General features: G+C 33.5%; 1 protein-coding gene and 1 pseudogene across 1 annotated transcript; both read left to right on the top strand.

The window, feature by feature from the left end:
• The first annotated feature begins 3411 nt into the window (after positions 1-3411).
• LOC143922827 (intraflagellar transport protein 122 homolog) lies at positions 3412-16616 on the top strand. The gene is made up of 20 exons (XM_077446183.1): positions 3412-3473; positions 3670-3856; positions 3930-4181; positions 5463-5613; positions 6958-7112; positions 7185-7382; positions 8736-9002; positions 9445-9621; positions 10569-10807; positions 10873-11026; positions 11766-11930; positions 12111-12268; positions 12333-12607; positions 13111-13267; positions 13344-13538; positions 13628-13736; positions 14979-15135; positions 15203-15384; positions 15510-15668; positions 15749-16616. The coding sequence occupies exons 1-20, from the start codon at positions 3412-3414 to the stop codon at positions 15884-15886; spliced, it is 3537 nt and encodes a 1178-aa protein (XP_077302309.1). The 3' UTR covers positions 15887-16616.
• Positions 16617-70977: 54361 nt separating this feature from the next.
• Positions 70978-72089, top strand: part of LOC143922828 (hexamerin-1.1-like) — a 4143-nt pseudogene continuing 3031 nt past the window's right edge.

Genomic DNA, 72089 nt, shown 5'->3' on the forward strand with positions numbered 1-72089 from the left:
TATTTACCCTTTTAACCCTCCCGTACCGATATGGAGTACATCTCAACGCCAAAATTCTTTTTTTTTCAACCATTTTGTAGGCATATAGTACAACTTAAATGATCTCATCAGGTCACTGCGACACATATCCAGGAAAGTCATTAACGCGTGGTAAACACGCATAAATAGGTCAGCGCGAATACCACGAACAAAGGACACACTCCAACCCAAAACGTTTATAAACCAACGCAGCAACCTCCACTGGCAGAGTGAGCCTCTGGAGTTCATACAGATCACTTCTCCGAAGAAACCTCTTCGTACATACAATAACCATTGTACCAATTGAACGAAAATAAACGATCCTCTTTCAAACTACACAACACGTGTTTCGTTAGACCGGGATACGGTCAACATACCTTCCCTGTCTTACAATTTGTTAAATAGTAATAGCATCTATCTTAAATTTATTGTATTCCACAAAGATATCCTTATGGGGATGAACGAATGAGACGACTGACATGTTAATGCACGTGTTTATTATATGACAGCTAAAGACAGAGTGAGTAGTGGCTCTCCGAACCCAGCCGGGTTGGTCCCCACTCGCAGGAAGGCAACCAAACTCGACCATGTCGTATAAGCGAGCCGCCACATCCTAATGAATCAACAAAAAAATAAAAATACTCGTGGATAATGTCAAAATGATTTAGTATGTGCGTAGTAGTTAAGTGAGTACGCGGCCCTTTTTTTACTTATTACTTACCTCCTTTACGTTTCACATGGCTTTCGTGTCAGTGGTCATTTTTTGTAACTGGCAATGACCAATCGATACCGACAGTGGAAGGGGCCGAAGTCTTGTGCTAACGGAAGTTTGGTATCCAGCACTGCGGCGAGCGGATTTCTCTAGCACGGATAGGTAGAGTATTAATGTTTTACATGCATAAGTAAACCACAATTAGGGTTGCCACCGAAGTCTCCGGGCTTCGGGTTTCAAGGTTATGTCTCCATGTGACAGGTATGTAGCTCATGTCTTTTGTATGAAATGTTTGGCGATATCTTGTGTACAAAAATGTATTACTGAGCGAATAAGGTATATGTACATAAATATAAATACATATTTTTTTTGTCACTATCACCGGGTGAGACTTGGGTCTGAGGTGGCAACCCTAACCATAATAATACATTAAAAACATTTTTAACAAAATTTATAAATGTGTTTTCCAGATGAAGGAGTTTGCGATATAATCGACAATAATTTTGTTCTGACTTGACTGTCTTGGATGCTTTGCTTCGGTACTCGTGAAATCATCTCTGGAGTGTTTATTTACAAAAATACTACATCAACCGATCTTCCATTAAGGAGTTTTGCATTGATCAACGAGTCGTACGATTTGCAGACTTAGGAAAAACTTCCGGAGAAGTGGAGTGTGCAAAAATACTTTGAAACCCGAAAAAATGTTTTTGTATCAAATTTCAGTCAATCTGAGTGCAGATATGTGACTAGATCAGTGGTTCTCATGTGCGGCCACCAACGCTATATTGAGTAATATTTCACTATTTTATTTGTAAAATTATTTATAAATTTTTGACATGGATTACATACATAGTTCGAATTATAAACAACTACAAAAAAATAAATTTATGTACAATAATAGAATATTGTACATAAATCAATGCAAGCACATAGCAAGTTCCAGATAAAGATTGAAGACACTATAAATTAACGTTTTGAATTTGAATTCAGAAGTTGTTTTAATCGAACTACATAATATGCAAAAAATAACAAATAAAATTGTGAAATATTACTTTATGAAGCGTTGATGGCTGCACATGAGAACCACTGGTACATATGCATGTCAAACTAGAATGATCTCCTATTATTAATTTTATTACTATCATCAAAACGAAAGCGAATAATAAAAACCTTGTAAATAGATAATAATCGTTAGATTAATAACTATTATATACATACATACATACATATATGTAGAATAAATTTATAGTGAGTATATTTTATGATAAATAAAAATCTATTAAAAATTCAAAGAAAATAACTTTTTGATACAACCAACAGTCATAATTATTATTGCATTATTTAAAAAAGTATGAGACCCTAGATAACTACCAATGAGGATTCCGAGTTTTGTAAAGGTGTGTTTAGACTCTCTAATATGTACATATATCTTGCAACAATATAAAATAAACAAAAGAAGTCTATTAATTATGTATTTCTCAAAAACTAGTTCGATCTTCATCGTTCTTAAAATGTCATGCTCACAATCTAAATACCATGCCACAATCTAAATACCATGCCACAATCTAAAATACTCAGCAGCTAGGGATTTCCAACGAGAAATTCTACTATAATTATAAATTCAGCAATTCCGGTGTAAACCAGTCTTTATAAACATTGACACGGATTACACGACCCATATTCAATGCATTTTTTTCAATGCTACCTGGAAAGGCTTATCGGGTAGTATTCTTGTTTATTTTTTACATACTCAAAAAACAACGACTATCGGTGTATTTCAGGCTCATGGGATTGTTGGCAAAACGCCGATTGGCGTTGGTCAGTATTCAAAAGGTTAAAGCAGGCTGAAAAATCGAGCAAGTGTTCATAACGAACCCCAGATATCTGAAAGAAAAAAACAGTCCAGTAGAGATCGATTTTTGGGAGGGAAAGTAGGATTTAATTGAGTCGAAACTACCAATCTTTCAACTGCTGGTAAAAGACTAAGCCACCGGTAACAACTCGGTGCTCATAGTAGTAAAATATAATAATATTTCCGTACATTCAATTTCAGCCCATTAATTTTTAATGCGGTTGAACTAAACCAAATTAACCAGCAGCTTGGACTAGTGGTTAGGATATATGCAACAAATTGGCAACCTTTACCCATTTCTCGCGATTTTCACTGATTCGTATAAAAATCCTGCAAATTTGTCCATAAGTGTCTCGTAAATTTCGAGTTTCTAAGTATCTCGAAATTTGACGATTTATATAAAAAAAAAATGCTCCGAAAATGTAAGTTTATCAAAAATTTGTCAAAATTTATCCATAGGTGTCTCTATGATGCTTTGTTGAAATTATTCTAAAAATTGTATACCGATGTTTTTAATTAATTGGCCAGGAAGGCGCATTGGGATTTAACTTAAAAATGTATGATACATATGTGGTAGCCAACCTTTTGGAGGACATAGCACTCAAAGAAGATGAGTTTTAGCACTATTTGTTCAACTCAACTCGATTTGTTCGAAGAAATATATACAATATATACAAAATTGTTAGTTTCTAAAAGCTTTATTATTGTAAACTCCTCAAAAGAGGTGCCGAGCAGAGAGTCGAGTTTGTAACCAATAGCAACGGCAGTGACAACTCAGACAACACACAAGCTCGCTTCGTACAATATCATCAGGCTCAAAATAATAAAAATGCGTACAGTTCCCAAGTGGATTAACAAGATTCACGAGGCGGAAAAGACTGAATACTCTTGGTAATACTCACAATGCTCATATCTTGATTAATAAGCTTTGTACTAATTATTTAAAATGGCAGGCTAGCCTTGGAGTGTATGACGAAATGTCAAAAATGTCAACATACTCCATATCGATCGAAAGTACAGCCTAGTTTTAATACTTGTATTGATTGCATATACATAAATAGTATGCACCTTTATTTATTGTTTTCAGCGTGCAGAGTCTGTGCTATAGTCCCGATGGTACCCAGATGATAGTGGCGGCTAGTGAGCGGGTCATGGTATACGATCCTCAAGACGGCTCCTTGATCAGGCTGCTGAGAGGCCACAAGGACACTGTGTACTGCGTAGCTTATGCTAAGGACGGTCGAAAGTTTGCATCGGGGGGCGCCGACAAGATAGTCATAATCTGGACGTCGAAACTTGAAGGAGTGCTTAAATATTCGTACGTATTTGTGTACATGATTTGAGTAGTGCGAATCAAATGACATAATATGTTATCTTTTCAGACACAACGAACCGCTGCAGTGTTTGGCCTACAATCCAATAACTCACCAGTTGACCTCGTGTGCCGTCTCCGACATTGCGTTTTGGTCTAATGAAGTTAAGGCTGTACAGAAACACCGTGTCAACGGGTCCGGGAGAATCACATGTTGCTCGTGGTCGTTGGACGGGCAATTGTTGGCCGTAGGCTTGTCTAACGGCTTTGTTTCAATAAGGGATAAGGTATATATGTACACAAGATATGTATGTCTACAAGATACGGTTAATCAGGGCACCATTTTAAAGATTGAAATAAATTGATAAAATTGACTGAATGTAAAAATGATAATTCTTTACAATTGTACTACAATTAACTGTATGTATTTCAATTTGAGCTGTTTGGAATTTTAACGTGTGATTTTGAATTGAATTCATATGTAATTTGTAATTAAAACTAAAACTTTTTGTCTGTTGTATTGTAAAAAATGTGATGCTATTTTGAAAAGTTGCCAATAATGCCTAAAAAGAATATGAAAATAGGAAGAAAACTGCATTAATGATCAAATTTGACCAAACTGTGAACTTATCTCAATTTCGCTTTGAGGTTACGGTAATATTGCTTTAATTTTATAAGTTATGTACATAAGTGGCCAGTAGTTATATAATATTTGAAATCCAGTAAAAACACAGCGAATGCTTTACTTATTTTATTACATACATATGTGCCATGACAGGAATTACCCCAAAGTGACACATATGGTTTGCTACGATTGTACTTTAAATACAATATATAAGCATTTTATACAATGCGAATTCATATAAACATCCACAGTGACATCTATGGAGAAATTTTTGCAGCATTTTATAATCAAATTGTCGAATTTTAAGACGCTGAATAACTTGAGATTAGCAAGAGAGATAGGAAAGGAGATGCTAATTTTACATGAACCGTTTCAATGAAAATCAGAAAAATTGGCAAACTCTGATAAGAAACGATGGACCTCAAGTCACACACCAAGGTCTGGCCAGCAGCGGGGCTGTAGTGGGAATCGAAACTGTAACATTATGTATGTATGTATGTATGTAGGTAGCATTTGTAAGATTCGAATATAATTCGAATTTGCGAGAAACTGAGGAAGAAGATAACAACTTATTGGATTCGTCACAACAATTAAGATTGAAAAATTGGAAAATTCTAATAGGAGATGGTCGTTCTGTGTTTTTTTAATAACCGTCGACTTGACCTCTCTACTGGTATGCAATAGCTCTGCTAGTGAGTGCACTATGCTAATAAACTGCTATTTTCGGCTAGAATATTTCTGACAATTAAATAGATTACTATGTTAAATCGGTGGCTAATAATATGTATAACTTGTTGACCAATTTAAGTTATTCAGCTACTCACCAATTATGTAAATACAGACAGTTTGCTTTGATCAGACTTTGCAGTTTGATAGTGATAGGATCGTTGAATGGTTTCCGAGATAATTTAAATATGAACAAGTGTTTGTTTGTGTGTTTCAGAATTGTGAAGAGAGGTTGAAAATTAGTCGAGAGGGTTGTCCCGTGTGGTCGGTGCTTTGGACGGAGAGTGCTCTTCTGGTCGGAGATTGGTCGGAGACGCTTTCGTTTTACAACGCGTCCGGTCAGCAAGTTATGAAGGATCGTCCTATTGGTAATTTGCGTTATGTGTTATAATTGCACTCGTTTCATTACTGTTTGAATAATTTTTGTATGATTACTTGTAATTGAAGCGACACTATTTACATACATACATCTTTAAAAACTCTTCCATACTTCTTTATGCTGATGACACAAAAATTTATAAACCTATTTACACTATAGACGATTGTTATAAACTGCAAAAAGATTTGGATAGATTTGCTATATATTGTTTAAATAGTGACCTTTTTCTAAATCCTGAAAAATGTTCTATTTTGAAAATTTTACCAGAAATAAATCTAATGTCACTTATCATTACCATTTAAACCATTCAATTCTAAATACATCCTATTAAGGATCTTGGTGTTATTTTTAATCATAAACTCGATTACTTTGAACATATTTCCTTCATTACTAATAAAGCATATAAATCTCTTGGATTCCTACTCCGCTCAACTAAACCCATTGATGATCCTCATGTACTTAATTTACTTTATTTTTCCCTTGTAAGGTCTCACCTTGAATTTGGCTCAATTATCTTGTTCACCTTTTTATATATCCCATTTTAATTGTATTGAAAAAGTTCAACTAAAATTTATCAAATCCTTACGCTACCGTTTTCCTATCTACGCCCATACTTTTAACAGTCTTTCTATCAGACGACGACTCTCTGATGCTACGTTCCTTTTTATACTCCTAAATGGTTTCCTTGATTGTCCCGATGTCCGGAGTAAGGTTGATTTCAGGATCCCAGTTAGGTATTCTAGACACTCTTTTCACTTGATACTTTCAGAACCAATTCCCTAAAATGTTCCTATCTACAGCGTGTTTATCGTATGTTTAACGGGGAGCTGAATGATGTTGATCTATTCGGTATTTCCTTGCATCAAATCAGGACTGCCATCAGGAGCGTCTTGATTGGTTGATTCATTCTCTATTTCTATTATATACATATGTAATCTTTATCCAATATTACATCACTTCATGTTTAGTTATGTACTGTTCTATTTAGTCATGTTTTAGTTTTTTTTCATTTGTTTGTCTCTATGTACCATTTTATGTAATTTGTAAAAAAATATAATTGGGCCCAGATGTTATTTTATTTTGTTACATTTATTCTTTATTTTTATGCATTTCTACATTTGTTGTCTGTTGATTTTTTTCAATAAATAAATAAATACAGACATGTATGTATAATGCGAATTAAGCAGCTTTTGCTCGGCGAATTATTTATTGATCGTATTTTTATACTTAATATAAAGCTGAATTTGTATAGTTTTTTTCCAACTTTCACCTGCCCGAGCAACGCTGGCTATAATTAACTATTTATTTTAATGTGAATTGATTTGATTTTCAGGTTTGATGCCGGTGTGTTTGAATAGACTGGGCGAGTTGATTTTAGTGTGTGGCGTAAAAGGTTGGATCATCACCACCCTTGAAGGCGTTCCTGTACTGAAAAATTCCCAACAATGGGTCTGGTCCATAGAGCACTGCGACAACACCAACACTATAGTGAGTCCACAGACTAACTTGACAGATTTATTTCAAAAAGTTGGTTGCCCTTAACAATTTGTCATCCGACAGGCTCTGGGATGCTTGGACGGCACACTATGGTGCTATCAAATCGTCTTCAATAAAGTACACGGCTTGTACCACGAGAAGTATGCATACCGGGAGAATTTAACCGACGTCATAATTCACCACCTGACGTCGGGCACCAAAGTCAAAATCAAGTGCCACGACAAGGTGCAGAAGATAGCTATTTATAAACATCGTTTAGCCGTGAGTTTCTATTTTAGCAAGCCTCAACTTCAATATGAGACTTAAATATGTATAGTGTCCTTAGAGCAGTGCTACTCAAACTATGGTCCGCGGCCCATTACCGTCCGTCGGCAAACAAGTAAATAACAAATTAAAACAATAGCTTATGGATAACGTTGCATCATCTCATCCATTTTTGCCATGGAGTGATATATTAGTTAATTTAGAAGATAAAATAATTGACGAATTAAAAAAGTGTTTTGAAACCACAACTTCACTTGCGTCCTTTTGAATCAAATTGAAAGCACAAATCTTCCCAGATCTTTAATACCATGCACTGAAAACTCTTTTACCTTTGCGAGACTGGTTTCTCAACCATGAGTTTAATTAAGACAAAACATCTTAATAGTGTGAATATTCATGATCCATTATGTGTGGAATTGTCTTCGATAAAACCACGACTGGATAAGTTGTCTAATAACAAACAAGCTCATGTCTCATTAGTTTTTTTTTCTTCATTTTTATCTAAGTACATACATATGTATATGATATATACATATTGTACTTTGAAGTGAATAAAATAAATTTTACTACTTATATTTCATACTATTTTTATTTGTTATACGAACAAATTTTCATTCATATACATATATAACCTTTTTATTTAAAAATATGATGCTGGTCCGTGAGAATTACTGAAAAATATATACTGGTCCGCCAACTGAAATAGTTTGAGCAAATAGCACTGCCTTAGAGCACAATGGTGATGTGATATAACATGTACATACATATGTATATGTTACAGTCGGAAGTGTATTTTCAGTTGTAATATATTCCAACTGGCGTTTTAGGTCATTCATATACGAATACAATTCAACTAGTAAATTATATCTCTATGTGCAAGCGCAAATACACTTTCAACAATGTGCGCCAGTTGTAATTAGGGATCCCAAATATTCGAATATCGAATAGTAGTTTTAAGAAGTTCAAGATATTATTAAGATAAAATTTTAAGGGAATCATCTGGAACATAAAATAGAACTAAATGTGCTGTAGATTGAAATTAAAAAAAAAAATAAGTTCGTATAAAAAGTATTCGAATATTTGGATTTGGGATCCCTAGTTGTAATATAACAGTTGAGTTTTGACAGCTGTGATGTTATTATTGTATGTAGTCGAAATATATTACAACTGGAAGATACACCTCAATTGTAACATATACATACACAATACAACGGTATTTTTTTAAAATGACGTCACGTTTTTTTGTGACAACTAAAATTTCAATCTTTCGATTGATTTTAATATTTAAAACATGTGCTCTAAAGATATGATTTGAGTCATTGTGATTTAAGAAAATTATTATACATACAGGTACAACTGCCCGAGCGTATAGTCATATATGAGCAGAGCGATACTGACGGTATGCTGTATCGCGTCAAGGAGAAGATACCCCAGAAAGCCGAATGTTCGTTGCTGGTGGCGACAAGCAGTGCTCTTCTGCTGTGCCAAGACGCCAAGCTGGTGATGATCGGAGGCAAGAATCTGGCATCGTGGAATGTGCCCGCTTCGATAAGATACGTGAAAGTTACTACGGTTCAAAATAAAGAAGCACTATTGTTGGGACTCGCCAATGGAGAGGTCCGCAATTTACATATCTATTTGTTATATATGTATTTTCAGAGCAATGTGTATAAACTTGTACTAACGTGGGTCAGCGTTATTTTTACCGAAGAAATGCATCGCTTGGCAGTTTTCAATTAACCGGAATGACTCGTAACGGCAATTGAGATCATTTTCTATATCCATATTTAGCACATTGTATCAAATTCTTCATTCGTAACACATAGCAAAAAATGCTTGCAGTACTCGAATCGCAACTTGATCGTTTTTAACATACAAAAATTGAATTCGATGATTTTTTGTCTTTGCTACATAATATCTGTACATTTGTACGTTTATTGAGAATGTTATTTAATACTTAACAAGTTGACTTAATTGTATCAAATTGTTGATTGAATGGAAGTCCATTATAATATTTTATTGATTTTAAAGTTTTCAACTATTTATCTTGTATTTATAGATATGGAAAGTCGACCTGGATGAAGCTTCCATGGAAGTGTTGGTGACTATTGAATCAGCGATCAGGTGCTTCGACTTGAGCTCTTCTAAATCGATGATAGCAATCGTGGACGAAAGTTGTTGTTGTCATGTTTATATGATAGCTACGCAGCAACTTCTTTTCACCGTAAGTCTCATTGTATATTTATTTATTTATTTTACATAGATACATATATACGAGGAAGGCATAACAGGTAGACCCCAATGCGCCTTCCTAGACAATTAATTACAAACATTGCACCATTTTTATTACATAAATCGCTGTATTTCGAGAGGCTGAAGAACACGAAATTAACAATTAATTAATCATAATATTGTACATAAATCAAATTCAGATATTTGTTACATAGTTGGTAGGATGATTTTTTGCCAATTTGATGGAGGAACCATTTCAACAATGAAATCAGATAAATTGGCAAACTCTGATAAGAAACGATCGACTTGGAGTCACAAATATCGAAGTCTGACAGTCAGCAGTATTAAAGATTAGCACGGGATCGAACCCGGTAACCTCTCGGTGCTAAACATAAACGCAACCACCGACCATACTGCTGGCCATATGTATATGTAATTGGAGGATTGTAAATAGGTTTTTGAGCTCTTTTTTCCTATTACGCTGTACATATTAATAATATAATACTATGATTACTAACAAAATTAATTTTAAATTGTAGAATAGAAAATGATCAGTAGATATTAAAATAGATATAAGATGTATTGTGAACACAATTTAGTAATAATAAAAAGCATTTAAAAATAAAATGCTCATAATACATCTAATACATAATTTTAATTAAAGACTTTCTAAAGTCGATGACTTAAAGCAGATTGTGTTTAGGTAATCTGTGTGTTATACCTGAAGGGTATAGACATTTTGTTGTACTGGTTAGTTTGTTGTTAATGTCTGTAACAAACGGAATATTATTTAGTTAGTATATATGGGCGTATTATAAATTGTTTCTAGGGATTTATTTTGTATTATTTGGAGTTTGGTAAGGTTAATATTCGAGGCGTTGTGCACATTTGTATGAATTTTTTTCCAATAATAGTGAGTGATGTTTTGTATAATGAAAGTTTGTTAAACAGGCGGAAAATGCTTCCTCGGTGTCTTGGCATGCGACGTATGAGGATTTGCTGTGTTACTCCGGCGGCGGCATGCTTTCGATCAAGCTGGTACCCTTTCCGGAGTCTTCGCAGCCGGTGATCGGATCAGTTGTCGGATTTCAGAAAGGCCACGTGTTCTGTCTGCAGGCCAATGCCATGCAATCGATAAACGTGCCTCTATCTCATGCGATGCATCAGTACATACAAAATCACATGTTCAAGTATGGACGGTGTCTTTCGTTGTCAGTCGAAATCGTTCGCGTTTTAAATTTGTTCATTTTTTCAGTGAGGCGTACAACATTGCCTGTCTGGGCGTTCCGAATTCCGATTGGGAGAGTTTGGGTTTTGCGGCTTTGGAAGAATTGTCGTTGAGCGTGGCCAAAAAGGCGTTTCAACGGATCGAGAATGTTTTATTTCTCGAATTGGTCGATGTGTTAGAGGTTTGATTGTTGTAATACTTACATATACTTATTGTTATTTTATTTTATTTAGGCCTAACAGGTCAATTACAAAAATAAGTAAGAGACATTGAATATATGTAGAGTTGCCAACAGGTCTTTTTTTAAGAATTGTCTTTTGTAACACAATTCTTTTGTTCTCTATATTTTTTTATATTACACCCGTAATGTCCTCTTTTTCAATTTTGACAATAATTTCACACAGTCCGTACTATGTTATAAGAAACTAAGAAACTTTTGCACCAAATTAGCAGTGTATGGATAAATATAGCAACAGAGGTGATGAAATTGAGAGTGAGAATGAAGATGATTAAATTCAACAATTCATTTTTAAGCGTACTTTTCAAGTTCCTAACTACATATGTATGTATTTTCCGGTTATTATGAAAGTGGAAGTAATATAATATTTCCTTTGAGATATTTGGACTTTTGTGTAAATTTGTTTTAAAAATTATTGTGAAATTATGATTCTTTCATATACATTATGATTCTTAGCCTTATAGATATAATCTTTCCTGTACTGGTGGAATATTACGATTACCTTGTAAAATAATGGCATTTTTGGTACTATTTCACTTTAATAATAACCTGCACAATTATAACTAAACATTTTTTTGTTAAATGTTCTTTTTTTTTGTCCATGACACTTGGCAACCCTAATTGAATACAATTGAAAGCATAATAAAAAGCTCGGTTTTAATTTGTACTATTATTATTCTAGGAAATGTTAAATCAAGGCGATAATGCATCCAAAGCTCTCTCGGTAGCTGAAGTTTATGCATACCGAGGAAAGTTTATCGACGCTGCACGGCTATACCGATCCAACGGCCAATCACACCGAGCCCTCACAATGTACACGGATCTTAGACTGTTCCACAAGGCTCAAGTTTGTCTTCTTCATATCTGTACAGTTGTATATTAAAATTATTAACCAAAAAAATTAAGAAATAATCCACAGATGACGAGTTTGTCAATTATTTTATATATACATACATATATTAATTTTTTTCACTTTTTTCTACATCCTTTTAGACCCTTTTTTTAGAGAATTATTTTATATTTGTAGGAATACATGGATTCGGAAGATGTGTCGGATCTTATAAAAAAGAGAGCTGAATGGGCTCAGCATATAAACGAGCCTCGTGTGGCTGCTGAGATGTTTTTGGCAGCCGGAGACATAAAGAGTGCGGCGAATATTATGGCACAGAACGGTTGGGTCGACATGTGAGTTATTATTTAAACGAATAGTGTGCGGTGAACCTTTAGAGAATACATATTTATGTTTTAGGTTGGTCGAAACGGGTCGTAATCTCGATAAGGGTGCGAGCGATAATTTATATGTGGTGGCTCAGGCTTTGATCTCGATCGGTCACTTGGAGTCGGCGACCGAGCTGTATCAAAAATTGGGAGATCAGCATGCAATGGTCAAGATGGCAGTTAAGATGGAAAATTGGGAGCAAGCGTTTCAATTGGTCAAACAGAATCCGGAATACAAGGAAGAGGTTTATATACCATATGCACAACAAATGGCTAGGGACAATCATTTTATCGAAGCTCATAAAGGTTCGTACATGGTTACATGAATTTATGTACTACTAGACATTTAAATTTGTACCTTGATATTTATTTTTTATTAATTCATACCAGGAAGGCCTAGCAGGTAACCCCAAATGCGCCTTCCTGGCCAGACACATTGTAGGTACACTTGATACAAGTACTATACAAAGTATGTAAATACATATCAATTAACATCCATTTATGGTCAAATTTGTAAATTTGCAGCATTTTATACAATTCAGTGAAATTCGAGATTGCTTAAAACTCGAGATTTTACGAGAAAATTGGTAAGGTTGCCAATTTATTGGAACCGTTTCAATAAAAATCAGATAAATTGGCAAACTCGGATTTGAACCCATGACCACTCTGTTCAAAGCATTATATGCTAACCACTAGTCTATTCTGCTGGTTATATTGAACATAATCGAGAATTTCTAAATGTTCTTCATTTGAGTTGTATTTATTCTATAATAGTTTCTTATTTTGTGTTATCGATGTGATATTTTCAGCATACCACATGGGCGGTCAGATGGAATCAGCCGCTAGAGTTTTGGGAGTTCTTATACAAAATGCCATCGCCGAAGAACGTTTCAACGACGCTGCTTACTTGCATTGGTTGCTTGCATCACAATCCTTAGAAATCTCCCAAACTGTGGACGATATTGAGTGGGTTAATTCGAAAAGCTTTGAAATTATTGTTATCGACAGTTGAAATTAACATTTTTCTTCTATTCAATTACAGTCAACAACAGAATTGGATAGAATCGTATAATGAAAATGAAAAATATGCAACAATTTACTTTACTTTTCATATTGTGCATCAGTCTATACACGAAGTGTTTTCAGTTTGCCAACCGGAAACGTTGTTCAACGCGGCTAAAATTGTTCTTTCGCTCGTCGAAAACAATGTTCATCCGCCGAAAGGCATTTCTTTATTGTATCCTTTTCAATCTTATGTAGAGTTTATTTTTAGCAGTATTTCATTTTTGAAAATCATGTAAGATATTGCGCCTTGACGGTTTTCAGTTCGGTATATTTGTGTTTAGCAAAACAAGGCAGATTACTAGGCGCAAACAAACTGGCTCGTCAGATGCTGGACAAAATTCAGAACTTGAAAGTACCATTTAAGATACAGGTGAATAAATTAAAACGGTTTAACCCTTTGAATGCTGAAGTCATTTCTGTTGAAAGCCCGCCACGCTACAAACTTCGCCCACATTTCCAATTAGAATTATTTAGAAATCAGGTATAAAATTGAAGTTAATCCAAACAAACTCTAGATAACTACCGCCGGGGATTTCAAGTTTTGTAAAGGTGTGTTTAGACTCTCTAATATATCTTGCAACAAAATATAATAAACAAAAGAAGTTTATTAGTGAATGTATTTTTCCAAAACTAGTTCGATCTTCTTAATTGTTGTTATAATTTAATGCTTTTAAAATGAATAAAAATCGATTGCGTGACGTGTATTGGGATAATACCGGTATATTAAATACGTGATGCTTCTTCCAATAATCACCTATTCGGTCCAATCTGATTGTTCCCATGTGCAACTAGAGACCAAGGCAAAATCTGAAATACTCATCAATTAGGGATTTCCATTGGGTAATTCTGCTATGGTTATAAATTCAGAAATTCCGGTGTAAATGAGTGTTTATAAACGTAGACAAAGCAATTGCACGGATTACACGACTGATTTTTAATGCTACCGGGAAAGGCTTAACAGGTATTATTCTTGTTTATTTTATGCATGAAAAATATACAAAGCACATTGGCATTCTTCAGGCCCAAGGACTTGTCGGCAAAACGCTGTACAGCGTTGGTCAGCATTGAAAGGGTTAATAGTGTTTCGCAAACCCAACATAAAAAATATTATATATCAGACAAGTGTTATTTTCAAAAAATCATTTGTTGTCTGCTTCATGAGCTGCTTTTCTTCTACATATGTTGCTCTAGTATTTCTTTTGAACTAAAATGTTTTAAAAGAAAATCTTAGATAATATTGAGCAACAAAAAAATTAACGAAGCGGAGATTATTCAATCTTTACTAGTGTGACCCACAATGATTTTGAGTTAAAGACGGTAAAACTCAAAAATCTGTAAAAATTGCGCATATTTTAAACGCTCATATCTTTTAAACGGGAAGAAAGGAACACAAATCATCATCATATTCGAATTCAATGGGTTAAACTAAGTAAAGATTGATTGGTCTCCGCTCTGGTGAAGATCCGAAAGATCACAAAATTAGCTTTTGAAAATACTCTTCCTCTAAATATTCATTATTTTTGTTGCTAATTTCTCTACATATGTAGATTGATTTCTTGATACCATCCTTTTCAGAAATCAGTAACCATCTGTGATATTTATTTGATTGCAGGAAAATGTAGAAGTTTTGACATTGCTCTCACGAGCTGGATTGAACGATAGTAACGAGGTTACGCCGTTGTGCTACAGATGTTCACATCATTTCACACCACTTTCAACAGTTTGCAACTACTGCGGACATAATTTGTACCATTCGTTTCTTACATTCGGTTAGTTGATGTTATGTGAAATTTTTCATTTTTTTATTTGGTATAGAAGTGGTTATTAATGTTTTAGAAATATTACCGTTGGTCGCATTCACTATAGAGGACGACATAACCGTGGAGGAGGCTTTACAGTTGATAGAATCTGATGTGTCTTCTCTCGAAGCTCGGCCAAACGACCAAGAAAATTCTCAGATATTGCGAATAGAGAATTTGTCTAATCTCAAAGACGTGTTCTCAAACAAATCGTTTGAAGTAAGTAAATATTTAATAGTATCTCAACGATTAGCATTTCAAATGAAAAGTAAATATAGTACATAATTATAACATATATGTATAAGTGAGGTCAATTAATTCATATTTTCAATGTTTTTTTATAGGATGATAAGAATGGTAAAGTTGTGTGCAACCGAGAAGATTTGAAAATATTACAGCCATTATCTGTGATAGTCATCAATCGTCGAAAACCATTGGAAACGTTATTTTTTCGCAACGTTATGCCCGACTTACACATACAGTATTGCCCTCATTGTTACAAGGTTTATATCAATATTGAATGGGGACTTAAATATGTACGAGTATACCATAAAACAACAACGTCGGTTTGTTTTTGTTTCAGCTATTTTACGTGGATGATTTGGAATCGCAGCTGATTTCTAAAGCACTCTGCTCATTTTGTCGTAGTCAACTGATTGACGGGAATGGCACTGAACCGTTAAAATCCATTATTTCATCTTCGTCATTCTCTCTTGAATGAAAATTTTTGGAATGGAAGAAAGATATACTGTTAATCAAGAAAGCAATCGAAGAGGTCTGCACATAAATATAAAGAAGACGAAATTTATGCTATGTAGTTGACAAAATGCAAACAGACACCGGTGATCTAAACGTTCTATCTAGAGGTGTTAGAAAGAGTTAAAATATTTAAATACCTGAGAACTTGGTTAAATTAAGAGCTTGACCCAGATGAAAACTTAAGAATCCGCATCGAGATGGCTAGAACAGTGTTCATCAACAATAAACAAGCATCACAATCTTCGTACGCGTTTGAGATTCGCAAAGAGTGCTGCTATCTGGATGCAAAACGAGGACTCTGAAGACCAGAATGATCAGCCGTATCGAAGCTTTTGAGATGTGGGTCAACAGGCGTATGCTGAAGATCCCATGGACCAAAAAAGTCACAAATGAAACTGTCCTCAGCATGATACGGAGAGGCAGGAAACTTGTTTCTGTCATCAAGTGGAGACAGATGGAGTACCTCGGACGCATGATACAGGGTTCAAAATACGAATTTTTCCGTTTGATTATCATGGGAAAAATAGAAGGTAGAAAATGGATTGGAAGGAAGAAGTTGTCATGGACTGATATGAGCGCTGAAGAGCTGTTCCGAACCGTTGAATCGAAGAAGAAGTCACCACTAACAGTAATTTTTTTCTTCAATAGATTTTCAACATCTCATTCATATTTTTATATTTTTCCATATTTTTAAAAGAAAAAAAAATAGACTAAGTGGTATTTGTATTATATTTACATTTATTAAAATATATAATAAAAAATTGAGTGGCACATTTTTGGAACATTTGTAATTATTCCATGTAATTATTGTGTGTTGAATTACATTATAAATTTATTTTCATAAAGTTGTTTTATTTAAAATTTTTGTGATATCCATCTACACCAGCGGTTTCCAAACTGGGAGGCGCGGACTATTGCCAGGGGAGGCGCCAAAACTTTTTAATAAAAAAATAATTTTCATACCATAATATCTACAAATAAATAAAACTTCATATCATTGCTTAACAGTAAAAATTCAATGCATGAATGTTTATTTTCATTTTTATATACACATTTAATTAGCAACCTTTCTCGAAGAAAACCTCTCGATAATTAAATTGTTAAACTTGCCTATTTGGTTGAAATTTTTGGAAAATTGAGGTGTTTAAATAAATCAATGCAGGGATCACAAATACACCCACTTGTTCAAAAAGACCAAGTAAAAGCTTTCATTAAAAAGTTGAAGTTATGGAAATCAAATTTACAAAAGAATGATTTGGATATGTTTTCACTTTCCAAAGATTTCTGGGCCACAGCCAATATTGAAGCAAGTAAAAATCTTTTTACTGACCACTTGGATGGTTTAGTGCTGCATTTTTCCAATTATTTCAAAGACCTTGATTTCTCAAAGTTTTTGTGTATACAGAATCCATATAACTAAAATGAAGAAGGCGAATTCGAACTGACAACTATCGAAAAAGAAAAATTGATAGAATTATCATGCGATAGCTCACTAAAACAAAAGTTTCAAAATGAAACCATAATTAAATTTTGGATGAATCTTAGTGGAGAGTATGAATCTTTGTATTGCAAAGCAATGCAAGTGTTTCTACCGAAAAGGAGTTACGAGTGGCACTCTCCATATTGCCCCCAAGATTTGATAAACTTTGTGCCAAAAAACAACAACATCATTCGCATTTAATTTTGATGTGATAGATGTAGTTTAATTAGTAATTTAATATAATAATAAATATACGTGTTCGTATAAATTTATGTTATAGCAAAACCTTTTTATTATTCTGTCTATTGTAGTGTTCAGTATTTTTTTTTAAATAAAGGTTTATTATTTAAAACGTGTCTTTATTATTATATATATTAAAAAATAAAAGGTAGGGAGGCGCGGAAAAAAAATTTTTTTTTTAGGGAGGCGTAGTAGCATAAAGTTTGGAAGCCGCTGATCTACACGGAAATTCTAAAATCATATATGTATTATTTTATGATGCCTGACATCTCTTGAATTTTACAAAAATATTTATAAATCAAGATTTAAATTTGACAATTTGAATATGTATTTTTTTTAAAAGCTGTTTGATAAGTCTATTGAAACAATTGCAAATATAATAATTTGCTTAAATTAATAGCGAAATTAAAAAAAATATATCCAAAATCGTAGCTTTTTTATTAATTATAGATGGCACTATATTTATTTTACACATTGAAGCAAAACAAATGTTAGCGTCGTCTAAAGTAGGTATGTATTACATTTCCAAACCATTTAGGACGAAGACCACATTCATTATTACACACAGATCAATATCTCGTGTACTTCCGCACATGCCAATATCGATGGATGAGAAAATTATTTTGTACACTTCGAAGGTAAAACCATGGTCTTTTTTACTCGTGTGTGAATAAAACTGTTTACAACATACATAAGTTCCTAAATCAGTAGTGATTGGTGGGAATAGTCGGCATTTGAAGTACATAAAATACATTATCATTACGCTTGAATTGGTTGTTAGTATTTTCTGCCGTGTAGACATTGTTTAATTTTGCAGCTGCGACTGGCAGCTGCAAAATCGCTATTAATATATTTCGCTATTAATTTCAACACACGAACCGTCATCAGTCATTTAAAGGTACATAAACTATCAAATGAAACGTTTCTGTATATAAAATAAATGAAAATTGATTGAGCATACTTATACTATTATATTTAGATAATGATCGATTAAATTATTTTTATTTTTTTTGGTATTTTTAGTGAAGCATGTCACAAAAGAAAACATGGAAAATTTGGGATAATTTCACACTGCTGCCAGTAGCGGGATCTTAATCAAAAACAAACTGCATAAAGCAAACTGCAACGTGTGCAAATCAGAAAAAACTGTTCTTAATTCAAGTATATCTTAAAACACATAATACATATATATCCAAATGAAAAACGAGACAGTGACACGTAAATTAATTCTATGGTTGAAAATCCCGTTAAAAAATCGACGAATTTAATTTAACGATTTGACTCTTTGATTTTATCCATCGAAAAAGCCTAGAAGAAATTGTTGAAAAATTGGCCGCTGTAGATGGAATATCCATATGAGCTATAACTATGTAAATCCGAATTCATCAGGGAGTCGATAACATATCGAGGATATAAATTGCCCAAAAATGAAAGTGATGTCATGAAATTAGTGCAGAAACATTATGAAGTCGTAAAATCGGAAATTATTTCCGAATTGTTGGAAAAAATCTCAAATAATCAACGGTTTAATTTGACTATAGATCAGGCCTGGGCAAACTAATTTGGTGCGGCCCGCGAGCAAAATTAAAAAAAAGCTTAATTTTTCTGATCTAAAAAAATTTTGTTGATTTGTTAAATGGTTTATCGTTTCTGACATAAGATAGAATTCAAATTTGGGTCAAACTAGACGGCAAACTAGAATACAAACTTTAATAAGCAATTATCATACATACATATTAGAATCGATCACATGGTACTCGATAGCTCTCGACGAAAGTAATGACCGAAAAGATACAGCACAGTTATTAATTTTCATACGCGGATGAAACTCTAAATTTGAAATTATTGAAGAGCTTTTATCATTGGAATCACTTAAAAATCAAACAACAGGAGCTGATATTTTTGAAAAAGTTGTTAATTGCTTAAAAAAAATAACAACTGACAGAACACCAAGTTTGACGGTTAAAAATATTGGATAAAGAAAATCCAGGATAAATTTTCGAAAATTGTCCTGATTAAAATTTAATTATAATTCATTATATCATACATCAACAAGTATTGTGCCAAAATGTGTTAAAAGTTGAACATGTGACATCTTGTATTATTAAACTTGCCAATTTAATACGATCGAGTGGCTTGAAACACAGACAATTCATTGCTATCCTTCAAGTTATTGAATCTGAGTTCACAGATATTATTGATCATAATCATATTCGATGGCTTAGCCTAGGAAAAATACTTCGGCGATTATGGGATACAAAATAAGAAATCGTTCTATTTTTAGAAATGAAAAATAGTATCGACTTCCCCGAATTAACTGATAATGTGACTGGCTGTGTGATTTTGCATTTACTTTGGACATCGTGACACATTTAAATACTTTCATCACAGTGTTCCAAGAGGAAAATTTATATGTTCACGATATGGTGAAAAGTTTGAAAGCATTTAAATTAAAACTACGACTGTTTCTTCACCATTTTTTGATTAAACGGGTAGACCACCTTTCAACCGTGAAATTGCTGAAGGTACCAGAAAATAAATTTGAAGAATATGCTGAAATTATCGACGATTTAAGTGGCGAGACGGAGCTATAAATTAAGATTATATATTATATTTACAGTGCGATGATGATTTAAGGGAATTACACCGTCATGAAGAAATTTGCAAATTTTACAACGCCCTTAATACGGAAAAATTCGACAAACTTAGAGATTTTGATCAAAAAATGTTGGTGGTTTTTTGATCAACCTAAATATGTAAAAAAACATATCAATTAAAAATTCTTTACAATCAAGCATCACAGATGAAAATTTACAAGCATTTTTAAGAATTTCAACTACAAAACTTTCTCCTGAAATTAAAAAAACTGTTAAAAATCTGAAACAGTTTCATTCGTCAAATTAAATTGTTGTTTTGTATGAAATTTAAAAAAAAATTATGTTTTATTTTCTTTCACGATAATAAATAATGTATATCTAAAAATAGTATTTTACTTGCGGCCTGCCGCTCATTTTTAATTTCTAAAGTGGCCCTTCATCCGAAAAGCTAGCCCAGACCTGCTCTAGATGAATGGACCAGTATCAGAACAAAAAAAAAATATATATGACCTAACTCTGAAAAGGGAGACAGATGTTGTCTCAAGGTTACACTAGCGTATAAATTAGGGGGCTGGGTTTCATTTTACCTGGTACTCTCAAAGTTATACTTATATTATATCTCAAAGTATTATGCATATTATGACGATTACAACTTTTACAATTTTTTGAATCGTTATACCTCAGAAACGGTGGCTCTTAGAAAAAAAAGTACTGATACATTTTTTATAGATAATTTTATAATCTACAATTTTTGTTAGAAGTAATTTTATAATACTTTGAAACCCGAAAAAATGTTTTTGTATCAAATTTCAGTCAATCTGAGTGCAGATATGTGACTAGATCAGTGGTTCTCATGTGCAGCCACCAACGCTATATAGAGTAATATTTCACTTTTTTATTTGTAAAATTATTTATAAATTTTTGACATGTATTACATACATAGTTCGAATTATAAACAACTACAAAAAAATAAATTTATGTACAATAATAGAATATTGTACATACATATGTATATCAATGCAAGCATATAGCAAGTTCCAGATATAGATTGAAGGCACTATAATTTTACGTTTTGAATTTGAATTCAGAAGTTGTTTTAATCGAACTACATAAAATGCAAAAAATAACAAATAAAATTGTGAAATATTACTTTATGAAACATGAGAACGACTGGTACATATGCGTGTCAAACTAGAATGATCTCCTATTATTAATTTTATTACTATCATCAAAACGAAAGCGAATAATAAAAAGCTTGTAAATAGATAATAATTGTTAGATTAATAACTATTATATACATACATACATACATACATATGTATATGTAGAATAAATTTATTGTAAGTATATTTTATGATAAATAAAAATCTATTAAAAATTCAAAGAAAATAACTTTTTGATACAACCGTCAGTCATAATTATTATTGCATTATTTAAAAAAGTACGAGACCCTAGATAACTACCAATGAGGATTTCCAGTTTTGTAAAGGTGTGTTTAGACTCTCTAATATGTACATATATCTTGCAACAATATAAAATAAACAAATTCTAAGTCTATTAATTTTATGTATTTCTCAAAAACTAGTTCGATCTTCATCGTTCTTAAAATGTCATGCCCACAATCTAAATACCATGCCACAATCTAAATACCATGCCACAATCTAAAATACTCAGCAGCTAGGGATTTCCAACGAGAAATTCTACTATAATCATAAATTAAGCAATTCCGGTGTAAACCAGTCTTTATAAACATTGACACGGATTACACGACCCATATTCAATGCATTTTTTTTCAATGCTACCTGGAAAATTTTTTTACCTGCATTGCAATTTTGCATTATGTCTAGATTTCATGCAAGTCAAACCAAAACAGATCATCATATGCTACATATCCTGTCTTCACAATCCTTACCATGCAAATACTACACAATCATTTTTATATGGTGGTATAATTTAGCATTATGTACTACCAAGTGGTACGCGAGTCAAAAAAGGTTGGGAAACGCTGTTGCGCTCAGTGCGCTCAGTGAGGATTCACTGTAAGTTCGCCTAATGCAATTCACCTAATTCGAGTATACCTAAGCGAGTTGGTCGAATATCAACATACCGAACGACGACCATACCTAATGTCATACATACCTAACTGCAGTTTACCTAAATACAAATTGATCGAATGAAGGTTGTTTTACGTTGACGGATAGATGGCACTTTTGCATTGATAATTTCAAGATTATTTAAAACAAAATAAAATATTAAGTTGTATTCTAAAATTTATATTTTATTAATAGATGAAGTCGATCACTGGCACGTATTTATTGTTTTTAAAAAATGTGCGTGTTTGGCTGTGTATTTTAGTGATAATTCAAACACCATTAAATATCTTTGAAACTGAAACACTGAAACTTTTTACTGCGTAATAAAATTTTAATCGTTGCGCTATAATTTTTTTTTTCATTTTCAAATCTGCCGGAAGTAGCATTATTTTTCTTTGAATTATTATATATCCTAGACCGTGTATCGAACTGAAATTTTATATCTATAACTTGTATTAACTTGTACGCTCGAACTTACACTATTTTTTGGACTTATTAATTAAATGTCTACTCTTATCGAAAAAATATAGTCCTTCAATTAATATTACATAAATAATAAATAATCAATAAGTTTTAAAAACCGGAAACGAGCCTTTTATTAAATACAAATCTCAAAAATGCTGCGACCGCTGCTGCCGATGCTGCTGATTTTTCGAAACTATTGGATACTCACATTAAACTATTTATAGTGATTTTAATTAACAAAAAAAATTGAACAAAATCCGACGACCGGAAGTAGAACTTTTGTCTTGTGTAAGATTCCTTATACATATTTGCGCTCAAATTCTATCGTAAAATGATAAAAATATTAATTATAAATTCGATTATAATTAATATTTTTATAAAAAATATTAACGATAAATTCGAGATTGTCGTATCTCGAGAAATCGTTTATTAGAATCTCGAAAATATCAAGAATATTTTAAATTTATCACTACATGTTTTTGTTCAATAAACTGACTGATTTGTATACTTGTTAACTCGTAAATCATTTTGTGAAGTATTGTAATATGTATAGATGGTCAGTATTTGTATTACTTGTCCGGTAAGTTATTATCCGGTCATCATATAAGTACATATACACATGTCACAACGAAATCGCACCATTTTAAAGTTACATATATGTGCATGTACGTACTAGTCACTAGTGGGAAAGTATTCGGTTATGATATCACTAAAACGCTAGTGAAAATATATTTTCACTGACAATATGACCCCACTGTAACACACATAAAACAAAGATTTTTGATTTATTATTTATTTATTCGTGTATTTGCTCCTTATATATTAATCAATGTATATTCAGTATTTTAATATGCATACATAGATGTTCAGTATTTTTATTATTTGTCTGGTGACAAAAACACGGGCAAAGCCGGGTGGCGAAACTGGGAATTTTTTTAAATTCTTTGTTACATATTGTTTTTTTTTACTATTTTAAATTACTTTTTTATATTTTTATTTTCTTTTCCTGCCTTCTCTTATAAATTTTTTTTTATATAATTTTACTTTCTTTTCTATTCAATGTTCTATTGTATCTCTCCATATCTTTCTTTCATCATGTCTTTAATAAAGTTATAAGCCCCTGATATGATATACATATGTAGTGTTTGTGTCCTTTTGATGTTGTCGATTTTATATGCTAAAAAATCAATTCACTATATTAAAAAAAAAAAATTATACTTTCTCGAGAATTCTCGAAATTCGAAACAAAAAAGAAAATCTCGAATTCTCGAGATTCAAATATTTCCAGAAAATAAGATTCTCAAATCTCGAGATTTCGTGGCCTTACGACCCACGATTTGTCCGATATATTTTTGTGCTGGCCACCCTAACGGCCACTGACAGTCGCGCGCCAACGGCTTCGGCATAAACACGTAGTTTTTCTCGCCACCGAAATCACCAGCTCGGCCACTGGTGATGGGTTGTGACGATACTTGAAGACCAGCGACCAGCTCCAGTATCGCCAGTATAGCGGTGTGCATCAGAGGGTCTGTCTCAGTTGTCGTCCAGAAGGCAGCTACTCAACAACTCAGCTACGCGTGGCTAACCTCAAAAGGCACGCGTGCTTTCTGCTTTCTTTGTTTACTCCCCCCCCCTTTCCTCGGCTGCTCTGCTTGATCTCTGTATAACTTATACAAAATACAGTCGCAATACATAAACAGATTTACGCCCTGTTTTCATTGGTTTACAATTTCCTCCCTTTTTTCCACACCACGCATCCCACGCACACTACGAAGGAGAAAGGGACAGCAGAGCAGCCGACATCTTAAATTAAAAAATAGCAACTAACATATAGGTACTTTTATAATATTTCTGATAGATTTTTAACTCATTAAAATATATTTATGAGATCTTTTTTTTTTAATTTGTCATAGGAACCAGAATTAATTTTCCCAGGGCCCAGGATATTGCGATACTGGCCAATCAAAATATGTACACGAATGTTGAATTAATTATACCTCCCACTTTAGATACGGTGGGACTGATTTTTCATTCTATTCATATTTTAATTCATACTCTATCATCATTAGCTACGAGTAATTATAATCACTGATGATGTTATATTATTATGAATGTGATATCACTCAGGAGATAAATTATTCACATCAATAAAATCATAATGAAACTGTGTAAATAATACGTTCTTGAACTAGTAAAATTATTTATAATGCTGTATTGTTTTAGATTCAGATACCATTAATAATACTGCAGATTGTTTATCCTACCAGAACAGTGAAAATGTTGTAAAAGTACTTAAAAGAAGACCAGGAAATCGAATACGGTGGACTAGAGAAATGCATATCTAAATATAAGGGACAACCCGTGTCTGCAAAAAACCCTAACATCTGGATTGCTCAAAATGTCGATTTTGGTATTCAGATAACTTCTCCATTGAAAAATCAAAATATTTTTTGCAATGCATACTCGAGTCTTGTTGATTCTGCACGGCAAAAGTCGTACATTTGTTCTATAGTCAAAATGAAGCCTTTTTTACGAGGCTCTTTTTTATCATTTAAATGTACTTTTGTTATACTCATAATGAACATTTCAAGAAAATATATAATATGTAACTTTTATTTGTGCTGAAATGTAACATGTCAAAATTCAATACTTTCATTTATACAGTTATATTGTATGCCAAATCACTCCATAAAACTTGAAATAATTCATACCAGTAATAATTCATTTAGAATATTGTACTTTTATAATATGAACCATTAATATGAAGTACACGTATGATTTAAGTGAAGTTATATTTCGCAATTGCAATCACATTATCTTAGAAAAGCACGAAACATTTCATTACTCAATATAATCAATTTCACCCTACTTATTTTATTTATTAAGTTTTGATAACATGGGATCAATTAAGGTAATGATTTTTTTTTAGACATTGGAAAACTATTTCTGAAGAGGAAAGGGTTGGAATAACTGTGGAAACTACTGAGGACCCGTTGGCCCTACTCATCGAGCCGAGAATATCCTAAATTTGTTGTTAGTAGATTTATGCGACAACTAATGGAACAGTATCACATTTGTGTTAGCAAAATTTGATATGGGAGCTGTTTCGTTCACAGTTATCGTCGCAGGGAGTCAATCTGCGTTAGAGAATATGTCAAGATTAAAAATGCTGAATTCCATAATTTATTGATAAATATTACTTATACTATGCTATTTTTAAATTTTTCGTTCTAGTATATTTAGAACTGAAATTTGGATTTAATGTACGTTTAGAATCCTAGCTCCACGCTTGAAACCCAATTATAAATGTGATATTAAATTCTGAACTAAAAAAGGATTTCGAAAAAATATGTGGCTTCAAATTTTTAAACTCTTTCCAATGTTAAATTTTATTTATCGCTGTATGAATGAGCTGATAAGCATTAAATTTTGTGCGAAACAATTAGACATGTCACAAGCTACAGTTATTGATTGAAATCATTATTTACTTAGGGTCTGTGTGGTGTCACTAATAGAACAACCAAATACCATGATCGGTGGAGAAGAGCTGGTCATTGAAATAAGCAAACGTCTTTTCGTTTATATACGTACCAAATTTTTTGTAAAAAACTTCCATAGCTTCACACAAGAGTATTTTTATTACATGACTTGATACAATAGTAAATTTTCTTTAACGTCAGTTGTTTTACATATTGATTATTCATATATTGAAAATAATATATGTGTTCTGTGTTGTCTGTAATAAGTTGACCATCTGTAATACCACTCATGAGTTTTTATTACATGAAAATGTTTATTATAAATTGGTTTATTTCTGTAACTGGATTAATAAATTATTTATTATTTATTGTATTGCTTGTTTCTTGTCTTGTTATTATTGTTTATATTTCATTGTGTTTTGCAATCTGCAATACATATGTAGTATAAATTATATTTATATTTGTATGTAAACTGATTTATATTTGTTATGTATTCATCATAATTTATATTTATTACGGATATTTAAAATTATTAATTATTTATTATGGAAATTGTATCAATCGTAGAAATTGTACTAGTCTGTCTATTATACATGCGTTTTCTTCTCACCTTCTTTTAATATTGATGATTGGAAAGCCAATTTTAATATATGTACAGTAAAAAAAATCTGTATATCTTTTTTGATTCCTTTTTATTACTTTGTTTTATCACAAAATTTTATTGTAAATATGTACAATGTTTGCTATATAATATAGTATAGTATATATAGCAAAAGGTAATACAAAGCTACAAAAGCAATTAATTTTTTCAATGTCCTTAATTTAGTTCAGTCGCCATTAGGTGGGAAATCCTTTTTAAATCTTCTGTCGGGCGCAATATGGTGTATATAGAGTTTAAGGGCTATTTGCAAAGAAATGTTATAACATTTATCTGTCTATGTTACTACGCCATCTATTGATATCGCGTCGAAAAATTACTAAATAATAAAATTTACTACTATTGGTTTGAAACTCGGCTACTGCTGGTTTGAAACTCGAAATTAGGTGAATGTGTCATTCGGTATAAAGATATTAGGTGAATTTGCCATTAGGTCAATAGATTTTCGGTAAAAGCGTCATTAGTGGAATTGCATTAGGTGAATTGATTTAGGTGTATTGCATTCGACCAATTTACCTGCACCCGCTCAGTGAGCGCTCAGGCTCGCTCAGTTGTAGGCGACACTTCGCCGAGGTGACATCTTACTACCGACCGCATTCTGACACCTGAGATCTCCTGCAGCCAGCTTCCTGGGAGACAATGGAACTCACCAGTGATGGTCAACACACTTAGGTATTTATCCTTACCATTGCAAAAAAATATATTGTCGCCATTTTGGTTATGCATTTTGTTTCCATAGTTTTTGCGATTACTTTTAAGATTGTAAAGCGGTGTCTACGCTCACGCCAAAATGTGAGTGTGTGTATTTTTGTCGGGAACTCTGCGCGAAAAAGATGTCACCACACTAATTGCTTTGCGGCGCGAGTGTAGAGTCCGCTTATCATATGACGAATTCACAATAACGGGCGCTGTATAATATTGTATGTCTGTACATCGGTTTCAATTTGATTCGGCCATTTTTTATTGCGCAGTTTGCACTTTCTTTGTTTGCATTTTTTACAGGTATTCCTCGACTTTTATTTTTGGATTCAGTGTGACAGCATGCTATACACCTATTCACATACACTACGCAAGCGCATTTGTTCGCGACAACTCTCAGTAACAGACCTATACTAACCGTGACCTTCAGGTGACACCGGCCATTAAATCGATTACTTGCCTGTAGGGGAGAAAAGTCTATGTTGACATGCGCATCTGAGCTCATGGCAACAAGGGGCGGTGAGAGGGGGGGGGGGGAAAGCCGGGGTTGCTTCAATCGATACAGTGTCTGGGTAAATTTTCAGGACCACCTCATGGCGCAGGTCAGATCCAGACGAGCCTTCAGCGAGAGAACATCTTTGTGGAAGATAATGGAGCTCAACAGTGATGGGGCCGCACACATACAGGTATTTACGACTGCAACTGCGAAATCAAAAATATTTTTTCCTGTCGCCATTTTGGTTGTGCGTTTTGTTAACGTCATTTCTGCGTTTCTTTTTGATTGTATCATATTACGCATTCACAATAGCGGGCGTTCTACAATATTCGGTGGCATTTTGTTTCGGCTTTTGGGTGCGTTATGTGGTAAATTCTTATTTTTTACTTTATCTATGTTTTTAGTTGTATTGTTTTAAATTGGGAATTTTGGGTTTCTTTTGCAATTTTGTTCATTGCAAGCAACCGCAATTGTATGTAGTTGTAGCTGTACTTTTTTTCCTTTGTGTTATTGGCTGCCTTATTTTGAGGGTACGAATAAGCATATGTATATACATACATATGTATGTATGTACGTTTACACCAGTGGTGTGCCGCAGAATTCTGAAGCCATTTAAACGGGACATTTTGAACATTTTTTTATGAAATTTTATTTTTCATATCGTGAAAAATCATCTAAAAATATTAGTTTAAATTAAATTTTTAACAAAAATTACACCACAATGAACATGGTTCAGGGTCGATATCAGAAAAAAGGTAACAGTACTTTGCTTTAAAAATCGCTCATATTTTCCACGTTTTTTCAATTATTTTTTTTAATGAAGGCAAGTAAATGGTGACCCCAAGCGACCGCTCGCCCTTCATTCATTGCATGTATGAACAATTTAAGGGTACGAATTTAAGTGTGTAGACACCAGTGGGGCGCGGCGGAAATTTCTGTTCTTGTCACACGGCCTTGTCATGCGAACATAATAAAAGTCCCCTTGCATTATATATGTATAATATATATGTACTTCTGGGCGTCATAAAATGATTCAATCAGTATATTTTGATTTCTTTCGATGTAGAGAACAAAATGATGGCCGCTTATAATAAATATAAAAAGATGGAGGGCATTATTCTTAAATTGAAAAAAAGATAACATTTCCATTTAGATACTATTTGGTAAGCGTATAATATTGGTAAAAGCCATTATTAAGCATTAAGTATTACCGCCATTTTGAATCAGTTGGCTGAGCGCGCCATTTGGTGCATCATTTGATTGTCTTTTTTGAGATTCAACCAACTGTGAATTTGTCCTGGGAGAAAAAGGGGGAGGGGGGGGGGGGTGGCAATTTTTTAAAATTTAAAATCTTGAATCTTTCGGAGTCCATAAACAAATAAAAATTGTTATGTAAACTATATTCAATTCACCAAATTTTCTTCAATGCAATTTTTGCTTGGGGAAAATATTGTATTTGTACTATGCACATAACCGTTTGCGTTTTCGAGAAACATATACATACATATTTATGTATACATATCTGCAGTTGCACTGACCGGGAAGATTTAATTTCATAAACGTGACACAATCAATATAACGAAAGTTTAAAAATCTTTGAATGCACAATTTGATTTTACCACTGAGCATGGTAAACATTGGTCCCATGCCAACACGTAACATTCTGTTGACAACTTTGCAATTAATAATTTATTTTTGTTTAACCATCGATGATATGTTATCTGTATGCAGTGGTGTCACCCCAATTTTGGAACAACGGGTTTCAAATTTTTTTTTATGTAATAGTGACTTGAATGAAATTTCTTTTATATATTACCTCAATGTATGATATTTCAAATGATTATTTGTATAAATGCACTAGCTGCTAAATTTGAATTCAATAGTGTTTGTTGATATTTTTACGTTGCTAGTTAAAATTTTTGACACTCTTCAAGTAAGGGCGAAATCATACAGCGGTGAATGTGGGACTTGGGTTTTTTTTTTAGATAGTTCAAAACATATAGAAAAAATATCGCGTTTGTGGTATGGTCCTTTGAAAACGATACATTCGACCGTTCGTCGTTGAAATTGTATGGTAGTATTTATCCTTGCTTGATAGTGATCTATAAAAAAACGACCCTTCGGACCGTTTTCGGTAAAATTCGGTCCGAGGGTCGTTCGTCAGAACGGTGTAAATCTACATATATTTCTTTATCAAACTTCTCTTTGACTGTTACTAGGAAGGATAGTTCCGAGTGCAGACTGCAGACACATTATACAGTTAGTTTTGCTTGTGTATATATAAAAAGTATTTATCAGTATTTTCGGAAGAATATTTGAGTTCTTGAAAACATTGGCTCAGCATCTCTTGATTTTTATACCATCTTAAATACAATACTTAGAGTGACGTGTAGAAGGAAGTGTAGAAAGATAGAAAGTGTAAGAGGTGTAGAAAGAAAGACAAAAGGTGCAGAAGAAATGACGAAAAGTGAGGAGCGTGTCGAGCGCGCGGCGCCGCACACGAACGCAACAAGAAATGTGTATAGAAGCTTGGTCCGTACTGCACTCCCAACGGTTACACGACAATTGGTGCAAGTCCAAAATGTTCAACGACAAAATGTACCCGAAAATTAGTGCACTGACAAAATGTACCCGCGACAAAATGTAAACGGAAAAAATGTTCAAGCGACAAAATGTTCAAAAATGTTCAAAATGTTCAACCGTATCCAATATTTTCTTATTTAAATTGAAAAAAAAAACTTTCCGAGCGTATGAACTGCAGATTACATTGCATTAGTTTATATGGCAGGGCTTCTCAACCGTCTCCAAAATTTTCTTTATTTCAAATGAATAATTTAGTTTTTATCGTACACATCGCGGGCGTTATTAAATTAGTATAAATGTCAGGGGTTCTCAACCGTATCCAATATTTTCTTATTTAAATTGAAAAAAAAACTTTCTAAGCGTATGAACTCCAGATTACATTGCATTAGTTTATATGGCAGGGCTTATCAACCGTCTCCAAAATTTACTTTATTTCAAATGAATAATTTACTTTTTATCGTACACATCGCGGGCGTTATTAAATTAGTATAAATGACAGGGGTTCTCAACCGTATCCAATATTTACGTATTAATATTGAAAAAAAAAACTTTCTAAGCATATGAACTGCAGATTATATTGCATTAGTTTATATGGCAGGGCTTCTCAACCGTCTCCAAAATTTACTTTATTTTAAATGAATAATTTAGTTTTTATCGTACACATCGCGGGCGTTATTAAATTAGTATAAATGGCAGGGGTTCTCAACCGTATCCAATATTTACGTATTTAAATTGAAAAAAAAAAACTTTTTAATCGTATTGCAGATGTCATTGAATTATATGTATATATATGTATATATATATATATATATATATATATATATATATATATATATATATATATATATACATACACCACCAGCAGCATAAAACGGAACGCTTGTGAATTTTGCGACATACGTGTTTGTTCTAATCATCACTTCGTTATTTGTAAATTTATCTTAGTTATTTCTTCTGTATATTGGTAAAAAAACGTAATTCTCTAAACGTAACTATGTACAAAATACAGTTATCTTGTATGTATGCAAAATAAAACAGACTTTGGTACAAAAAACCCGTAATATACCTGCTAAGGGTACGCCTTTGTTCATTGTGCGTCAAATGCTTTCAAACATTGAAAAGATCATGCTCAGCTGAGACCTTTTGCTGTATGATTGTTCTAAGGGTAATTATGGGTTTAATAGTTTTTTTTTTATAAAATTGATGGATTTAATATTTAATTTTGAATTTTTAAATTAACAATATCGATTCTTCAGAAATTGGTCGCTGCAGGGATATTTACGCCGAAAAAAAACTTTGATATTTGAAAGCGAAGAAGGTGTCCATGCGAAAAATTGCCAGAACAGAGTGTTTCGGTAAACACAGTTTCGAGAATAACTCCGGAGTTTAGTTCTTGTACTAACTTCTCGGTTTTGGCTTGGAGACCTTGAAGGGCTTTCAAGAACTTCCACAGGTTTGGAAATTGGGCTCCAATTGTATAGCCAACTTTCATATGGAAGCCTTCCACTTCGTTGTCCGTTTTTCCATAATTATGTAATATTCGGTCTCGAACATTCCATATGTCTATGGAAGCTACACGAGGTTCACGTCTGACATATGGCCAAATGCGCAAGTAACGGGTTGCTTTTTCCATCTGTCCCAAAGTACCTACAGAAAAATCCAGGAATTGGGATTATCTGAATTTTACGATAATCAGGAAAATGCAATTAAATTTAAAATGGTATTGGCATTAGCATTTGTTCCTCCAGAAAATGTAGTCGAAAGCTGGGAGGAACTCCTCCAAATTCTCAACCCATGGCTATTGGCACAAGAACGAGAAATCCAACAGAAGGTCGATGATTTCCTCATGTATTTTGAGGTTAATTACATTGGGAAAATCATTTAACCAACCCTAACTACATAAAAAATGTTAAGATTCCTAGAAAAAGATTTGGTCGAAGCATATGCGCTTCAATACTTCGAAGACAATAGGTTCTTTTGAGCTGAAAAATAAAATTCGATTTACAATCATTTTATTTTAACCATGCATTTTTTTTCTCAACGTGTGAATTTGATTAGCAAAAAGTTGAATTTGATTTACAAAGGAGTGAATACGTAATAAATAATAAATGTAATTATTTAAAAATTCATCATTATCAGTATATAATAAAAAGAAGACAGTAGACATTTCCATGTTTTAATATTCATATAAATTATTGATATATTAATTATCTATTAACATATGTACAGTCCATCCTAAAATGCCGATGTAACACAAAACCGGACTACGGAATGACCTTAAAAACAAAATTAATTATGGTTGAAAATTATAATACATTGCTTGAAAGATAGTCTTCTTGATAAATATTGTGGTTCTAGCTTATTTGCCATAATTTTAAAGCCTATAAAATAATTTTTCGTAAACTGGTCAAGTACGGTTTGCATATTGCAAGATAAGGTTTTTTCTATATTCATTGAAGCTCAGGGTGCTGTTAGTGCTAAATTAAAAAGAACCAGGTCGGTGTTTAATTTTTACGACCCCCCCCCTCGGTTTTTTTTTTACTAAAAAAAATTCGGGTGTGACCAACCCATGACTTTATCTATGTATTTGAGGAATATAAGAAGGTAACAAAACAAAATTCGATATTGAACTGATGACTATGATAGCGATACAAATTGAGCGCAAATGTATGGAAACTTGCACAAAACAAAAAAAGTTCTACTTCCGGTTGTCAGATTTTGTTCAAATTTTTTTTATTACTAAAAATCACTATCAGTATTATACTCATTAAATATCAAGAAAATAAAAATAATTTTAAGGGTCAAAATAAAATAATGAAATATTGTTTTAAAAAAAAATACTACTTCCGGTTTACAAATTCTGACCAAAACCCTACCAGCTCTAAGTTAGTACATAAAGGATAGAAATATAAATTTTCAGCTTAATACGTTCAGGGGTGTGGACAGAGTAGTAGCAACATTTTCAACCTTTCTAAGAGGAAAAAACCCACTTCCGGTTTATAAAATTTAATAATTTTTTTTTCTTTTCATCAAATTGCTACAAGAATTATACTTGAATTTTTTGTGACGAAAACACATGTTAAAGGGGTCGAAAAAAATAGTGGAAGAAAAATCGTACAAGAGTAAACTGCCACTTCCGGTTGACAGATACTTATTAAATTTTATATATAACTTGGTATTAAGCTTAAACTTTTAGATATGAAATTTCAGTTCAATAAACCAAAAGGTTTCTGAGAAAAACATAAAAAACCTCGATTCTCTAGAGTAAAAGTACTACTTCCGGTTCAGATAGAAATATTTAAAAAATATAAGGTTATAAAAATTATTATTTCTATCATATTTAAAAAAAAATCAGTCTGATTCAGTTAGTGGTTTGGGAGATAATTGAATTCAAAAACTTAAAAAAAGAGGACACCTATAAGGGGAGGTACCATTTCCGGTCAACTTAAAAATTTGAAAAAAAATTACGACGTGTCGATAAGAATTTCATTAACCGATACTAAGTTTCATTTCGATAGGACTAACGGTGCTAAAAATATCCCCAAAATACACACACACACACACACATTTTTTCTAGATCATGAATACCTGATCAGCGATCGATTCTGAGTTCGAATCAGTCAAAATCTCGAGTTCGAATTTTCGTATGATCACAAAACTTCATCTATTATTACTAAGTACATAGATAAAGTAATAAGTTGTATCCTAATATTGGTAGTTCAAATATTTATAAAAAAAATCAAATAATAATAAATATTCTCACTTGAACTAATCTCTTCAACATCTTTGATTTTGCCTAATCCTCTTCAACATCTTTGATTTTGCAAAACCCGTGTTTGTGTGTCAACAGTAACATTTCCTTTTAGCAATTCTAAATCCATGTATGTCAAAAAACTATCAAATTTTAACATGTGAATTTAGAGATCAGTATTCATTTAAGCTGAGTTCCCTCATTTTATGTATCCTCAAGTGTGTATGGTCAATAGTTTAAAGAATGTTTTCTTTCGAAGTTTTGGGTGGTTTTAGATAAAAAAGCCAATAAATTTCACTAAACGTCTTTTAAGTTTTGAATGTGCTCAGATTACTATTCGAGTGTTAGAACGAGATTCTGCTCACAATATTTGGAATACAAAATTTTATGTGAAATTTTAGTCAAAATATTTTTTAATTGTACTCGAAAAACAATGTTTATATCAATCAAAGTGCCAGGGTGGCGATTTGATTTAAAAGTTATATTATTAAACTTTCTAGCCATAACAATAAAACAATAACAACAAAATATTTCTTAACAATAACAATAAAACTTGACTCTTATATATAGTTCAATGCACGACATTTTATAATACATACACTTTTTTATAACACGCTTTTCACTGTGTCAATAGAATGCGAATTGCGAAATGCGAATAGAATGCGAATGCGCTCATCTATCCACTGAGGTTTATGTAATTAATGAGAACACACGTTCAACATAGGCATTTTGCGGTGGGATGGTGAACAAGTATTGTTAACTTGATAACCTTATTAGAACTTTATAATACCAGAGTAATTATAAATTAATTATATACATATATGTATATTTTTCTATAATAAATGTGATCGAGCTTATCAACTGTGAATAGCTAAAAATTATTATTCCATTGCTACAAACCGACGTTGAAGAGGACATTGAAGAGATTTCGAACCCACCATTTGCCTATTGTCCTAGGGTTTTACGCAAAGAAAAAAATGCATTCAATAGCCTCTAACATGAGGGTAGTAAAATTTTATAACCCATTTGTCTTTTTACATATTTTCGTCCATTTGTGTAGACAATTCATCTGTCAATCATAGAACTAATTTCAAAATATATTATTGTTTTGCCATCTCTATTCAACGCGCGTGATTTTTTTTACATTTACATTTTAATTGTCTTTTACATGTCAAAATTAAATTTTGTATGCAACCCTTACGCATAATAGTTAGTTGTAAATGATGCAATATTAATGTGAAACATAAAGGAGGTATGTAAAAATAATTTTAGCTGTAAATTTCTAATGTCTGCCTTTTTTACATACCTCCTTTTTTCTACAATACAATGTCCGATTCATACATTTGTTTTTTGCTAAACACTAAGTAAAATCTCTCCATCGTTAATCCGAATAGTCGTAATTCGAGACTTGACTGTAAAATAATACATTAAATTTATCTAAATTAATATTTGATATTCTTGCCTTATAATTGTATAATGAAATATTAAGTTTAAAAAAAACTTTCATTATACATATAGCTTGCGAATGTACACTAGAAGACTTATTTGCAGAAGAAATAAAATAATTGCATTTTTAAACAAAATTTTGGAAAAAAATTATGTGAATTTGATTTAGAGACGCCGTAAAGGTCACATTCAATGTTAAAACTCGAAGTACACGTGACCGCTGGCTGGGAACTGTTTTATCAAAATAAAACGTGGCGTTCAACGTTTATTTATTTATATATTATCTTAGCTATAAAGCTAATTTTAAAAATACATCTTAATTACTTAACTCTAAATAACTCTAAAATTTATAATTATCTTATATGTACTGTCCCTCACAGAGGTCTTCGCACCTCTGTGAGGGTGTTAAACTAATTCAATGACATACGCTTAAAAAGTAATTTTTTCAATTTAAATAAGTAAACATTGGATACGGTTTAGAACCCCTGACATTTAAACTAATTCATTGACATCTGCAATACGCATAAAAACTTTTTTTTTTCAATTTAAATAAGAAAAAATTGGATACGGTTGAGAGCCAATGTCATTCATACTAATTTAATAACGCCCGCGATGTGTACGATAAAAAGTAAATTATTTATTTGAAATAAAGTAAATTTTGGAGACGGTTGAGAAGCCCTGCCATATAAACTAATTCAATGTAATCTGCAGTTCATACGCTTAGAAAGTTTTTTTTTTTCAATTTAAATACGTAAATATTGGATACGGTTGAGAACCCCTGTCATTTATACGAATTTAATAACGCCCGCGATGTGTACGATAAAAAGTAAATTATTCAATTGAAATAAAGAAAATTTTGGAGACGGTTGAGAAGCCCTGCCATATAAACTAATGCAATGTAATCTGGAGTTCATACGCTTAGAAAGTTTTTTTTTTCAATTTAAATAAGAAAATATTGGATACGGTTGAGAACCCCTGACATTTATACTAATTCAATGACATCTTAAAATGATATTCAATGAGTCACAATGACATTCGCTTAAAATGTAATTGTTCAATTTAAATAAGAATATGTTGGTACGGTTGAGAACACCTTTAATTTATAATAATTTAATAACATCCGCGATCTATACGATAAAAAGTACCATATACATCGATAAATATAATACAATAAAAAGTTACTTTTGCCATTAAAATAGGATAATTTAGGATTTTTGAACATTTTGTCGCTTGAACATTTTTTCCGTTTACATTTTGTCGCGGGTACATTTTGTCGCGGGTACATTTTGTCGCGGGTACATTTTGTCAGTGCACTAATTTTCGGGTACATTTTGTCGTTGAACATTTTGGACTTGCACCAATTGTCGCGTCCCCCCTCGCGCCCCCCCTTCGCCCACTTGAGCAATTAGTCGAGAAATTAGAAGCTCTAGTCTCAATTCGTCAATATATTATATGTATATATGTATAATATGTATGACAGTTTGGCTTGCCTATATATTTCATAAAATTCTCGGATTTTTTATAATTAAAGTACAGATAATCACAAATTACAAATATTAGTTGCGAGCGTGTCGCGATTTGAATAGGAGTTTCAGGAAAAAGTGGCAACTTTGAATTCTTATTCGCTGTGAAGAAACCAAAATTAATTTCTAGCCATAGCCTAAATACGAAGGAGCGCGCACCGGTGGGCTTATGATAAACAATCCAATTTCACTGCAATAGTTGACTATTGGGCGATCTTTTTAAATTTATTAATCGCCGAATTTGTTTGCGTCTGATTTTGAGCTAACTCTGGTTCATATGACTTTGTTTAACTATCAATACAAGTAATATTTTCCGGCTCTTGTAATATTTTCCGAAAGCAACTCTCACTGTTTTTTTTTCTTGCATTTTTTAGAACTTTGGAGTGGATGAGCGCTGCAACCGAGTCCTGCAAATGAGCCTCGACCTTGCACTCAGTTGAATAAAGTAAGTTCTACATTCAGCATAAAATTAAAATGAACTTTAAGGGGTTATTCTAAGAGTCTAGAGGCATGAATTGTAGGTATTTTATTTATAAATGTTTGAAGAGTACATAAAAAAAAATTCAAAATTCAAAAAGTTACAGGCTGATGAAGTGGCGCGTCAAAAGGGCGCGTCAAAAAAATGGCGCGCCCTGGTTTACACGATTCCAACGTTCATAGTTATCTGATATAAAAAAAAAATGAATTCTTAATCCAAACAAATGCTGCAATCGAAATAATTTTTTTCGCAAAATAATGGCTGTTTGAAATGAAAAGACCATTTTTAACCAGTTTTTTTGACTTTTCTGAATTTTTTAAAAATAGTAAAAATTTTAATTTTGTTATGGTTCTAGTTCGTGCGATAGAGTAATGTATAGAGAAGCCTCACACCAAATTTCAAGTAAAACTTGAGATACCATGTCAACCGTCTCGAAAAAAGTACTTTCGAGAAAAACGCGTTTAAAGTTTCGGGTAAGGTTACGCGCCGGTTAGATGCCACGTCACTGAAGCAGCGATATCTCCGAAAATAATTTGGATTTTAAAAATCCGCTTAAACATATTCTTAAAGGTTTAAGCTCTGAAAATATGAAAGAAAAAAAAATCGATTTTTTCAAATTTCTAAACTAGAATACCCCCTTAAAAAAACTAAGACTGACTATAAATATATGTATTACATGTATACTTGTTTTTTTTATATACAGTATCCGAGTCAATCAATAACAGTAAATATTTTTTTAAATATGGAAAGCAGCTTGTCGTGTTTAGAAGAATTAAGAGTCTTCGCATCTTCAAAAAGCAGATCAAATGTTGCATAATACAAAACGAGCGCATTTAAAAGGTAGTCAAGATTTCTCGTCATTTCTTTAATCGTGATTTTTCGAATGCCTCATTGTTATCGGATGATTTCTACATGTGTGCGAGTCGATTCAATTTTGTCAACCAGAAATTTAGCTAAAATGTCTCATAACACTACATATGTGTTTACCGGTTCGGTGATTACTGGTCACAAAGACACTAAAATCTCTAAAACGCAACATCTGGCAGCCGAAAAGTCCATCATACTAACGATAACTATAATACTAACGAGAACTTGAGTGCCAAATATTGTGTATTCGCGATTTTAATGGCAAAAATTGTCTTTGTGACCACCGCAATGTGACTAATAATCCAATTACCATGTGTTGACCGTACATGTACGGACAGTTTCTGTTGCAGAAACTTCAACGAATGATCTCTTTCCATTACTCATTATTACAATGAATGAATATATGTACATATGTATGTGTGTATGCTGTAACATTGTAAAAAAACGTAGTTTTAACTAATATTCGATGACAGTCAAGAAGTATCATGTGTTAAAACATGTGTGTATATACTTATGCAGTTTCAAATTATGAAAGTCACCAAGTTGTCTTAGATGTGTAAATACATATTTTCGCTGTCTGTATGTATGTATGTAAATCTACAAAATATTAAGGATAGAAAAAAATGCCTTTGTGCATCCATATATTCTATACCCATACATATATTCTCAATAACGAGTTCATCATCAGAAAAACATGCTATGTAAAGTTTAATGACAATAGTTTAGTGTATACATAAAGAGTAAGGTCACAGAAATCCTGAATGTATGTAAGAATTGCATAATATATTTTACTTTAATCTATGTAAATATAAACATATGTATCTACATACTTATTATGTATAATATAGAAAAAAGTTTCAATCACAAATTCGATCTTGTTGCTCTCAAACTCTTCTTTGTCTTTGGAGCTGCAGCTTCGGATACAGAATACAATCTCGATTTAGAATCACTTCGTTCTACGAAAAGATTGCGTTAATTTTTAAACATTGGTGGTTAAGTGTGAGTAAACTTTCAAATTCTGAAAGACACTGTCTGTCATTGTATGAAATTAATCAAAATATGTATAGTCAAATGTCCGGTTTACACTCAATTCTCAATCGGTTAATGTATATAGTATTTTTTCTTAATCGTATAAAACAATACTGCGAGTAATATCGGCATCCGGCGTTATCATGACTTATCGTTATCACCATCGAATGTACATACTAAGGTGATGTCACGATATCATAATTGCTCTCGATATTGGAGGTGTCTAGACTTAAAGCTGACGTAGTCATATTCTGCTCTCGAAACATTCTAGTCGTTCTCACTGTATTATAATGTGATGTGCGATTTACTATTTATTTAGTGCGTCTTTCGTTTTGATGTTAGTAATAAAATTAATAATATGGGGTGTACATGTATGTATGTGATTTGATAAAATACATAACATGAAAGCACTAAGATCGGCACCTCTGGCCGATCACATTTGTATGCTTTTATCTTAACATGCAATTTTTTATTCAAGCTTACTTGGGACAGTATTTGTACACCATTTTTGTAATTAAATTTCGACTTTTCGATGATAGATAAGTCCAAATCGATACATAGAAAGACAAGTCCAATCAAGTAAACGAAGCGTTGTAGTTGAATTATACTTATGCAACTACAAAAATAAATCGAGTAGATGATTTAAGACAAATTTCACATTTTTGTACTTTTATCCCGGCATGCAATTTTTTATATTTCTCGAGTATAGGTTTTTGAGTAAATGATTTCACACTTGTAATGCTTTTCACAGTTTTGTTGTGGATAATTTTCTGTGCGAAGATTCCCTTAGGAGTGTGTGTTTATCTAAAAACATATCCAAGACGAGGAGTGCCTCCATTTCAAAGAGGCTATGCAAAGAAGCTATGCATAATGTTATCACATGAATATTATTTACGTTTCCAATAGATTCAATACATATTTGAATCTAGTCGATGGAAGCTTCGCTCTATATAGCCTCCATAACGAAGAAGCTGTCTGGGCTTCAAGCTCACTTAAGACAGTATTTGTACACCATTTATGTAATTAAATTTCGACTTTTTGATGATAGAAAAGTCAAAATCGATACATAGATAGACAAGTCCAATCAAGTAATCGAAGCGTTGTAGTTGAATTATACGTATGCAACTACAAACATAATCTGACGAAAACAAACGTCATCGTCGAACGTTCAAATCGGACAATTATCGACATAACAATGAATCTCTTCTGCTAAAAGTAGATTCTGTAGCCCTATTGTTGTGATATTTACTACAAGGGCAATCAGCCAATCCTTAAAGGTCACTTTCTTTTTCTCTTTTGATACGATTGGATATTCAATGTCCTTAAAAATGGAGCAAAGTGTAACGGGTTTACGTGCACTCGTGTCTCTGTCTCCTCGCTTGTTGAAATATGCGTACAAGCTTGATCAAATCGTGATCTGTGAAATTCCATAGATTCCAAATATTTCAAAGTGATCCATTATTGAAACAAGCCAGAGAAACGTTAGCTGTTTACATTTCTTCGAGTTTTTCGTTACAAGATGAATCAAAATTGAATAAATCGTCCACAAAACGGACAATTTTCAATCTTTAAACTTGAAACGTACTCTCGTTCTCAGTTTAATGGATACGTGTCGTCCTCATTCGTGTAAACAATACTGCGAGTTGTTTCGACATCATCTGTTTTCATGACTTATAAACATCTGATGCAGGTGATATCACGACATACCGATTGCTCTGGATACTGGAGTTGTTCAGAGTTATGAAGTCGACGTTGTCTTGTTCTCCTCTAGAAACTTTATAGTCGTTCTCATTTAATTATAATGGGACATGCAATTTACTATTAATTTAGTGCGTCTTTCGTTTTGATGCTAGTAATAAAATTAATAATATGGGGTGTACATGTATGTATGTGATTTGATAAAATACATTACATGAAAGCACTAAGATCGGCACCTCTGGCCGATCACATTTGTATGCTTTTATCTTAACATGCAATTTTTTATTCAAGCTTACTTGGGACAGTATTTGTACACCATTTTTGTAATTAAATTTCGACTTTTCGATGATAGATAAGTCCAAATCGATACATAGAAAGACAAGTCCAATCAAGTAAACGAAGCGTTGTAGTTGAATTATACTTATGCAACTACAAAAATAATTCGAGTAGATGATTTTAGACAAATTTCACATTTTTCTGCTTTTATCCCGGCATGCAATTTTTTATATTTCTCGAGTAAAGGTTTTTGAGTAAATTACTTCACACTTGTAATGCTTTTCACAGTTTTGTTGTGGATAATTTTCTGTGCGAAGATTCCCTTAGGAGTGTGTGTTTATCTAAAAACATATCCAAGACGAGGAGTGCCTCCATTTCAAAGAGGCTATGCAAAGAAGCTATGCATAATGTTATCACATGAATATTATTTACGTTTCTAATAGATTCAATACATATTTGAATCTAGTCGATGGAAGCTTCGCTCTATATAGCCTCCATAACGAAGAAGCTGCCTGGGCTTCAAGCTCACTTAAGACAGTATTTGTACACCATTTATGTAATTAAATTTCGACTTTTTGATGATAGAAAAGTCCAAATCGATACATAGATAGACAAGTCCAATCAAGTAATCGAAGCGTTGTAGTTGAATTATACGTATGCAACTACAAAAATAATCTGACGAAAACAAACGTCATCGTCGAACGTTCAAATCGGACAATTATCGACATAACAATGAATCTCTTCTGCTAAAAGTAGATTCTGTAGCCCTATTGTTGTGATATTTACTACAAGGGCAATCAGCCAATCCTTAAAGGTCACTTTCTTTTTCTCTTTTGATACGATTGGATATGCAATGTCCTTAAAAATGGAGCAAAGTGTAACGGGTTTACGTGCACTCGTGTCTCTGTCTCCTCGCTTGTTGAAATATGCGTACAAGCTTGATCAAATCGTGATCTGTGAAATTCCATAGATTCCAAATATTTCAAAGTGATCCATTATTGAAACAAGCCAGAGAAACGTTAGCTGTTTACATTTCTTCGAGTTTTTCGTTACAAGATGAATCAAAATTGAATAAATCGTCCACAAAACGGACAATTTTCAATCTTTAAACTTGAAACGTACTCTCGTTCTCAGTTTAATGGATACGTGTCGTCCTCATTCGTGTAAACAATACTGCGAGTTGTTTCGACATCATCTGTTTTTATGACTTATAAACATCTGATGCAGGTGATATCACGACATACCGATTGCTCTGGATACTGGAGTTGTTCAGAGTTATGAAGTCGACGTTGTCTTGTTCTCCTCTAGAAACTTTATAGTCGTTCTCATTTAATTATAATGGGACATGCAATTTACTATTAATTTAGTGCGTCTTTCGTTTTGATGCTAGTAATAAAATTAATAATATGGGGTGTACATGTATATATGTGATTTGATAAAATACATTACATGAAAGCACTAAGATCGGCACCTCTGGCCGATCACATTTGTATGCTTTTATCTTAACATGCAATTTTTTATTCAAGCTTACTTGGGACAGTATTTGTACACCATTTTTGTAATTAAATTTCGACTTTTCGATGATAGATAAGTCCAAATCGATACATAGAAAGACAAGTCCAATCAAGTAAACGAAGCGTTGTAGTTGAATTATACTTATGCAACTACAAAAATAATTCGAGTAGATGATTTTAGACAAATTTCACATTTTTCTGCTTTTATCCCGGCATGCAATTTTTTATATTTCTCGAGTATAGGTTTTTGAGTAAATGACTTCACACTTGTAATGCTTTTCACAGTTTTGTTGTGGATAATTTTCTGTGCGAAGATTCCCTTAGGAGTGTGTGTTTATCTAAAAACATATCCAAGACGAGGAGTGCCTCCATTTCAAAGAGGCTATGCAAAGAAGCTATGCATAATGTTATCACATGAATATTATTTACGTTTCCAATAGATTCAATACATATTTGAATCTAGTCGATGGAAGCTTCGCTCTATATAGCCTCCATAACGAAGAAGCTGTCTGGGCTTCAAGCTCACTTAAGACAGTATTTGTACACCATTTATGTAATTAAATTTCGACTTTTTGATGATAGAAAAGTCCAAATCGATACATAGATAGACAAGTCCAATCAAGTAATCGAAGCGTTGTAGTTGAATTATACGTATGCAACTACAAAAATAATCTGACGAAAACAAACGTCATCGTCGAACGTTCAAATCGGACAATTATCGACATAACAATGAATCTCTTCTGCTAAAAGTAGATTCTGTAGCCCTATTGTTGTGATATTTACTACAAGGGCAATCAGCCAATCCTTAAAGGTCACTTTCTTTTTCTCTTTTGATACGATTGGATATGCAATGTCCTTAAAAATGGAGCAAAGTGTAACGGGTTTACGTGCACTCGTGTCTCTGTCTCCTCGCTTGTTGAAATATGCGTACAAGCTTGATCAAATCGTGATCTGTGAAATTCCATAGATTCCAAATATTTCAAAGTGATCCATTATTGAAACAAGCCAGAGAAACGTTAGCTGTTTACATTTCTTCGAGTTTTTCGTTACAAGATGAATCAAAATTGAATAAATCGTCCACAAAACGGACAATTTTCAATCTTTAAACTTGAAACGTACTCTCGTTCTCAGTTTAATGGATACGTGTCGTCCTCATTCGTGTAAACAATACTGCGAGTTGTTTCGACATCATCTGTTTTCATGACTTATAAACATCTGATGCAGGTGATATCACGACATACCGATTGCTCTGGATACTGGAGTTGTTCAGAGTTATGAAGTCGACGTTGTCTTGTTCTCCTCTAGAAACTTTATAGTCGTTCTCATTTAATTATAATGGGACATGCAATTTACTATTAATTTAGTGCGTCTTTCGTTTTGATGCTAGTAATAAAATTAATAATATGGGGTGTACATGTATATATGTGATTTGATAAAATACATTACATGAAAGCACTAAGATCGGCACCTCTGGCCGATCACATTTGTATGCTTTTATCTTAACATGCAATTTTTTATTCAAGCTTACTTGGGACAGTATTTGTACACCATTTTTGTAATTAAATTTCGACTTTTCGATGATAGATAAGTCCAAATCGATACATAGAAAGACAAGTCCAATCAAGTAAACGAAGCGTTGTAGTTGAATTATACTTATGCAACTACAAAAATAATTCGAGTAGATGATTTTAGACAAATTTCACATTTTTCTGCTTTTATCCCGGCATGCAATTTTTTATATTTCTCGAGTATAGGTTTTTGAGTAAATGACTTCACACTTGTAATGCTTTTCACAGTTTTGTTGTGGATAATTTTCTGTGCGAAGATTCCCTTAGGAGTGTGTGTTTATCTAAAAACATATCCAAGACGAGGAGTGCCTCCATTTCAAAGAGGCTATGCAAAGAAGCTATGCATAATGTTATCACATGAATATTATTTACGTTTCCAATAGATTCAATACATATTTGAATCTAGTCGATGGAAGCTTCGCTCTATATAGCCTCCATAACGAAGAAGCTGTCTGGGCTTCAAGCTCACTTAAGACAGTATTTGTACACCATTTATGTAATTAAATTTCGACTTTTTGATGATAGAAAAGTCCAAATCGATACATAGATAGACAAGTCCAATCAAGTAATCGAAGCGTTGTAGTTGAATTATACGTATGCAACTACAAAAATAATCTGACGAAAACAAACGTCATCGTCGAACGTTCAAATCGGACAATTATCGACATAACAATGAATCTCTTCTGCTAAAAGTAGATTCTGTAGCCCTATTGTTGTGATATTTACTACAAGGGCAATCAGCCAATCCTTAAAGGTCACTTTCTTTTTCTCTTTTGATACGATTGGATATGCAATGTCCTTAAAAATGGAGCAAAGTGTAACGGGTTTACGTGCACTCGTGTCTCTGTCTCCTCGCTTGTTGAAATATGCGTACAAGCTTGATCAAATCGTGATCTGTGAAATTCCATAGATTCCAAATATTTCAAAGTGATCCGTTATTGAAACAAGCCAGAGAAACGTTAGCTGTTTACATTTCTTCGAGTTTTTCGTTACAAGATGAATCAAAATTGAATAAATCGTCCACAAAACGGACAATTTTCAATCTTTAAACTTGAAACGTACTCTCGTTCTCAGTTTAATGGATACGTGTCGTCCTCATTCGTGTAAACAATACTGCGAGTTGTTTCGACATCATCTGTTTTCATGACTTATAAACATCTGATGCAGGTGATATCACGACATACCGATTGCTCTGGATACTGGAGTTGTTCAGAGTTATGAAGTCGACGTTGTCTTGTTCTCCTCTAGAAACTTTATAGTCGTTCTCATTTAATTATAATGGGACATGCAATTTACTATTAATTTAGTGCGTCTTTCGTTTTGATGCTAGTAATAAAATTAATAATATGGGGTGTACATGTATGTATGTGATTTGATAAAATACATTACATGAAAGCACTAAGATCGGCACCTCTGGCCGATCACATTTGTATGCTTTTATCTTAACATGCAATTTTTTATTCAAGCTTACTTGGGACAGTATTTGTACACCATTTTTGTAATTAAATTTCGACTTTTCGATGATAGATAAGTCCAAATCGATACATAGAAAGACAAGTCCAATCAAGTAAACGAAGCGTTGTAGTTGAATTATACTTATGCAACTACAAAAATAATTCGAGTAGATGATTTTAGACAAATTTCACATTTTTCTGCTTTTATCCCGGCATGCAATTTTTTATATTTCTCGAGTATAGGTTTTTGAGTAAATGACTTCACACTTGTAATGCTTTTCACAGTTTTGTTGTGGATAATTTTCTGTGCGAAGATTCCCTTAGGAGTGTGTGTTTATCTAAAAACATATCCAAGACGAGGAGTGCCTCCATTTCAAAGAGGCTATGCAAAGAAGCTATGCATAATGTTATCACATGAATATTATTTACGTTTCCAATAGATTCAATACATATTTGAATCTAGTCGATGGAAGCTTCGCTCTATATAGCCTCCATAACGAAAAAGCTGTCTGGGCTTCAAGCTCACTTAAGACAGTATTTGTACACCATTTATGTAATTAAATTTCGACTTTTTGATGATAGAAAAGTCCAAATCGATACATAGATAGACAAGTCCAATCAAGTAATCGAAGCGTTGTAGTTGAATTATACGTATGCAACTACAAAAATAATCTGACGAAAACAAACGTCATCGTCGAACGTTCAAATCGGACAATTATCGACATAACAATGAATCTCTTCTGCTAAAAGTAGATTCTGTAGCCCTATTGTTGTGATATTTACTACAAGGGCAATCAGCCAATCCTTAAAGGTCACTTTCTTTTTCTCTTTTGATACGATTGGATATGCAATGTCCTTAAAAATGGAGCAAAGTGTAACGGGTTTACGTGCACTCGTGTCTCTGTCTCCTCGCTTGTTGAAATATGCGTACAAGCTTGATCAAATCGTGATCTGTGAAATTCCATAGATTCCAAATATTTCAAAGTGATCCGTTATTGAAACAAGCCAGAGAAACGTTAGCTGTTTACATTTTTTCGAGTTTTTCGTTACAAGATGAATCAAAATTGAATAAATCGTCCACAAAACGGACAATTTTCAATCTTTAAACTTGAAACGTACTCTCGTTCTCAGTTTAATGGATACGTGTCGTCCTCATTCGTGTAAACAATACTGCGAGTTGTTTCGACATCATCTGTTTTCATGACTTATAAACATCTGATGCAGGTGATATCACGACATACCGATTGCTCTGGATACTGGAGTTGTTCAGAGTTATGAAGTCGACGTTGTCTTGTTCTCCTCTAGAAACTTTATAGTCGTTCTCATTTAATTATAATGGGACATGCAATTTACTATTAATTTAGTGCGTCTTTCGTTTTGATGCTAGTAATAAAATTAATAATATGGGGTGTACATGTATGTATGTGATTTGATAAAATACATTACATGAAAGCACTAAGATCGGCACCTCTGGCCGATCACATTTGTATGCTTTTATCTTAACATGCAATTTTTTATTCAAGCTTACTTGGGACAGTATTTGTACACCATTTTTGTAATTAAATTTCGACTTTTCGATGATAGATAAGTCCAAATCGATACATAGAAAGACAAGTCCAATCAAGTAAACGAAGCGTTGTAGTTGAATTATACTTATGCAACTACAAAAATAATTCGAGTAGATGATTTTAGACAAATTTCACATTTTTCTGCTTTTATCCCGGCATGCAATTTTTTATATTTCTCGAGTATAGGTTTTTGAGTAAATGACTTCACACTTGTAATGCTTTTCACAGTTTTGTTGTGGATAATTTTCTGTGCGAAGATTCCCTTAGGAGTGTGTGTTTATCTAAAAACATATCCAAGACGAGGAGTGCCTCCATTTCAAAGAGGCTATGCAAAGAAGCTATGCATAATTTTATCACATGAATATTATTTACGTTTCCAATAGATTCAATACATATTTGAATCTAGTCGATGGAAGCTTCGCTCTATATAGCCTCCATAACGAAGAAGCTGTCTGGGCTTCAAGCTCACTTAAGACAGTATTTGTACACCATTTATGTAATTAAATTTCGACTTTTTGATGATAGAAAAGTCCAAATCGATACATAGATAGACAAGTCCAATCAAGTAATCGAAGCGTTGTAGTTGAATTATACGTATGCAACTACAAAAATAATCTGACGAAAACAAACGTCATCGTCGAACGTTCAAATCGGACAATTATCGACATAACAATGAATCTCTTCTGCTAAAAGTAGATTCTGTAGCCCTATTGTTGTGATATTTACTACAAGGGCAATCAGCCAATCCTTAAAGGTCACTTTCTTTTTCTCTTTTGATACGATTGGATATGCAATGTCCTTAAAAATGGAGCAAAGTGTAACGGGTTTACGTGCACTCGTGTCTCTGTCTCCTCGCTTGTTGAAATATGCGTACAAGCTTGATCAAATCGTGATCTGTGAAATTCCATAGATTCCAAATATTTCAAAGTGATCCGTTATTGAAACAAGCCAGAGAAACGTTAGCTGTTTACATTTCTTCGAGTTTTTCGTTACAAGATGAATCAAAATTGAATAAATCGTCCACAAAACGGACAATTTTCAATCTTTAAACTTGAAACGTACTCTCGTTCTCAGTTTAATGGATACGTGTCGTCCTCATTCGTGTAAACAATACTGCGAGTTGTTTCGACATCATCTGTTTTCATGACTTATAAACATCTGATGCAGGTGATATCACGACATACCGATTGCTCTGGATACTGGAGTTGTTCAGAGTTATGAAGTCGACGTTGTCTTGTTCTCCTCTAGAAACTTTATAGTCGTTCTCATTTAATTATAATGGGACATGCAATTTACTATTAATTTAGTGCGTCTTTCGTTTTGATGCTAGTAATAAAATTAATAATATGGGGTGTACATGTATGTATGTGATTTGATAAAATACATTACATGAAAGCACTAAGATCGGCACCTCTGGCCGATCACATTTGTATGCTTTTATCTTAACATGCAATTTTTTATTCAAGCTTACTTGGGACAGTATTTGTACACCATTTTTGTAATTAAATTTCGACTTTTCGATGATAGATAAGTCCAAATCGATACATAGAAAGACAAGTCCAATCAAGTAAACGAAGCGTTGTAGTTGAATTATACTTATGCAACTACAAAAATAATTCGAGTAGATGATTTTAGACAAATTTCACATTTTTCTGCTTTTATCCCGGCATGCAATTTTTTATATTTCTCGAGTATAGGTTTTTGAGTAAATGACTTCACACTTGTAATGCTTTTCACAGTTTTGTTGTGGATAATTTTCTGTGCGAAGATTCCCTTAGGAGTGTGTGTTTATCTAAAAACATATCCAAGACGAGGAGTGCCTCCATTTCAAAGAGGCTATGCAAAGAAGCTATGCATAATGTTATCACATGAATATTATTTACGTTTCCAATAGATTCAATACATATTTGAATCTAGTCGATGGAAGCTTCGCTCTATATAGCCTCCATAACGAAAAAGCTGTCTGGGCTTCAAGCTCACTTAAGACAGTATTTGTACACCATTTATGTAATTAAATTTCGACTTTTTGATGATAGAAAAGTCCAAATCGATACATAGATAGACAAGTCCAATCAAGTAATCGAAGCGTTGTAGTTGAATTATACGTATGCAACTACAAAAATAATCTGACGAAAACAAACGTCATCGTCGAACGTTCAAATCGGACAATTATCGACATAACAATGAATCTCTTCTGCTAAAAGTAGATTCTGTAGCCCTATTGTTGTGATATTTACTACAAGGGCAATCAGCCAATCCTTAAAGGTCACTTTCTTTTTCTCTTTTGATACGATTGGATATGCAATGTCCTTAAAAATGGAGCAAAGTGTAACGGGTTTACGTGCACTCGTGTCTCTGTCTCCTCGCTTGTTGAAATATGCGTACAAGCTTGATCAAATCGTGATCTGTGAAATTCCATAGATTCCAAATATTTCAAAGTGATCCATTATTGAAACAAGCCAGAGAAACGTTAGCTGTTTACATTTCTTCGAGTTTTTCGTTACAAGATGAATCAAAATTGAATAAATCGTCCACAAAACGGACAATTTTCAATCTTTAAACTTGAAACGTACTCTCGTTCTCAGTTTAATGGATACGTGTCGTCCTCATTCGTGTAAACAATACTGCGAGTTGTTTCGACATCATCTGTTTTCATGACTTATAAACATCTGATGCAGGTGATATCACGACATACCGATTGCTCTGGATACTGGAGTTGTTCAGAGTTATGAAGTCGACGTTGTCTTGTTCTCCTCTAGAAACTTTATAGTCGTTCTCATTTAATTATAATGGGACATGCAATTTACTATTAATTTAGTGCGTCTTTCGTTTTGATGCTAGTAATAAAATTAATAATATGGGGTGTACATGTATGTATGTGATTTGATAAAATACATTACATGAAAGCACTAAGATCGGCACCTCTGGCCGATCACATTTGTATGCTTTTATCTTAACATGCAATTTTTTATTCAAGCTTACTTGGGACAGTATTTGTACACCATTTTTGTAATTAAATTTCGACTTTTCGATGATAGATAAGTCCAAATCGATACATAGAAAGACAAGTCCAATCAAGTAAACGAAGCGTTGTAGTTGAATTATACTTATGCAACTACAAAAATAATTCGAGTAGATGATTTTAGACAAATTTCACATTTTTCTGCTTTTATCCCGGCATGCAATTTTTTATATTTCTCGAGTATAGGTTTTTGAGTAAATGACTTCACACTTGTAATGCTTTTCACAGTTTTGTTGTGGATAATTTTCTGTGCGAAGATTCCCTTAGGAGTGTGTGTTTATCTAAAAACATATCCAAGACGAGGAGTGCCTCCATTTCAAAGAGGCTATGCAAAGAAGCTATGCATAATGTTATCACATGAATATTATTTACGTTTCCAATAGATTCAATACATATTTGAATCTAGTCGATGGAAGCTTCGCTCTATATAGCCTCCATAACGAAGAAGCTGTCTGGGCTTCAAGCTCACTTAAGACAGTATTTGTACACCATTTATGTAATTAAATTTCGACTTTTTGATGATAGAAAAGTCCAAATCGATACATAGATAGACAAGTCCAATCAAGTAATCGAAGCGTTGTAGTTGAATTATACGTATGCAACTACAAAAATAATCTGACGAAAACAAACGTCATCGTCGAACGTTCAAATCGGACAATTATCGACATAACAATGAATCTCTTCTGCTAAAAGTAGATTCTGTAGCCCTATTGTTGTGATATTTACTACAAGGGCAATCAGCCAATCCTTAAAGGTCACTTTCTTTTTCTCTTTTGATACGATTGGATATGCAATGTCCTTAAAAATGGAGCAAAGTGTAACGGGTTTACGTGCACTCGTGTCTCTGTCTCCTCGCTTGTTGAAATATGCGTACAAGCTTGATCAAATCGTGATCTGTGAAATTCCATAGATTCCAAATATTTCAAAGTGATCCATTATTGAAACAAGCCAGAGAAACGTTAGCTGTTTACATTTCTTCGAGTTTTTCGTTACAAGATGAATCAAAATTGAATAAATCGTCCACAAAACGGACAATTTTCAATCTTTAAACTTGAAACGTACTCTCGTTCTCAGTTTAATGGATACGTGTCGTCCTCATTCGTGTAAACAATACTGCGAGTTGTTTCGACATCATCTGTTTTCATGACTTATAAACATCTGATGCAGGTGATATCACGACATACCGATTGCTCTGGATACTGGAGTTGTTCAGAGTTATGAAGTCGACGTTGTCTTGTTCTCCTCTAGAAACTTTATAGTCGTTCTCATTTAATTATAATGGGACATGCAATTTACTATTAATTTAGTGCGTCTTTCGTTTTGATGCTAGTAATAAAATTAATAATATGGGGTGTACATGTATGTATGTGATTTGATAAAATACATTACATGAAAGCACTAAGATCGGCACCTCTGGCCGATCACATTTGTATGCTTTTATCTTAACATGCAATTTTTTATTCAAGCTTACTTGGGACAGTATTTGTACACCATTTTTGTAATTAAATTTCGACTTTTCGATGATAGATAAGTCCAAATCGATACATAGAAAGACAAGTCCAATCAAGTAAACGAAGCGTTGTAGTTGAATTATACTTATGCAACTACAAAAATAATTCGAGTAGATGATTTTAGACAAATTTCACATTTTTCTGCTTTTATCCCGGCATGCAATTTTTTATATTTCTCGAGTATAGGTTTTTGAGTAAATGACTTCACACTTGTAATGCTTTTCACAGTTTTGTTGTGGATAATTTTCTGTGCGAAGATTCCCTTAGGAGTGTGTGTTTATCTAAAAACATATCCAAGACGAGGAGTGCCTCCATTTCAAAGAGGCTATGCAAAGAAGCTATGCATAATGTTATCACATGAATATTATTTACGTTTCCAATAGATTCAATACATATTTGAATCTAGTCGATGGAAGCTTCGCTCTATATAGCCTCCATAACGAAGAAGCTGTCTGGGCTTCAAGCTCACTTAAGACAGTATTTGTACACCATTTATGTAATTAAATTTCGACTTTTTGATGATAGAAAAGTCCAAATCGATACATAGATAGACAAGTCCAATCAAGTAATCGAAGCGTTGTAGTTGAATTATACGTATGCAACTACAAGAATAATCTGACGAAAACAAACGTCATCGTCGAACGTTCAAATCGGACAATTATCGACATAACAATGAATCTCTTCTGCTAAAAGTAGATTCTGTAGCCCTATTGTTGTGATATTTACTACAAGGGCAATCAGCCAATCCTTAAACGTCACTTTATTTTTCTCTTTTGATACGATTGGATATGCAATGTCCTTAAAAATGGAGCAAAGTGTAACGGGTTTACGTGCACTCGTGTCTCTGTCTCCTCGCTTGTTGAAATATGCGTACAAGCTTGATCAAATCGTGATCTGTGAAATTCCATAGATTCCAAATATTTCAAAGTGATCCATTATTGAAACAAGCCAGAGAAACGTTAGCTGTTTACATTTCTTCGAGTTTTTCGTTACAAGATGAATCAAAATTGAATAAATCGTCCACAAAACGGACAATTTTCAATCTTTAAACTTGAAACGTACTCTCGTTCTCAGTTTAATGGATACGTGTCGTCCTCATTCGTGTAAACAATACTGCGAGTTGTTTCGACATCATCTGTTTTCATGACTTATAAACATCTGATGCAGGTGATATCACGACATACCGATTGCTCTGGATACTGGAGTTGTTCAGAGTTATGAAGTCGACGTTGTCTTGTTCTCCTCTAGAAACTTTATAGTCGTTCTCATTTAATTATAATGGGACATGCAATTTACTATTAATTTAGTGCGTCTTTCGTTTTGATGCTAGTAATAAAATTAATAATATGGGGTGTACATGTATGTATGTGATTTGATAAAATACATTACATGAAAGCACTAAGATCGGCACCTCTGGCCGATCACATTTGTATGCTTTTATCTTAACATGCAATTTTTTATTCAAGCTTACTTGGGACAGTATTTGTACACCATTTTTGTAATTAAATTTCGACTTTTCGATGATAGATAAGTCCAAATCGATACATAGAAAGACAAGTCCAATCAAGTAAACGAAGCGTTGTAGTTGAATTATACTTATGCAACTACAAAAATAATTCGAGTAGATGATTTTAGACAAATTTCACATTTTTCTGCTTTTATCCCGGCATGCATTTTTTTATATTTCTCGAGTATAGGTTTTTGAGTAAATGACTTCACACTTGTAATGCTTTTCACAGTTTTGTTGTGGATAATTTTCTGTGCGAAGATTCCCTTAGGAGTGTGTGTTTATCTAAAAACATATCCAAGACGAGGAGTGCCTCCATTTCAAAGAGGCTATGCAAAGAAGCTATGCATAATGTTATCACATGAATATTATTTACGTTTCCAATAGATTCAATACATATTTGAATCTAGTCGATGGAAGCTTCGCTCTATATAGCCTCCATAACGAAGAAGCTGTCTGGGCTTCAAGCTCACTTAAGACAGTATTTGTACACCATTTATGTAATTAAATTTCGACTTTTTGATGATAGAAAAGTCCAAATCGATACATAGATAGACAAGTCCAATCAAGTAATCGAAGCGTTGTAGTTGAATTATACGTATGCAACTACAAAAATAATCTGACGAAAACAAACGTCATCGTCGAACGTTCAAATCGGACAATTATCGACATAACAATGAATCTCTTCTGCTAAAAGTAGATTCTGTAGCCCTATTGTTGTGATATTTACTACAAGGGCAATCAGCCAATCCTTAAAGGTCACTTTCTTTTTCTCTTTTGATACGATTGGATATGCAATGTCCTTAAAAATGGAGCAAAGTGTATCGGGTTTACGTGCACTCGTGTCTCTGTCTCCTCGCTTGTTGAAATATGCGTACAAGCTTGATCAAATCGTGATCTGTGAAATTCCATAGATTCCAAATATTTCAAAGTGATCCATTATTGAAACAAGCCAGAGAAACGTTAGCTGTTTACATTTCTTCGAGTTTTTCGTTACAAGATGAATCAAAATTGAATAAATCGTCCACAAAACGGACAATTTTCAATCTTTAAACTTGAAACGTACTCTCGTTCTCAGTTTAATGGATACGTGTCGTCCTCATTCGTGTAAACAATACTGCGAGTTGTTTCGACATCATCTGTTTTCATGACTTATAAACATCTGATGCAGGTGATATCACGACATACCGATTGCTCTGGATACTGGAGTTGTTCAGAGTTATGAAGTCGACGTTGTCTTGTTCTCCTCTAGAAACTTTATAGTCGTTCTCATTTAATTATAATGGGACATGCAATTTACTATTAATTTAGTGCGTCTTTCGTTTTGATGCTAGTAATAAAATTAATAATATGGGGTGTACATGTATGTATGTGATTTGATAAAATACATTACATGAAAGCACTAAGATCGGCACCTCTGGCCGATCACATTTGTATGCTTTTATCTTAACATGCAATTTTTTATTCAAGCTTACTTGGGACAGTATTTGTACACCATTTTTGTAATTAAATTTCGACTTTTCGATGATAGATAAGTCCAAATCGATACATAGAAAGACAAGTCCAATCAAGTAAACGAAGCGTTGTTGTTGAATTATACGTATGCAACTACAAAAATAATCTGACGAAAACAAACGTCATCGTCGAACGTTCAAATCGGACAATTATCGACATAACAATGAATCTCTTCTGCTAAAAGTAGATTCTGTAGCCCTATTGTTGTGATATTTACTACAAGGGCAATCAGCCAATCCTTAAAGGTCACTTTCTTTTTCTCTTTTGATACGATTGGATATGCAATGTCCTTAAAAATGGAGCAAAGTGTAACGGGTTTACGTGCACTCGTGTCTCTGTCTCCTCGCTTGTTGAAATATGCGTACAAGCTTGATCAAATCGTGATCTGTGAAATTCCATAGATTCCAAATATTTCAAAGTGATCCATTATTGAAACAAGCCAGAGAAACGTTAGCTGTTTACATTTCTTCGAGTTTTTCGTTACAAGATGAATCAAAATTGAATAAATCGTCCACAAAACGGACAATTTTCAATCTTTAAACTTGAAACGTACTCTCGTTCTCAGTTTAATGGATACGTGTTGTCCTCATTCGTGTAAACAATACTGCGAGTTGTTTCGACATCATCTGTTTTCATGACTTATAAACATCTGATGCAGGTGATATCACGACATACCAATTGCTCTGGATACTGGAGTTGTCCAGAGTTATGAAGTCGACGTTGTCTTGTTCTCCTCTAGATACTTTCTAGTCGTTCTCATTTAATTATAATGGGACATGCAATTTACTATTAATTTAGTGCGTCTTTCGTTTTGATGCTAGTAATAAAATTAATAATATGGGGTGTACATGTATGTATGTGATTTGATAAAATACATAACATGAAAGCACTAAGATCGGCACCTCTGGCCGATCACATTTGTATGCTTTTATCTTAACATGCAATTTTTTATTCAAGCTTACTTGGGACAGTATTTGTACACCATTTTTGTAATTAAATTTCGACTTTTCGATGATAGATAAGTCCAAATCGATACATAGATAGACAAGTCCAATCAAGTAAACGAAACGTTGTAGTTGAATTATACGTATGCAACTACAAAAATAATCTGACGAAAACAAACGTCATCGTCGAACGTTCAAATCGGACAATTATCGACATAACAATGAATCTCTTCTGCTAAAAGTAGATTCTGTAGCCCTATTGTTGTGATATTTACTACAAGGGCAATCAGCCAATCCTTAAAGGTCACTTTCTTTTTCTCTTTTGATACGATTGGATATGCAATGTCCTTAAAAATGGAGCAAAGTGTAGCGGGTTTACGTGCACTCGTGTCTCTGTCTCCTCGCTTGTTGAAATATGCGTACATGCTTGATCAAATCGTGATCTGTGAAATTCCATAGATTCCAAATATTTCAAAGTGATCCATTATTGAAACAAGCCAGAGAAACGTTAGCTGTTTACATTTCTTCGAGTTTTTCGTTACAAGATGAATCAAAATTGAATAAATCGTCCACAAAACGGACAATTTTCAATCTTTAAACTTGAAACGTACTCTCGTTCTCAGTTTAATGGATACGTGTCGTCCTCATTCGTGTAAACAATACTGCGAGTTGTTTCGACATCATCTGTTTTCATGACTTATAAACATCTGATGCAGGTGATATCACGACATACCAATTGCTCTGGATACTGGAGTTGTCCAGAGTTATGAAGTCGACGTTGTCTTGTTCTCCTCTAGAAACTTTCTAGTCGTTCTCATTTAATTATAATGGGACATGCAATTTACTATTAATTTAGTGCGTCTTTCGTTTTGATGCTAGTAATAAAATTAATAATATGGGGTGTACATGTATGTATGTGATTTGATAAAATACATAACATGAAAGCACATGTACATTTGTATGCTTTTATCTTAACATGCAATTTTTTATTCAAGCTTACTTGGGACAGTATTTGTACACCATTTTTGTAATTAAATTTCGACTTTTCGATGATAGATAAGTCCAAATCGATACATAGAAAGACAAGTCCAATCAAGTAAACGAAGCGTTGTAGTTGAATTATACTTATGCAACTACAAAAATAATTCGAGTAAATGATTTTTGACAAATTTCACATTTTTGTACTTTTATCCCGGCATGCAATTTTTTATATTTCTCGAGAATAGGTTTTTGAGTAAATGATTTCACACTTGTAATGCTTTTCACAGTTTTGTTGTGGATAATTTTCTGTGCGAAGATTCCCTTAGGAGTGTGTGTTTATTTTTACATTTGTATGCTTTTATCTTAACATGCAATTTTTTATTCAAGCTTACTTGGGACAGTATTTGTACACCATTTATGTAATTAAATTTCGACTTTTTGATGATAGAAAAGTCCAAATCGATACATAGATAGACAAGTCCAATCAAGTAATCGAAGCGTTGTAGTTGAATTATACGTATGCAACTACAAAAATAATCTGACGAAAACAAACGTCATCGTCGAACGTTCAAATCGGACAATTATCGACATAACAATGAATCTCTTCTGCTAAAAGTAGATTCTGTAGCCCTATTGTTGTGATATTTACTACAAGGGCAATCAGCCAATCCTTAAAGGTCACTTTCTTTTTCTCTTTTGATACGATTGGATATGCAATGTCCTTAAAAATGGAGCAAAGTGTAACGGGTTTACGTGCACACGTGTCTCTGTCTCCTCTCTTGTTGAAATATGCGTACACGCTTGATCAAATCGTGATCTGTGAAATTCCATAGATTCCAAATATTTCAAAGTGATCCATTATTGAAACAAGCCAGAGAAACGTTAGCTGTTTACATTTCTTCGGGTTTTTCATTACAAGATGAATCAAAATTGAATAAATCGTCCACAAAACGGACAATTTTCAATCTTTAAACTTGAAACGTACTCTCGTTCTCAGTTTAATGGATACGTGTCGTCCTCATTCGTGTAAACAATACTGCTAGTTGTTTCGACATCATCTGTTTTCATGACTTATAAACATCTGATGCAGGTGATATCACGACATACCAATTGCTCTGGATACTGGAGTTGTCCAGAGTTATCAAGTCGACGTTGTTTTGTTCTCCTCTAGAAACTTTATAGTCGTTCTCATTTAATTATAATGTGACATGCAATTTACTATTAATTTAGTGCGTCTTTCGTTTTGATGCTAGTAATAAAATGAATAATATGGGGTGTACATGTATGTATGTGATTTGATAAAATACATAACATGAAAGCACTAAGATCGGCACCTCTGGCCGATCACATTTGTATGCTTTTATCTTAACATGCAATTTTTTATTCAAGCTTACTTGGGATAGTATTTGTACACCATTTTTGTAATTAAATTTCGACTTTTCGATGATAGATAAGTCAAAATCGATACATAGAAAGACAAGTCCAATCAAGTAAACGAAGCGTTTTAATGTATTATACTTATGCAACTACAAAAATAATTCGAGTAGATGATTTTAGACAAATTTCACATTTATGTGCTTTTATCCCGGCATGCAATTTTTTATATTTCTCGAGTATAGGTTTTTGAGTAAATGATTTTACACATGAAATGCTTTTCACAGTTTTGTTGTGGATAATTTTCTATGCGAAGATTCCCTTAGGAGTGTGTGTTTATCTAAAAACATATCCAAGACGAGGAGTGCCTCCATTTCAAAGAGGCTATGCAAAGAGGCTATGCATAATGTTATCACATGAATATTATTTACGTTTACAATAGATTCAATACATATTTGAATCTAGTCGATGGAAGCTTCGCTCTATATAGCCTCCATAACGAAGAAGCTGTCTGGGCTTCAAGCTCACTTAAGACAGTATTTGTACACCATTTATGTAATTAAATTTCGACTTTTTGATGATAGAAAAGTCCAAATCGATACATAGATAGACAAGTCCAATCAAGTAATCGAAGCGTTGTAGTTGAATTATACGTATGCAACTACAAAAATAATCTGACGAAAACAAACGTCATCGTCGAACGTTCAAATCGGACAATTATCGACATAACAATGAATCTCTTCTGCTAAAAGTAGATTCTGTAGCCCTATTGTTGTGATATTTACTACAAGGGCAATCAGCCAATCCTTAAAGGTCACTTTCTTTTTCTCTTTTGATACGATTGGATATGCAATGTCCTTAAAAATGGAGCAAAGTGTAACGGGTTTACGTGCACACGTGTCTCTGTCTCCTCTCTTGTTGAAATATGCGTACACGCTTGATCAAATCGTGATCTGTGAAATTCCATAGATTCCAAATATTTCAAAGTGATCCATTATTGAAACAAGCCAGAGAAACGTTAGCTGTTTACATTTCTTCGAGTTTTTCATTACAAGATGAATCAAAATTGAATAAATCGTCCACAAAACGGACAATTTTTAATCTTTATACTTGAAACGTACTCTCCTTCTCAGTTTAATGGATACGTGTCGTCCTCATTCGTGTAAAACAATACTGCGAGTTGTTTCGACATCATCTGTTTTCATGACTTAATAAACATCCGATGCAGGTGATATCACGACATACCAATTGCTCTGGATACTGGAGTTTTCCAGAGTTATGAAGTCGACGTTGTCTTGTTCTCCTCTTGAAAATGGGCAAAGTGTAACGAGTATATGTGCACACGTCTCCCTGTCTTCTTTTTAGTTGAAAAGTAGATATATCGCCATATTTGCGAATGTTGCAGTTTCGGTTACATCAAATGTGATCAATGAATGCATCTCTCGATTGCAGAATTCTCATTTTCCAACATGTATTGCATGATATACATATACATATGTATAATAATATTGCATGATATATCACCAATCTGTTATATCAGAAGTTGAGCCTTTTGGTCCTATATAATTGAATTAGTTTTTAAAGATACACTAAAATTTGGTTGTAAAAAATTTGCGTGGTTCGCTGTCTATTCGATTTATCAAAAATTTAATAAAAACATGTAACTTTCCATACGTAGTTACATATATATAATTGTACGCATGAAAACTTCGTATATGTCATTGGTTTTAGTATTTTGCTCACATTGATTTTCATCAAAATAATGTCACCAAATTAATTTTATTAATTTAATCTTTGTGCTTCTTTACATAAATAAATTTATTTTAATCAGTGAATACCCATGTGCTGCTATACATTTTGTTAATATTTTTCCTATATGTTCAATACAAATGTGAAATGCTGATGATAAATTGTATAGTCTGGAGTATGTTTGTAAGTTAACCATAGTGTTGGTAACCAATAGAGAGGCCATGGGTTCAATTCCCGGCCGGAATTGAGAAATATGACTTACAGACTTATGTATATACAATTTTCCATTTTCATTTAATTTAATATTTTGTATCCGATAAAAATCGATATCCTCTGTTTCCTGCAAATTCGTAGCTATCGAATTTTTTGGTTGTTAAATATGCTTACCTACATACATATATTGTAGAATTTGTTAAGTACAACTTTGCCCTTATATTGTTATGTGTTTAGAATTACTTAGTATTTACATATGTATGTATAAGGTTTGGCCATAGGTGTCGCTTTGTGGCAACTTATCATGGCACATATGGTAAACATGTTGAAATAAAATAGATAATAAGATTTTAATATATTTAATGTATCTATGTATGTATGCGTATGCATTTTCACTGTGAGATTTTGGATATGTGGGTAATAAATTAATTACCAAAAAATATAATGGATATTATTTTACCTTATAAGCTTGGTGTCGCAATGTGTGGCCGTTTGCACAACTCCGTGCTCTAATCCGTGCACAAATCCGTGCTCTAATCCGTGCACAAATCCGTGCTCTACTAATACGAATTTTTTGCTCGTAAATTTACAGATTTAAAATTCAGCACACATCCAATTAACCATTTTAAACGAAAACAAAAAATAATTTGGCCAGAACACTATCCTAATAAAAATGTTTCAATAGAAAATAATCAATATAATATAGTATTAACAGTGGGAAAAAATCCCAAGTGAAAATACGTAATTTTGACTTTTGATTTAAAATGGACGACTACTTAGAGAGATTTGAAAACTGAAAAGTACTACAAATGAAAGATAAATTACTTGACTATAGATTCTGATATTCATTTTGAAAAGGAAATTAACAGATTTTGAGAAATCGACCGAACAACACCAAGATAAAGAAAAATCGCGCGATTTAAAAAACACATACATATATGTATGTATGTATCTCCGAATCTCGAGCCAATCAACACTTTTTATTACCAGATTCGTATTTACTGGGCATAGATCTATAAGAAAAGTTATATCTCGTCTCTGAACCAAATAAAAAGTCGTCATTTGTCGAACAGTGTATTCAGTGGGAAGAAATATATCATAAAAATAAATAGAAAAAATAAAAATATATAAGTTTCAATGGTGATTAAAAAGGGGTCAAAATTTGTTTATTGGTGACGTAATAATTATTAAAATAAAGTTTAACGTAAAAAATTAAGGCAATTTGTTGTAGCAAATATTCTACAGATTCTTATAGATAAATAATTAATTTAAAATCTTGTAGAAACTCAGGGGTGGATATTCCAATCAAAAAAGCAATTATATTTTTGGTAAAATTTTGATTAAATATATTACAAGCTACTTTTTTGAGTACTACTTGATCAAAAATTTATCAATAAAGCTTTTAATTATATCCCAAGTGACCTCCAACCTGAAAGTCCAAATCTATCTTTTAGTACATACATATGTATATTTATTACAAATACAAATCTATATAGTTGCATAACACGAGTCACAAGTTTGATCAAGTGTGACGGATTTTGACACGAATAAATAAAATTTTATTAATAGTTCATCAAAGTACAATACTCGTCAATATATAACGATGATATTTTAATAGTTTTTCGGGAAAAAAAAAGTCGTGAATGTCCAGGCAGATCTACACACGGCCACACTGTGCGTTGCCTGAATATACCTTCATACAAATGATGAAATATTAAATGTATGTAATTGTATCGCCTTTTTACAAACTGTTCCTGCGTCTACATAAGAAAAACACAAACACACTTCCAATTTCATCTACCTAGGTAATGTATTTAGACGTACTGCACATTCAAATAGTACATATGTACATACATATATCGATATGCTGGTTGGAGTTTCATTCCCTGCAGTATATAATATACATATATTAGATGAAAGAAAATAGTCCATTTGGGCGAATGTTGAGCATATTAAGAACTACGCGAACACAGTAAGTATATCACAAGAAATGGTGTTGAAAGTAAAAAAAAATACTAACCCAGGCGAAGCCGATCACTCTCACTTACATTTCGTGGATGACATCAATTATCATTATTAAGCTCCATGCATCATTCTTCAGCTTCGGATTCCACTAACATACATATGTACATAAATAGTTATAAGTGCATATCTATACATATATTAGTCTTTACATATGTATAGATATGTAGGTAAGTATTGAACTTGATACAAATTAATGTTACAGATGTTATCTCAAAATTATTCGATTGGAGTCGTACGATTGTTTCTGAGATCGAAAGATTTATTATATGTATTCGAATTTCAGATATTCTCGCTACTACAAGTATACAAATATATAGCTACATAGATACTCATAATAAAATAATAGAGAAATAAGTTCCTTATTAATTAAAAACCACAAAACTCAAGAGTAAAGATTGTTTCATGGTGGAAAAAAATATGCATAAAAACCTTTTAAATAATACCCTAAGAAATACCCTAATGCAGTGGTCACCAACCTACCGGTCCATGGAAAAAATTGATCCAATTTTCCCCCAATCTTTCGATTGAAAAAATTGATCCAATCCCTCAATTTTCATCCGGCCCAAGGAAAAAATTGGCCTGATTTTTAAAAACTAATTCAAATTCCTTCACAATCAGGTCTGATGAAAGTTTTATATATTTTTGATAAAATAGTTACGTTCAGAAAATTGAATACACGCTTTATAACATACAGAATATGAATAACATTTGTTGACAATTTGATAAATATGAGAGGACCATTTTAGGTCGCAAGTGGTGATGATACTTACATAGGTCTAATTGATGTTGGACGCAATTGAGGAACTGAATAACATTATTATTATATTCGGAAAATAATAAAAACAATTTAAACCCGGTTGACCACACCTGATTCCAAATTCGATTCACTCACCAAATATTCAATCGAGTATCGAGTATTCACCGAGTATTCAATCGAATATCGAGTCAAATTGACTCGATATCCGATTTATTATAAATATGGAGCGTTTTATCAACCATTATTACTTTTTTATATTTTGTTTTCGGACTTTTTGTGGCTGGACCTTTAACCGGTTGGACGATTTTCGGTCGGACGTTTTATCATCTGGGTTTTTTATCGTCTGGATCACTTATCTGGTGGACATTCTATCGGGAGGATCTTTTTTCGTGGTACCTTTGTGGTTGGATCTTATATCATTGGACCTTATGTTGTGATACGGTATATACATACATATACACGGTTACACGACAACTCGTTCATAGATTTTGTGATACGGTATATACACAGGTACCAACCTTTTTATTTTCGAATTTGTACATAATAACAACACATACATATGTACATAAACATGTGTGCATAATTTAGGTATAAAATCCGTGTTTACATTTTATAAAAATATGCAAGAAATAAATTTACCTCTTTTATTTTTTAAAAAATGTATTCAAGTTTGTTTGAATTGGATTCCAATAAGATTTTGTTTATCCAGGCCCTCCATACATTTCAAAATTCTGAACCGGCCTATTTCTCAAAGTTTGGAGGCCCCTGCCCTAATACATAAAGGTCAATGTCTTGAAGTCGAAATTTCCCTAGCCCTAACCAAACCTTAACAATTTTGAGATAGTACATACATACATAATCATCATCATTAGAGCCACGTATTTTGGGCTCCTATTTCTGTCAATTTTAGCATTTTCATTTTGCATTTTAGCGTTTAAGGGCATTAAAAATGTTCAATTTTAGCTTCTATTTTTATGAAGAGTTTAATATTAAATAATAAAAAATTTCAATTAATTTTAATAAAATTTATATATGTATGTACATATGTATGTATCTATATACAATTTAAAGACAATACAACAATTAAAAAAGAATAGAAAAATTCAAAAATGTTTTGGAATTAAAATTACAACGAAAAAAACATGAATATAAAAATACAAAGACAAATAATATGAATATAAAAATATAATAACAATTAAAGTTTATTAAAACTCAACTTGGAGCATATTTCTACAGATTCTTTTTTGAGATTCGTGCGACGATCGGTAACAAATTATATTGTATTTACTAAAATACCTTTCAGAATCCACACTATTGACGGGACACCCAATAGATTTTAGAGCGGCACAAGCAAACTCTTCATATTTAATTTTTGTTACCATCAATAATAGTTATATATCCGGCGTGGATTCACTTTTTATATTCTCTATTACTTGTCTAAAAAATTGCTGATATCCTTCTATACATTGAGCCTCTATTAATACATCAAAGATCTCATAATTCGGTATGCCAGAAAACACCAAACACCGCAAAATGAAAATCGTAAGTCTTTTATCTCTGATTCAACTTGGGTTAAGATAAAATAACGTAAAAGACTTGGCGTAAAATAACGTAAAATACGTAAAAACTAACTGGCATAACATCGACAGAATATCTTGAAAGGTATGCAATATTACATAAAGATATTCAAAGGAGTTGTAGGCGGGATAAAGCTAAATATATAAATGACATATGTATGTGAGGAGATTGAAAAACACGCATTAAAGAATCAGGAAGGGATTTTTTTCACAAAGTAAATATCGTCACTCAAAAGTTGTCACACTCATATGATCAATTTAGAATCACGCTTACAGATATTGATGTGATACCCAACCGATGGAAAGAATACTGTTCGGAATTGTACAGTGGTAGTTCGTCGATCTCAATTGTTTCCCCAATTGATGATGTCAGGGAGCCTGACATCTTTACATCTGAAGTTGTAAATGCCATAAAGAAACTGAAATGTAAAAAGTCTCCTGGCTGCGATGGTATACAAGCTGAACTTCTGAAAGAGCTTGGTGAAACTGCGATAAAGGCGCTATGTAATATGTGCAACAAGATCTGTGTAAACCGGTCTCCCTCACGGGCCCGAAAGTGAAACGCCCGAAAACGCAAATATCGGAAGGCAAAGATCGAAAATCGAAAGATCTTAAGAGAAAAAAAAGGGTGGATGGTAAACGGTACATACTCACTTAATTTGCGCGAGCAGGATACAACAGGAACAAGAGGAACAGGCTTTTCCTCCCGTATACTGCGCGCGCACATTAAACAAGGCTGTATGACAAAAAGAGAGATAATTTCACCGCATGCCACTCATATATATTATATTAGTATATATGTAGTACCATTTATCGTGCTCCCTTTTTTTTTTTGATCTTTCGAATTAAGATCTTTCGATTTTCGATCTTTGCCTTCCGATATTTGCGTTTTCGGGCGTTTCGCTTTCGGGCCCGTGAGGTAGACCGCGGTATTTGCCATCCAAGGTAACTGCTCAAACGATCTTTAATTATTTATTTATTTATTTATTTATTTGGAAAATTTACAGTTTATTAGAGTTACATAGATTGATAGTAAAAAAAATATAATTATGTTAAGTAAACCATTAATAATTTTCACATATAGGTAAAAAAAAGAAAAGCTCAAACATTTAAAATAAGAAACAAAAATGATAATAGAGTAAGATAGTTAAAGAAAACAAAAAAAGAAAAAAAAATAGAAATAACAGTATAATAAAAATATCAAAATAATAAGAATAATAATATGATAAAAATTATGAAATAATAAAAAAAATATAATATATAACAAAAAACAAAAAGACAAAATAAATACATCAAAATAAAAATTCATAATCACAATCGTAAATTTTCAATAAAATTAATCATCGAAAAACAAATTTGCTATAATTACTCTAGCTTGTATAGCATTAATATTAAATAAGTCAAACATAGAAATTGTTAAAATTAGTGTGTTGACGGTGGAGCTTGCACGCCAGATGAATGAGCTTCTTCCATAATTAGAAAAAGTATTAGGTATGTAAAGGAGCTCATTACATCTAGTCATTCTATTTGGTACACGCAATGATAGTCTGCTCAATAATTGAGGACAGTCGATCGAGCCGTTAAGGATGTTCAAAATTGTTGAGATGTCAGCTATCTCCCTTCTTTTGACAAGAGGAAGTAGATGCTGACACCTAATTATATACAGCAATACTTTACTAGAGTGGGATATTAAGGCTAAGGTCCTGTAATTCTCGCATTTTTTTGTAGATCCTTTCTTGTGTAAGGGAATGAATATTGAATTGACCCAATCTTTCGGCCATACTCCGTTTACACAGGGGTACCAATACCGAACGAACAAGCAGGGTTTGTAAAAGGCAAAGGGACGAGGGAACAAATACTGAATATACGTCAGCTTATTGAAAAATGTTGAGAGTTTTAAACTCCAGCCGTTCTTTGTTTTATTCTAATCTATAATTTGGAAAGAGACTTTGTATGTATCCTTGGTCGTCGTTTTCGTCGTTTTCGTCCGTAGATCGGTGACGTCATCGAACACGTGATTCGATTTTTTTTTTTTCGATCCATGGGCGCCGATTTGTTTTTTTCGTTTCAATGGATTCACCCCCGCGGGGGCGCAAGGCGAGTAGCTTCATGGGGCCCCGCCAGGGGCGCCACAAGGGGCGCAGCCCCGTGGGGCCCCAGCCTCATGGGGCGCAGCCCCATGGGGCTCAAAAGGGGGCGCCACAAGGGGCGCAGCCCCGTGGGGCCCCGAATGGGGGCCCGGGGGGCCCAGCCTCATGGGGCGCAGCCCCATGGGGCTCAAAAGGGGGCGCCACAAGGGGCGCAGCCCCGTGGGGCCCCGAAGGGGGCCCGGGGGGCCCAGCCTAATGGGGCGCAAGCCCTAATAGGCATTAACTAAGGGGGGCGAAGCCCTAGACGGCAATTAATCATGGGGGCGCGGAGGGGCGAAGCCCTAAAAGGCAACTGATCATGGGGGCGAAGCCTTAGACGGCATTTAATCATGGGGGCGCGGAGGGGCGAAGCCCTAAAAGGCATTAACTAAGGGGGGCGAAGCCCTAAACGGCAATTAATCTTGGGGGCGCGGGGGGCGAAGCCCTAAAAGGCAACTGATCATGGGGGCGAAGCCTTAGACGGCATTTAATCATGGGGGCGCGGAGGGGCGAAGCCCTAAAAGGCATTAACTAAGGGGGGCGAAGCCCTAAACGGCAATTAATCTTGGGGGCGCGGGGGGCGAAGCCCTAAAAGGCATCAACTAGGGGGGGCGAAGCCCTAGACGGCATTTAATCATGGGGGTGCGGAGGGGCGAAGCCCTAAAAGGCATTAACTAAGGGGGGCGAAGCCCGAAACGGCAATTAATCTTGGGGGCGCGGGGGGCGAAGCCCTAAAAGGCATTAACTAAGGGGGGCGAAGCCCTAGACGGCTTTGAATCATGGGGGCGCGGAGGGGCGAAGCCCTAAAAGGCAACTGATCATGGGGGCGAAGCCCTAAACGGCAATTGCTCATGGGGCGTGGAGGGGCGAAGCCCTAGAAGGCAAAGGCTCAGGGGGGTGCCGAGGGCGAAGCCCTAGAAGGCAAAAAAAAAAAATTGATTTTTTTTTTGATTTTTTTAAATTTTTTTTTTGATTTTTTTTTTTATTTTTTTTTTGATTTTTTTTTAATTTTTTTTTTATTTTTTTTTTAAATTTTTAAATTTTTTTTTTTTTTTAATTAAATTAGCTTAGTCATGTTTAAGCGGTTTATATTATAAACACTGAGCGAAGCCGGGTAATACAGCTAGTAGACTATAAAAAAGCTTTTGACTTTGTGAACTGGGACTGTCTATATAACTTGTATAATGATACAAAATAATACATTTATAACTTGTATAATGATAACTTGTACAATATAACAATGCAGTAGTTCGAATCAACTGGCTAAACTCGACAAATTTTCGAGTACAACGTGAAGTAAGGCAAGGGTGTATACTTAATGTGACCATTTATTTTTATCCTCAAAGCGGGACATCTACCAATTTTTACGTAATAGTATGTGTATTCAAGAACATGCGTATTTTTTCATAGTTTTTATTTATTAATTAAAAGAACAGGAATGAATAATATAAATATAAAAAAATTATGTTGTTTTATATTTTTCTGAAGAACAAATTTTCTTAAGTATTACTGGGTTGGCTTTTTAATAAGAATGAAATTATTGGCAGGATTTCTTAAAATTGATTTTAATTAACAACATCACTTTAAGAACTGCGACTTGCAATTGCGTTTCTTTGACGCTCGACGAACATAATGAATGAATCGATAAAAAATCATTTTTCGACGAGACGACTTTGCTGCGAGTCGAACCTGCGATCTCAAAAAGCCTCATATAGGTCTAATTGAGTTTCACGGTCTCAACCACGACACCAAACCAGTAATAATAATATTCAACGCTACGAGGTCAATGATCGTTTGTGTATTATCGGAAAATTTTACATTTTGTTAACTTTAATTAACATTTTGTTAACGTTAACTTTAAGAATTGAAAATTATTACAAATATAGAATTAAAAAACTATCTATGAGAGTCTACGAATACGTTTTTTAGGTTTATACGAGTATACATATAATAATTTTATACCCATGCGATGATGTTTCATCGGGCTATTCACTAGTAAGTGAATTTTTATCAAATACTTCTGTATCTTGGTTACAATTAATAAATCCCTTTTGAATCAATATATCCATTACACCTTGAATTTTTTCCCACGTAGGTATTTTGGTTAAATTCACTCATTCAAATATTTCTAATTTTTCAAAGAACAAAGTCAAAACGATACACACTGTATGCAGATACACTTTGTATCAAGCTAGTCAATTTTTTGCACTTTTTTTAATTGCTACCGTGTGTTGCTCTCTTTTTGAAAACGGGACATTTCGACGTCCCGAAGCAGTGCTTGGGGACAACGGTACAGGCTACCTAAAAACGGGACGGTCCCGTTCAAAACGCGACGTATGGTCACTTTATGTATACTATCTCCAGACCTATTTATGGAGAGTATATAATGCGGAGAGTACTGGTTGGTTGGAAGGGTGGAGTGTCCATCGGTGGTAAAAAAACTATCCAATTTTCGGTATGCGGATGAGACAACGCTCATAGCTAATCATCATGAAGAAATGGCCGAACTGATCCGTCGTGTTGAGACAGAGAGTAATGTGCTTGGCCTCCAGATAAACCGCCCCAAAACAAAAATTATGATAATTGACCCTCAATTATCATAATTTGCTGCAAAACAACAACTGGGCTTGAAATGGTATAGAGCTGGTTGATAATTTTGCAGTGGCGGCTCGTGGGTAAGATATCTGGGGGTGCTGCGGTTGATTAAAAATAAAATAAATGTTTATTTGGATTATATTTTACTATTAACATCAAAATTATCAAAATTAAACATTATGTATTTTATTACATTAAAAAATTGATTCTTCTGTCTTTTTTCCTTTCCCTTGAAAAAAGGTCTATCACCTATTCGTTAAATTTTTCACTGTTCATAATCACTTTTTTTCAATTGACAGCATAGACAAAGCCGTGAATCTTTCCTAAACCATTGTGTTTCTTATATATGTACATATGTCTTTGTTATATTTATTGATGAAAAACACCGTTCTGGCTCAGAGGTAGTTGAAGTTGTAAGCAGAATTTGAATAAGTTTTGTTATTTCCACACGAACTTTACATAAATTGATTCCAAAACTAAGTTTTAAAAATATTAATAAATCATTAATACTATGCATTTCTTTCCTTGAGTAAAACACTTCACTAATTCAGTTTGAAGTTTTTCTTTATCTAGCATTGGATATGATTCAACGGTTAGTAGTAGATCTTCCATTGGCATTTTCTTTCAGTACTTTTCATAATTTTCTTTATTAAATAATTTCACAGCTATTAATCGATTAGAAAAAGTACATTTCTCTTTGATGTCCTTAATAATAACATCGCACATATTTCTGGCTTCTTGAGACTGAGATGAAGACAATTCGCTATAATAATCTCGTATTTGTATAATGGCATTAGTAAAGCATTTTGAATAAAAGTTTTCTTTAATTATTACTAGATTGCATTTGGTTGTAAATAATTTCTACATGCGGTATTAATTTGTTAAAAAGTTCTAACCAAAATAAAAAATTATGTATTCAGTAAATTGGTAGAATCTGTTATTGTTTTATCGGCATTTTCGGAAAAAGATTTAAGGTCTTGAAAATATTGCCTCAACTTCTCTTGATTTCGATACACTTAATTAACAGTTAGAGCCATGATTCTGTTTCGAAAATAGGTGCAAATATCGCTTTTAAAAAAATTAGTTTGCCAAATAAATTAGAAGAAATAAAACTGTTACAGTGAGGTTTAGAAGGAAGAGTAGAAATGTAGAAAGTGTAAGAGGTGTAGAAGGAAAGACGAAAGCAGAAGGAATGAGGAAAAGTGAGAGGTGTCGGGCGCGCGTATCGACGCAAAATACGTCTCGTACAGCCGGGAGTGGCAGTACGAGACCAAGCTTCTAGCGCGAGCTCCCTCCCCGCGCCCCTCCTTCGCCCACTCAGCATATTCCAACGAGAACCGTACTGCACAAAATCATAAACGATGCCTCACTTTCTGATATTAGTACCGCGATGTATGATCATTATTGGATGTATCGGTGTGCGGGCGAGCTTAATATACGCTTAAATAATATTGATATTTTCATATAATATACATACATATGTCCATTTATGTATGTATATAATAATATTAAATTTTTCTCAATTTCCTTGGGGGTGCTGCAGTACCGCAGTGCGTATGGACGAGCCGCCACTGTAATTTTGTCTAACTGGGGTCACTCATATCCAACAACGGCGGCAGCGAATTGGAAATACGGCGCCGGATTATATTAGCAAAATCGGCAATGTCACAACGAACGAAGATTTGGAAGAATAGAGCCATTACAACTGCTGTCAAAATCCGTCTCGTGAAGAGTCTCGTTTTTTATGTCTGCCTTTATGTAGTCGAGACGTGGACCGTGAAGAAGGCGGATAGACGGAGAATAGATGCCTTCGAGATGTGGTCCTGGAGACGGCTATTACGCGTGCCCTGGACCGATAAACGCACAAATGTGTCTATTCTTGAAGAATTAAAAATTGAGGATAGATTGTCAACAATATGCCTGAAACGTATATTGTTGTTCTTCGGCCACATTGTACGAAGAGGTGAGGAGAGCCTGGAGCGGTTGGTTGTGGTTAGTAGCGTCGAAGGCAGAAGAGCCAGAGGCAGATGCCCCACATCCCCTTGGACTGACCAAGTATCTGCAGCGACGGGCGCTTCCACGGCAGCGATTCTTCGCCTGGCCGAATTTAGAACTGAATAGAGGCAGCTAGTTGACCGGACACTATAGTCACGATCCTCAGTGATGAGGGAACCGATTAATCCACACTTTTAACGGGACACCAAATATATTTTAGAGCGGCACAACCAAACTCTTCATATTTAATTTTTGTTGCCATCAATAATAGCAATATATGTATGTATATCCGGCGTGGGTTAACTTTTT

Source organism: Arctopsyche grandis, chromosome 2 (assembly GCF_051622035.1).
Source record: "Arctopsyche grandis isolate Sample6627 chromosome 2, ASM5162203v2, whole genome shotgun sequence".
NCBI classification, from domain to species: Eukaryota; Metazoa; Arthropoda; class Insecta; order Trichoptera; family Hydropsychidae; genus Arctopsyche; species Arctopsyche grandis.

Bases quoted from the DNA above. Each gene is read 5' to 3' on its own strand.
- LOC143922827 (XM_077446183.1), top strand. From the start codon at position 3,412: ATGCGTACAGTTCCCAAGTGGATTAACAAGATTCACGAGGCGGAAAAG. The intron at 3,474-3,669 runs GTAATACTCACA...TATTGTTTTCAG, and splicing joins GAAAAGACTGAATACTCTTG to CGTGCAGAGTCTGTGCTATA. The intron at 13,268-13,343 runs GTGGGTTAATTC...ATTCAATTACAG, and splicing joins CAAACTGTGGACGATATTGA to TCAACAACAGAATTGGATAG.